Genomic DNA, 72089 nt, shown 5'->3' with positions numbered 1-72089 from the left:
AGAAATGGAGATGGGGCCCAGCTGCTCCCTCACTGTTTATGCATAAAAAATGAACTGCCGAAGCGTGTACTTATAATTTCCCTATTGATTTAGGTAGGAAACCTCCTCCTCATTTTCCCCATATTTTTCCATTCAAATTCCCGAACACAAAGATCGACAGCCAAGGTCTATCTGTCCAGCGATGTGTCAGTCGTGTGTCCAGTAAACAATTGTCGTCGCGTCCAAGAATAGCCTAGAATATTTGATAAATTATAAAAGTTTTAATAATGCCCCAGCACTTCCCATGGCGGGTCAAATGCGTAAAACTTTTTAATTTGTCTTCCACTGACCGATGGCAATGGAAAGAAAACTCATGACGCGCGAGGAGTGTCGCAAAGAGCCGGCGAAATGTTGCCAAGCATGAAATTACCAGGCCCGAGGGATGGTCGAGGAGGGGCTTGGGCCCAGAATGCAAACTGTCAGCGGATTCCCTTCTTTTTGCGACTTGATTGCTGACATGATATATTGGGGACAGGCGGCGGAAAAAGAAATTAAATCGCATTTAATGAGAGCCAGCGGCCAGGCTTGAACATATTTTTTAAATGCACTCAAATTTGGTTACAAAGTGGGTTTCTTGACCAACAAGTAACCTTCAAATGAAAATATGGTATACAAAATATAGGAACAATTTATAGTACAAGTTTTGTAAATTTAACTTTAATGAGTATATTCTTGGTAGAAGTATTTTATGTTTAAGTTATGTGAGTAAATGAGTTATTTGTGGTTTAATATTAATTTTATTACTTCTTCGATCCAAGGTATCCTAAGACTATGATCCAATACAAATATTTTTAAGTTGCAACTAGATTTTTTTCTCTTTTTACTTGTAATTTATGAAAAACTCAATCTTTGACCTACAAGTAATAATTTATTATGTGCATTAAAATCTAGTAAACATAAATTGCACAGAGTGAAATAAATCTTAGACCACTTTGACTCTATACTTTATATACACATATGTGGGGATCTGTGATAAGAAACTGATGTCGTTGCGAATGTCCTTTGCAGTGATTTCTCTCATTTTCCCGCCCCCACTTTTCGTCTTACCTTTTTGATCCAACGTTTTCCTTTTGCTTTCTCCATGCACAGGCTGCCATTGCAAAACTGTTATAAATTATTTCCAAGCTATTGCGCAAATTGAAGGTTCCTTTTAGCCTTGCTCTTTGTTTTAACATATAGATTGGATGCCTGCCAGCATGTCATTAAAATCGCTTGGCATCCTGCGGCCACGGCAGTTACCGCCTGCCTGCCATCGTCCTTGGTACCCACCTGCTGCCACTCCACCCACCCCCTCTTTTTTAGAGTGCATTTACTGGATAAATCAAAATGTTAAGTGCGTGTGCGATCATCAAAGCGGCAGAGAATTGCAGGGGGCTCAAAATTGTTGCAATTATGGTCTATAAATCGGGGGCACACACACGTATCCTGGCGACGCCTTTGACAACCGCAAGTGGTTTGCATCATTAACTCCGAGTCACAGTAGTTGCCGGCCTGGAACAAAGTAAACATTTCAACACCTTGGCAAACCGCACAACTAACCCCGGCAGTCGGCGAAGGTCCTGCACACCACCCGGATTCACCCCGTGAATACCACCACAACCACGTGTGCATTTGGTCAATTTGATGTGTGCTAAATAAATAATTATGATTGTCTATCAGCCACTTGACCGGAAATTAATGGCCGCCCATTTGCTTTTGGGGTCTCTGGAAACCGAAACTTTGTCGCCTCGACAATTAATATCAAAAATAGTTTTGCATTCTTAGCTCTCTGTCCCTCTCTCCTTGTGTGTGTCTGTTGTGCACACACTCGAGTGCCTTGTCTGCCAGTTATTTATGTGCCAAGTGGTTGGGGTTTCAGGGCCGTGGTCAAAGAAATGAATTGCCCAGCTTAATAAAGCGGAATATTCAAGGGAGCGAATTAATTTTGGGAATTAATCTCGGAAGTTATTTTGAATTCACTTAAGGTAAGGTGCGCCTGCCACCGCTCTCATTAATTTATAGGTAAGAAAAGTTTAGAAATACAGAATGTAAGGGAAATTAAATGTGAAATAGGAAGCGACTCTCTCTCAAGATTAGTTTCCTTTCTTGTTCTATATATATATTTTCTTATATTTTCCCTTCTCCCAAAAGTATCTCATATATTCACTAAGGAAAGTTAACCCCCACAAAGTACCGAATATGTCACAGCACTCATCATGCAATCAGCCGGGCTGCCAGAATCGTAAATAATAAAAGCAGGGCGAGAAAATCGAGTGCGGGTCGGAGACAAGGACCCAACCCTTGACACTCGGCCACATCAACTTCATCAATTCTAATCAAGCCAAAGGAGGGCCAAGAAAATCTCCGCTGAAAATTAACCACAGCAAACAGCCAGCCAGGGACTTGGGCCATGACCGGGGGCTAAAAAATTACCACAACGCCAGCGGGGACACGTTCGGCGAAAGCAAATTTATCCAGGACACGCATATGCCAACGCCTGGTCATGCTTATGGGATGGGCTTAGGACGCACACACACAGTGCGCATATGTATAATTCATAATGAATCCTTTCTATTAGTCAAACGTAAAATGAAATGGTTTTCTCCGTATTAGTGGGAATATTGGCTGCAAAGCCTAGAGCCTTGAGCCCCGGGCCTAGTGTCCTAAGCCCTGAGCGTGAGCCCGCAGAATCCGGAGAGCCCAAGGACCTCGAGGACCGAAAAGGAGCAAAAGGCGTGGCAGATTCTGTGGCATTGTGTTGGTTGTGTGTGTCCTTGGAGACTTGCGCTGACAGCAGAAACAACCAAACTGAGTAGACATAGAGGAGTAGCGTGGGCCTCGCAACAATAGCTGGCGAATCAAAGATATGCAAATTGAAACAGATACGAGTGGCCGGGCACTTTATGGATTTTCTATGGGAGCAGACGGCACGGCACTATTACGACATTTCCCAAGCGATTTTAGACCTCTAAAATGTTATAAGCAAAAATTGTATAAATAACATAAATGCTTTGGGGAAATGATTTATGTGCGACAAAACACTTGCCGCAACTGCGAATAGTTTAAAGTTTCTTTTGGCGCAAATTATATCTTAAGCCCAGATCCACAATAAATTGCCACGCACGAGGAATGTCATTGAGTTCGAGTCAGAATCCGAATCCGAATCCGATATCCTTTCATTCCCATACTATACGTATTGTTTGTGGGGGCAGCTGGAAATTGCCACGCATGACTTGGCTTAAATATATATATATATTTTTTGGCACTGCCTTTGGCATTTGCCGAAAACCATCAACACTTTTCCGACCCCTGTCTCCCAGCCCCACCATGCTGACCTTGTTGTAGTCCGTGGGATTGGGGGCAGCATGGGTTAATTATGCCAAGAAATCCATTAGGGTTGCCGCCGCCACAAAAGCCTGCCATTGACTTTGTTCAGCTCGACTTTCGGCGAGACCGAAAGGGTTCTTGAAAATTTCAAAACGGTTCGCCGGCAAATAGATTTCATTAGTCGTGGAAATCAGTTGGGCAAATGTGGCCTCAATTAGTGCAAAGCGGTTCCCGGGAAGGAAGTACTCTAAAATCCTTAAGACTTTCGATTAATCCACTATTTTATTGCTTCTGAGAAACTCTACTTTTTCTCCGTAAGTCCATTGTAGCCAGACTTGGTTTCACTTTCCCTTCGCTTAGGGTATTCAAAGTTCTTCACATTCCCCTGGAAAAAGTATTCGACTCAGCTTTCTTTTTATTGCTCTTCACGCTTGTGTGCATTTTGAGCTTTCAATTTCTTTTTCCTTTGCCTGCGTTTTTTGCTGTTTCGAATTTCTATAAATATTTTTGCGGCTGCTTTTTGCTCTTTACTCGCTGGAGTCACCTCTTTGTGTTGAGTTTTGCTTTCGCCAAGCATTTTTCCTGTTGTTATTTGAAGTTTGGATTGCATTCGCATTCGCATTCGCATTTCGTTTTTTTCCTGCCACTCCCACTGCCCCTGCCCCCTTTACCTGCGATGCAGTCGAGTTTTCTCAACTTTTTGCACATATTTTCAGCTTTCCCCCCCTCTGGATATACAAATTCTTGAACTTTTCTTTGTAGCCAGATAAAGTTGCTGCAGTATCAGGCCAAGAGCGAGCAGGAGCAGGAGCAGGAGCACCCTCAGAAGAAAGTCAATGACTTGAGGGAGGGGCGGTGTGGCCCCGCCTCGCATTAATAACCATAAATTAGAGTCCGTGAACGGAAAATTGGTAATTCAATTACGCTAAACAGCCACCGACTATGACTTTGGCAACAGAAGGCATTGCGTAGTCGACCGGTTGGCCAATCAGCCATGCCAATAACTGACTGACTTGGTATTACACTGGGGAAAATATGTACAAAGCTGTATAAAATTAAATACAAATTTTGGGAAGGAAAAGAATTAGTTCTAGATTGTTTTGCGTTTTCATATAGATTTAAATTTTAAGCTACAAACATTAAATATGCTTAACAAAATTCAAAGAGATAGATTTCTTAAGATTCTTACGAATTATTTGAATTTCTAGTAATTCTCCATATTTAAGCATAGTTTCAAGGCTCACTTTTTGTATCCTCCTCTTGTTGATTTCCTGTGTTCTTAGACCTCAACTATTTTCTGAGTGTATTCATGCTGGCGGACTGCTTGAGGCGCATGCATAATTCGCACCAGCAATGAACCCCAGATGCTTCCATAATGCTCCCCATCAAACAGCCCACACACACACGACTCCCCCAAAATCTGACCTCCATTGAGTACCGATACCCTCCATATCGGAGTCAGCTGCTTCAATTTGGGAAGTAGACGGGGAATGGGAGACGGTGGTGGGGCAATGCAAAAACTTGGCATTGCATATTCAGAGGCCGGCACATAATTAAGCCCGAGATCGTTCGAAATACGCAATTTCGATTGGCCACAGAGTGCAGCGAACCGTGCCGGCCCCTTTGGCGAGCCCCAAATATCGCAATCATCGCTCTCATCACCCCATCAGGCTCGTCAGCCGCATCTTCATTAACATTATGGATATCGACAGCCGCAGCGGCACAAGCGGCACAAGCGGCATAGCAACCAAAGCAGAAGCAAATCGAAAGGCAGCCACGGGCCATATATGGGCACGTGCTAAATAGCACGTAAACTCCGTTGATAATTTGCACTATAGCACAAAGTTTTAGAATCGAAGTTAATGTCACAATGAGCTTAAAAATGGAATGTCACAGGGGAGCCATTAGGGGATTATATATATGCAATTTATGCTACAACTCACATTTGATTTAGTTTTGAATATAAATATGAACATATATTAAGAAGGAGTCATATACAGGTGCCTTATTAAAAAGAAGTTGGGTAGGAGAAAGAGTCAAATACAGGTGCCCTATTAAAAAGAAGTTGGGATTCTAAAAGTAAATAAAAATATTTAATAGATGAAAGATAAGGATTTAAAATGGTAAATACTAATTTCCTTTTGATTGAGATGAGGGTCTTTATTACATATTACTTTAATATATCTTCAAATATTGCTTGTATTTGTTTTTGTTAGTTTTGTTATATATAAAAATATAGTACTAATATCTTAGAAATTCCCACACATAAAACCATTTTAGTTAAATTGTTAACAATCATTTAAATTACCTTTCAACATGTTTCTGTGCCATTTTTAATCAATACTTCTATAATGTTAATGAGCATGTCCTTAATACTCCCTGCTTTTGTCGACCAGTGTCCGTTGTCAATTGGCATTTAATGATGAGCTCTGCGTTAATGAAGCGCACAAAAACGCAGGACGACGCGAAGGACTCGCCTCGCAACGACCCAAAAAGCATATGCAATTAAAAAATCATCAGCAGTCGCTGCGGGTGGCAGTGGTGGAGTTTTGCAAAAGTTGCAAGGAGCCGGAGACCAAGTTGTCGCGCTGAATGGCAGACATCCGCATCCGGATCCGTTATGGAAAATGGAGATGGGCAAAAAGGCAAACGGAATTGCAAGTAACAAACGGAAACCGCAAAACGGACCGCAATTGACGCACTCTCGCCCCCCCTGGGAACCTCAGAACCCCCAAAAAACCCGTCGACCTCCAAGCAAAGTCATATGCACACATAGAAACAAAACACACACACACACACACACACACACACACACAGGGACACTGACAAGCGGCGGCAAAATCAAAAGCTAAACAAAACAAAAGCGAAAGACAATGACAACAATTTTGCATAGTTATGCGAATGCTTGTCCGCCGTTGGTTTTCGGTTCTGGATTCTGGTTTCTGGTCTCTGGTCTCTGGATTCTCGGGGTGCCAAAATGAGCGCCGGCAAAAGGATGTGCGGCCATTTAAATACACAGATACACATATATGCACCAGGAGAAATATAATAAAAACAAATGTATAATTTTCTCAAAGAAAACTAACTGTAACCATGCAGTTATTTGTATTAATCAGTTAACCTTCCTTCATATCAAGTTAAAATTGTAATTAAATATTATTTATTGTATAGAAAATCCTTACAATTAGTTTTCAGTGTATAAATTTATACCACAAAACCCCAAAAACCCTGGCCAACACCCACACAAAGTCAAAGCTTCTGCCGCTGCTGTTGTAGTTTTCATAATAACAATAAAAACTTTTCTTTTTTTTTGTGTACAATTTTGCAGGAAAACTTGAAATGATTGTTATGCAATTGTTGGTAACACAATTTTGTCGTTTTTGTCAACAGAGGCAAGGACTACTCGGGGACACTCTCGTCCCACCCCCCCGTCTATGTGTGTTTATGTTTACACTATAAATTCGCATTAAGTAGCGCCAAAAGTTTTATTGACTTCGTGTTCGTGGCGCTTGATTTTCATGCCAGTCGAAATAGATAAACAAACAGCAAACTTTAATTGCAAAAATTTGTGGCGAAAATTAATGAATGTGGCCGGTCCTCTGGTGTTCCACTCTCAGTATCAGTTCCTGTGTGCGATTTTCGGGGAGCGAGAGGAAGTGCCTTGCTGTTGACATTTGCTGACCGAAAGTCAAATTGCCAAAGTGTTTGCTAGCCAGCTTTGCCAGCTGCAGTCAAAAGCTGCAGCTGGAGTTTGGACATCTATGTGGGAATCCATCTGGGGACATTTCCGGAGAAGGAGTTCTTTGCCCCGGCGGTCTGGGATTGATAGCTGAAGAGGGCGGTCAGCCCGGTCTTAAATGACTTGTTAAATGTGTTTGATTTTGACCAAATGCCAAAGGGGACACAGTCTTGAGCGGAGCGGAGATTAGGGAGAAGATTTAAAGAAGGAATTAAAACTTTTCGTTTGCCTATTAGCAAGAGTAGCAAAGCGGCTAAAACAGTTAAAGAAAAGTTTCAAGATTTAGAATTATAAAAGCAGATGTCTTACTAACTAGTATTCAAAGTAATTAACATACAAAATGTGGCAGCAAATATAAATTTTCCTTTGCTTTTCGTTTTTTGTATTTAATTTCATTAAAGATATTTGTATTAATAGCAACTGTCACACCTCTGATAATATTATTATAAATATGTCAACAGTATACTCAATTTTCCGCATCCCCTTTGGCAAAATAAAAATGGTAATAATAAAAGCCTCTTATTAAATAAAACTCTCAATTTTAAATGCCATAACGAGCAGATGTGAAAAGAGTCAAAATATTGTGTACTCTGGTTGGCAATTACAACCGCAGCGTCAATCGCGAAATTCAGTAATGAAAACACATTTCATGCAATTACCGGGTCTCAATCAATTTGACTTATTTACCATTAAAACCCTCGCCTTCCCTTTACGGCTTTACACTTACCAAAAAGGTAAACAGCTGCGCAGATTTTAATTTATTTCCATGCACTTTCCAAGTAATCACGATCCATTTGTAAATAAGCTTAAAAGCATGTGTGTGTGTGCAAAGTGCGAAGGAACAAAAACTCTTTCACAAATTTATATATATGGATTTTGTTAATGAAAATTGCATTTGTATTGTGAAAATTTCCACAACAGTCGTGCTTTACAAATTCCCCCAACTAATTATGCACCCCCTGGAAAAGTTGAATGAAATTAATTTTCGTTGCCTCGCATTTCCGTGCCAACTTCTCTCGGGTATATGTCGAAAATTTGTAGTGATGTCAAGTTCACAAGCCTTCGCTGCGCTTCAATTAAACTTGCAAACAAGCCTGCCATGTGAGGCTCGAGCTCAGCCTGAGCCTCAATGTTAGATCCGTTTTTAATTAAACTCAACTGCAAACAAAGTCATTCCCCTAAACCCGGAACCCAGAATCCGGTAACCAGTAACCAGTAACCAGTACCCTGTACCCTGTACCCAGTATCCTGTACCCTGTTCCCTTTTTCCGAGATCCTAGAATCCCAGAACCTAGCAGCTTTTGACACGCAGCTGAGGTTTCGCACACTACATTGCACAGAGACACTGGGCAAACACACGCACAGAGTACACCTCCAAGGATCTGGCCCAAGACAGTTATCCCAGCTGAAAGTTGTTTGCACCTATGTGAGCCCCGACATCCCTGCCGTCAGCCTGCCACTCCGCCTGTTATCCTGCCAAAGCTTCTCGCCCAGAATCCAGTCCTTGCCGCAGTCCTCCTCCTCCTCCTCCTCCTCCTGTGCAGCTGCATTTGGGATTATGACAAAATGCAATTTGCATTTGCAAAGACGTTTGTCGGGTCTTACAAGGCGACAGGCGGCAGGCGGGATGATGGGCGCGTATTAATTTTAAATTGACTGTGAAATTACGATGAGCGTTTTATATATATATATATATACCATATATAACCAGCTGAATGACAGCAGCAGAAAAGCGGTATGCCAGCTGAGATTAATTATACTGTCTGCCAATCGTGTGTGCTGAAAGGTTTCAGGATATTAGAGAACAATGAGCACACAAAAGTGAGAAATTTATTACGTATCCTGCAAAAGACACTGAAGAAGTCTCATCTTTGCATTCGAAAGAGAAACCTATTCTTTCCTTTTAAAACTTATACATATTCTTTAATAATAATGGGTTGGTTACCTAGCAGGTCACCCGATTATACCTGTTCATTATTATATGAATTCAATATCTAGTATTTATGCCTGGCTTAATCTGCCTTTCAGACGAAATCCCTTTTACAGCACATTTGCCCATCATAAAATAATGATATTTATTATTTTATTTTGTAGCCACTATGTTTACTTTGAGCACACAAGGTAATGATAGCCATTGGTATTCGAATTTTTGTGGCACACACACATTTTTTCCAATGTCCCTCATAGATTCAGTTTGATTTCAACGGTCTGTTCCAGTTTGTGAAAAAACCCCATTTATTTGCGAAAAATATATTTTTATTTATTTAAATCAAACTCGCTGGATTGTCAATTGGGTACCAGCGTAAAAAAAACCTGAGCGGCTATAAGAACTGTTGGTTTTTAAACTGTGCTATGTGCTCACTGTACTCATAATTTAATCAATGTTTGTTTTTCGGAGCAATAAAAAGGGAACAGCAAATACTCTTTGACAGATGGAAATGTGTGTTTCTGGTCGGCGGAAATATGAAAATAAAATACAATGGCTTATAGTCCAGATTTAATATCACTCCGCCTCATCGCCCGCTCCTTTATATATCGATTATAAAAATAAAAAAACTGACGACTTTTGGCTGGCAAAGGCGGGACAAAATTGCCTTCCACAACGTCGCATGTTCGGGTAAATATTTGAGCTGGAAGGAAAATCAGTGGGGAAAAAAATATAGAAAAAAAAACGCAGAGACAACATTGTGCTGCAGCGAAATCTTGATTATCTTGGAGCGCCGCAAGCATTTCGCTTGACTCTCGGATATTTTCATTGCATTCTCACTCGAGCAACTTTCGCTTGGCTGCGCATTTCAACTGCCGCCGGCGGCCACTCGGATGAAGGAGCCCAGCAGTGACATAGATTTCGCCGCTAGTAACAATAATTTTTATGATTATGAGACCACCTCGAGCCCAGGCCACTGATTACTCTCGGTTAGCAAATAACATTCCAGTACAATGGGAGGGCCCCCAACAACAGAAGACGGAGTCCTCAAACGGGCGTAAGTCAATAAAATCGAACAGCTGCCATTAAAATCATTTAAATGTTATTGTCTCTGGGAGCACTCCTTCTTCTATCCCAACTGCTTCTGTGGGTTTGCTTCTGCTCTGGTGCCTCTGCGGCATGCCCGACTTTCGATCTGCTGACTCAGTCCCCAAGTCCACAAATGGAACTCGACTAAAACTGAAGCTGGAGCTGGAGCTCCTAGTCACTTTTGTTTTCTGCCACTGCCAGTGCCAGTGCCAGTGCCTTAGCCATCGTCAGCAAGTTGCAGTTGAATAATACTCGGGGGCGTAATTGCTTTAAATGTCCTTGTATGAATGCGCAATGAAGGGAGCGTGCTACCGAGTCGATTCCATTTAAAGGTAACCTGCCCCAGGCACGAACCCTCCTTCAGCACTGCCGCATTGTATTTATGAAATGTTGGCTTTAACTTATGTCGGGGATAAGGAATCAATGGAAATGATGGGAATAGAGTCATCTGTTTAGGGGGGAGAAAAAAGCTCAATTGCATGCTAGGAAAACATCAAGGCTGAACACGTAATGATGTTCTTAATTGCAGAACTAAATTAAATGAGTTGGGGTTGAGTATTAACTTAAAGTTCTTAAGGAGTATATGAGTATCATAACTTGATATTGAAATACAGATTAAGTAAGATTTTTAACTTAACCCTTAGTACAATTTATGTGTCCCATCCAACAATCGTTTTAAAAGTCAACCCAAAAGAAATCCAATTTGCAGGTGAAAAGCACCAAATAAAGAGTTCTGGGAAAATAGTATTCCAAAATAGAGAGAAGAAAGAGAATTGCATGGCAAAAAGTAATGTGAAAACATGAAATTTGTGGCAAATTTGTTTTTAATTTTCCGCTCTACTTAAAACCGAAAATTGCACCCGAACGAAACAGGCACTGCGAACGGGCTTAGATAAAGAAGCTGTTTACTGGCCAAGTCGGTGGAGAATACAGCCGGAATACCGCCAATGTCGGTCGGGTCGAGAGGTCTCATCTCCCCCTCCCCACCCCTCCCCGCCCACTCTGGCGAAGGCATGCAAATATGTGCGGCTTTTGCTAAAAAAAAAGAAAAAAAATAGAAATCGAATTTGCATATGCATTTGGCGCTGCCGTTGCTGCCGCTGATGCCTTCTTTTGTGGAAGATGTTTCTGCAGGAGCTGGGGATATTTTTGCGGATGTTGCACAGCGCTGAAAGTGGAAACTCTTTTTTTGCTCGATTCTTTGTCAGGCAGCATTTTGCCCTGCATATTGGTCGAAGTCTCTTATGAAATTGCTTCAAAATGAGATTAGCGCTCTGGGCTTTATAGAGTTTAGAGACCTAAGTGAGATTTTCAACTCAACTTTTATAGGTCAACATCATAAGCTATTTAGTATAACGATTTTGGAATTTAAAAGGGAATGCATCAATAGTCAAGACGATCTTGCCAAGTTCAATTTAAGATAAATTCATTTTGTATTATTTTTCCGTTTATTTATATTGTATTAATTAATAAGGAAAGAATTACAATTTGCAATGTTGAATAGCTCTCTCTCTCTCTAACTCCCAACCCCTCCCACGCTCTCACTCTCCCTCCCTCTGCGTATCTCTGGAGCTAGCTGTCTCCCTGTCGATCTGTAGAGGTGCCTCTTTCTCTAACCTCTTTTACTCTCGCGCTCTCGCTCCAATATTCTCTGCTCTTCTCTTTGCTCATTGACTATAAATAGAGGCACTGCAGCCGCACCGCCCTCAGTCTGTCCGCGGCGTTTGAAGTGTTAAGATCAGTAGTGATAGTGTTTGTGTGTGCGACCCCAAAATAATCATCTGGCCGATGCAATTCATCTGGAGATAAGCGATGACGTGTCTTTTCAACTGGGGTAAGTCTGAACCATGTCAATTATATCATATATATATATATCGAATATAGATGCTATTAGAGGAATTAGGAATTATGTATATCAGATGTGATAGCTTCGCATTTATTTTTCAATTAATTACTTTCGATTACCTTTTTTTTATTTTAAAGTGAAACAGCATATTGGACTAAGCATATCTTTAAACGTAAAGTTAAAGTTGATAGCCTAACTTAATAATAAATTATATAATATAATATAATTTCTTTCCCCTAACGATCCTGTTTTTGACGCCAACTTTTGCTAGATCATTATAACTTCAGTCAGTAGCTTAAAACGCAGTAAAATAGTCGTTTCCGACCCTATAAATCCTATATATTTTTGATCAGCATAAACAGCTGAATCGATCAAGCCATATCCGGGGAAAAATAAAATTTTCCACATTCTTGCAATTAAAAAAAAAAGTTAAGGGGTTACATTGTTAAAATTTTCAAAAATTGGTTTAAAAATTGTTATTTTTAAATTTAAAAACTTTGTATGTAGGTTTGTTGTCCCTATAAAAACTTCCGAAATAGAATTAATGAATTTTAAGCTTAGGTATGGTATTTAAAAAACGTTGATTTACCCAAAAAATTACCATTTAATATATCTAGAATACACATATTTTCTTGTTTTTAAAAAATGTACTCTATAACCAGTGTGTATCTGACACACAGTGCTTTCTACATATGAATTCCGCCTTTGACAACCGCAAATCCGTACACACGCACAACCATAATTATACACTCAGCTCGGGGATACGAGTCCATGTCCAGAAACCATCAGAGCTCTGCTCTGCGCTCGGCTGCCCACCGAAAACGCGCTCCGCATATATTAATAAATTCTGCCGTGTGCCGGCCCCCGGTCTTACTTTAAGTGATGTGCTCCAGAATGGATTCCCAGACACGTTTGCCGTACACGGGGCGTATGTGTAATTTTTTCAATTGCGACTGGGGGGGGGGGGGGAAGCGTTGCGTACGCAATGCAACTGGAAATGCGTGACAATGAAATCGAATTTCCTCATTATAACGTGACATTTCGATGGGAAAGCGAAGAGTTTGCTTTAAGCTCATATCACTGGGAACTTGAATATTTTTGCAGAAATTATGAATAAACAAGTAAAAGCAAGGTGAGCGTTTGACGAAGGTCTGGAGGGAAGGGAAGAAAGTTTTTTTTCTTCATCAGGTTTTTCCTTTCGTGTTTGCATATTTCAGAATATCAGACATTCTTGCATGCAGAATATACGACTTTGATTTCCATACCTTTACTGTAATACTCTTGCTAGGGGTAAGTTAAATTGTTGTTGTGGGATTAATTGTTAGTTTAATAACTCAATTATATAAAAGAACCTTCCTTTCTTTTATGGTAGAAATATTGTGATTGAAATTGATTACAGCCAGGCTTATGTTAGAAAAAACTAATCATATAATCTTCTAAAAGAGATTAATTACACACCAAAGTTTCTTTAGACTTTTATTATATTATTATTTTTATTGTATCCTTGGTGCATTTACAAGGGTGTGTAATCCTTCGGTTACTACATATGAAAAAAATAATCCTGCCTGGTCTTTTGTTTGTGCTCTGCTGTCGCTCCTCCACCTTGTGCCACTTGTGATGTTGCTTGCTGTCTTCTTTATGACTTTGTTTCTGGCTCTTAATTAACAAACAAAGTTCCTTTTTGCCTTATACGTATGTAGATACTTCTCTGTGTTTGTGTGTGTATGTTTGATTATCCTGCTCCTGTTTAGCCCCGGGACAGGCGTTTACATATGCACACGGCGCAGCTGTCTTGGCAAAATTGCCGCTTAAAAATTTAACCTGCAGCGAATGAATTTAAAATGTGCAGCTGAATTCCAGTGAATAAATGCCCGAGACGAATAATAAATTCAACTTTCCTTTGAGTATTAATCGTTGAATATTTAAGGTAGTTCTATAGGCCGAGGTAAATTGTGGGAAACTACGTGTGCCCTGGCAACATCCTTTTTGGACGTGAGCCAGGACTGCGCTGGAGCTCATTGCGGATAACTAGACTGTCAATTTGCAGATTGGCGTTTAATGACAGCTCAAAGACACTTGCCCCGAATTGGATGAAATTTTGCCGATGCAGCAGTAGAAGCAGTAGCAGTGGCAAGAGCAGCAGCAGTAGTTGGCAATTTGCAAACCCTGGTAACGCCCCTCTACCCTTCAGCCAGATATCGAATTTTTGTTTGGGCCCTCTCGGCCAGGAGTCGGCAATACACCTTAATTAAAGGCAATTATGCGCTCAAAGGCATAAATGATGGCTCGATCCAGCCCCAACTGTTATGAGCCTGACTAAATTGCTGCACACCGGCTACGGAGGAAAAAGTCCAATCGGTTTAGGCAATTTCACAGTGCCAAAAACCTTTACGAGCCTGACTTTGCAGTATCTTTATACCCAGTAACGATGGAGTGTACTTTGTTAGAAATTTGTAAAAAATAAAAAGCAAACAAGTTTAGATTTTACTATGCTTTTGAGCTTACATCAGTTAATTTACTATAATCTAATAATTATTATGTACTTCAACTGCCATTTGCTGTTTCTGCTATTGTCCCAAAAAAGTATGCTACACTTTTTACAAGACAAGTGAGGGATATACAACAGTCGACTTTAACAGTCTCTAGCTATTTTTTGCCAAGAGCGGTTGCTGCTGGGCCTGAAATTTTATTTTATTTGCGCAACGAGCGTAATGTAGTTAAGCAAGTGCTGATTTTGGGGGCTTGCAAATGCAGGAACCGGCCATAAAGGATAAAGGATACAGATACAAATGCAGAGATAGGGCGGAGAACTGGAGAGGCACATCAAGCATACGCCCGAGTGGCCTGTAATTTCGGTAAGCTGATTTACGCAGCATTGTAGGGCAAGAAGAGGATAAGTCGTCGTCATCGTCTGGCAAGCTAGAAAAGTTTCGTGTCGGGTACGAAAGCAATATGCAAATAGACCGATTTCAACGGGGCTAAGCTGCAATCAATATTCAAATCCCATTTGCCATTTCAATTCGTTGTAATAAAATTTGGCATTTTTGATCGTACTGCGACTCCGAACTTGACTCTCTGCTCTGCTCTGCTCTGTCTACTATTTATTCTAATCGCACAGTTTTAATTTGTAGCCCCAGCCGGGCGACAGGAGCAGCGACAATTCAGATTCATTCATCCACTTGAAATGAAATGCAAATCCTTTACAGAATCCGGCCGCACCTAAGGGTTTTGGGGACTTGTCCCTAGCCAGCTAGCTTCCCAGCTTCATTACTATGCCGGAGAAATAACCTTTGTCTCGAATTAATTAAAATGGATTTACATGAGCTCAGAGAGTGTCCAGGCCGTCGGTCACAAAGGCCAGCTTTTGCCCCGTCACTATTTTGCATGCCGATTCCTGCCTCCTGCCATGTCAAAGTCGACCCAGCACCGCAGATAAATATTTATATTTCGCTTTTTAATCTTTTGTAATTTCAAGTCGCGCTACACAGCCCCCTTTGTGTGCTCAACTTTAGCTATTTTGCAATGCTCTCTGTTGACTTTTCAATTTGAAAGTTGAAAGCACTTAGGGATATTAGAATGGGAATCCAGGAGTTAGCATCGAGTGGCTTTTTGAAGCGCAGGGATTTTTTGTCACAGCTTGTTCGTCTTCCGAAAATAAAGACTTCGCTTCTGGGGGTCGAGTGCATTAAATTTAAATTGAATTTGACGCCCATTGCCAATCTGGCTGTCAAGTGTCAAAAACGTCAATAGTTTCCCTCGGCTGGAGCTGAGGTAACCCGCATCAAGCTAACCAGGTCAACCTGGCCATTTGAAGTTCTCTCCCTGCTGCTGCTCCTTCTGCTGCGAGGAAATTAATTTCAATTTACATTTAAATGCAGTCCGTCGACTGGCGACAGGCGGCCGACTTGTGACCTGACCTTGCCTTTCCCTGGACGCGAGCTCATTTTTAATGCCTTCCATCCTTACGCTTTTTTAATACCATAATTGGCTTACTGACGAAGGTTAGCAAAGCAGCAGGAGCAGGAGGAATAAAATATATATATAAAAATAAAAAAAGAACTGCCACCGAATCGCACACAAATTATTCAAGAAATATTTTTGACAGCACTCGCGCTTTCCTTTTGCTGCTTCCTCCACCGTCTCCTGGCACTTGAAAGGACAACCTTGAAACGAATGCCCGCCATTGCAGAAAATGTTGGCAGCATTAAAGATTTATTAGCTAAGTGCACTTGCCGTTTTTCCCGTTTTCCCATCGCCCAATTGTGTAAGCCATGGTTGAGTTGGGTCACCGCGGCGCCTTCTGTTTGGCCATCCTTCAAATTACGAAAAATATATATAATATCTAGATATGAAAGGACGCAAAAATATTCGCAAAAAAAAAAATATATAGAAAATTGTATTGTGTGTGTCTTCAACTAAGCGAAAAGGCCTTAAATATTTCATGAAACACAGGCATTAATGTTAAAAGAGAACATTTCTATTGTTTTAGCGTATTGGAATTGCCAAAGAAACTTTAAAAATGTTCTAAGATTGTATAACCTATAATAACACATCTTTCGTTTATATAAGTTTTTCCAATAGACATACATTTATAGAAATATTTCAAGACATCGTTTAATATTCACTAAGTGATGCTTTAGTTCAGCTGAATTTCTCAAACTTAGCGGTTCCATTCTATCTCTTAGTATTCTGCGGCTATCCTTAAATGTCGCCATTGAGTGTGGCGCATACTTAATATTAGTTTAATTTTTCTCCACTTTTTGCTGATTGCAATCGCACAGTTGAACTGCTGAAATTCCGAAATAGTTCGGCTTTGTGCGCTTTTTGCATTTCGAATTCCCCCATCAACAATTTCCATTTTGTGCCATCGCAAGTTCATTTGCCAGTGGACGCCCGATGTATATACATATATACTATATACTATGTATAGGCAACCTCCTTTACCCCTGCCATGGAGTGCATTTCTGGCAACGCCTTGCTCTCTATGCTACATCAATTTTATTGACTTTTCCCATCGTTCCACTCGATTGAATGCACAATTTCATTAGCAGTCATGCCACAAGCAGCAGCAGCAGCAGCAGGAGCATCGGAAGAACTTCTCCCCAAAGGAGATTAAGGGACGAGCCGAGCTGTCCCCGCCTCCTTAACCATTGAACTGCAGTTCGCCCAATGTCAGCGGCAACAATGAGGAAATGCCTTCTGGTGGTTTCAGTGGCAATCAATACTCTTCCTGCCGCAAAATAGTGGCCATAAGTCAGGCGTCGCTCCGTGTCCTTGGCCTAATCGCGTTAACAGCCCAAAACAGGCCCGAAAACTTTTAATTTAATAAGCGCCAGTCATGCCATCTTAATAAACTTCAACTCTCAGAGCCATATTCCAGTTTCTAGTCCTGCTCCCTGCTGCTGGGTTCCTGTTCCTGATTATGACTCGGCCGAAAACTTTTATTTAGGCTGGCCGAAAGTTTTTCAATTATTGCCACCTGCACTTAAACCCTTTCCCCCTAATTACGATTAGGGCCAGCCATTTTGATTTTAAATCAACTACCAATACCCCCGAGGAGCCGTCGCTAATGAGCAGAGTCACTGCCTTCCACTGGTAATTAGCCCAGCAGCGTGTGCAAATAATGCTCAGGACGAAGGGTCAAAGGTGATCTGGATTATGAACTTTAAAGCAATCTGAAATTCAAGCCCGAATTGTCGCCCAGCCGCAGTCAAACAAATATATCTTTGGCTGCATGACAAATGCCGTCTAGACGCAAGAAGCCCGCGGAGAAAAGAGGAGAAAATGGCGAATCCAGCAGAGCTTAGCGCGGCTCAGTCCCTCCAATTTTTTTTCGCTGACATTTTTCGATTGGATGCAGAGTGCAGCTAAGCCTGGTCCTATGCTTCCAACCACATTTTTTTTACCGCCAGGTAAGCCTTTTTCGGGCCCACAAATCACTCTGTACCCGCTGTCTATAAATGCTTGATGATGTTGGTCAAAGTCGGGCGCAGTTGATGCCACTATCTTTGGTAGATATACGGGAAACGGAAATGCAAACGGAATAGCTCAATAACTTAGGGCTTAATGTACCTGCGAGACTCGATTTGGTATCTTGCTGGGAAGCTAAATCATTAAAAAAATGTTTTATAATCAAGCTCAGATTTCGCAAGTAAATATCTCTTCGAAGCATCGTTACTCTAGCAACGAATTCAACTGTCTTTCACCACGGTAACGGAACTACACCTTCTTTCATGTTTTTTTCCCCCAAGCCAGCGTGTCATAATCATATATCAAAGCCGCACAAAGGCCGCCACATAATGAGCTGCCAGCAAAAGGCAGCATCGTGCAGCAGGCTGCACCACCGAGCTGCATCTTGCAACTCGCATCTACAACTTCTACTTTGCAAATTACTTGCACGTTGTTGCCACCTCCCCAGCCCCATGGCAGAGCGGATAGGTTGAAGGTTTGAGAGGTTTGGGCCGTTGTTGTTGTTTATGCAAAAGAAACTGTCATGAGTCTACTAAGCACTTGTGACATAGCCCCATGCCACATGCATATGCAGTATGGAGCATGCAGCATGTAGCATGCAGCATTTGCTTTCGCTGCGCCGACATAATTTGCGACGAAGTGCTCTACAAAATATGCACATGCAGCGGGTAGCGGGGAAAACGGGGGCTGGCTTGCGGGGAAAAAGGCAAAATAATAACGGAATTCCTTTAATTTTCACACCACTACAAGGCGAGGTGGCAAGCCAACCAGCTAGAGGTATCTACACAGCGGAAAAACTCCTCCTAAACTCCTAAATTTCTCCTTGAAGTCTTTTCTACTCCCTTATGAAACTGAAATGATATCGTTACTTTAAACCTTTCTTGACCAAAGGGCACTTCTTAGTTGCTTTAATATTTTTTACTCTGTTTGCTTTTTATACATTTAATATATATTTTGTTTGCTGTGCAGAGATCGTAACAGCCGCAGACATTGACGACAGTGGCCCAGAGGCAAGTAAGCCGGAGACCGAGACGGTGTCGGAGTTGGAGCAACTTGAACGGTTAAGTACTCGGCACACACTCCCACGGCGTAGAGCAGTCAAGTCAACTGAAAACGTGACAGGATATCCTGCTCCAGCTCCTGCTCCAGCTACTGCTCCAGCTCCTGCTCCAGCTACTGCTCCATCTTCTTTTTCCCAGTGATTTTCCTATTTTCAATGGAGTGAGTGGTCTGGGGTCCTCCGCTTTCTCTGGTGATTACGCCAACGGCATGCAAATGATAAAGGGAACGTGTCGCTTAATGTGCGCCCATTATAATTTGGCATCCGAGCAGTTGGCTGTGGCTAGTGACTCTCCGTCTGGCCTCGATATTTCATTCCATATTGTGCACTCTGCAATGGAGGTCAAAATCAGTTTAAAGGCAGCATGGCTTCTAAGTTTTTTACTTACTCTTCACTGGTAAACAATCAATTTAAAACTCTTCCAAAAATATATCTGCAATTGAAGTTGTATACTTTCATTAAGCATTACATAGTTGTCGAGTGAATAAAGTTTCTTGATTTGGACGCGGTTAAGTTATGACATGCTCGTATTAAAAATAATTTGAAATAAAATGGCAATGGCAATGCCAAAATGTAAAGTTTTGTTAACTCTTGTGTTGCGGTTACTGCGTATTTTTCTAAATCATTTGCAAAACAGCCGTGATAAACGTTTGCTCCTGTCGTTTTTGTGGTTGGCTTCCCTGGCTGAGCTCACCTGTCACACAAATGGAATTTATGTCCACTGCGGTCGGCCACAGCGGCTGCATTGGGATATATATATATTCATTTATATCTGAAAGGATTGGGGTAAAAATTGCATTGATTAAAGTTTGTGTTATTTGAATATTCATTGGCAGTGGCGGTCTCATAAAAGACGACAGCTGTTAATGCCAACGTAGCATATGAAATATTTATTTATGTACAATATGTATTTATTATTTTTCGCAATTTATTTTCTTTGGATTTATTTGTCAAATTTACATTTCTAATAGTGCCTGACTGATATTGTTTGCGGTTGTAATTAGAAATGTAAATGTGCAATTTGTTCAGCTCCCATGTTCGGGTAATAAATAGTTCATGAAATCGATAGTCAATGGCGAATTAGGAATAAGTGTAGTTAAATTAATTGTACGTCAAGTGGGCCAATTGGGCCACTAGACTAGACTAGAAATGGTTAAGTGCAATAAAGACACATCGAGGCGTACTTCAATTTAATTAATTTCAATCAATTGTATTAAAATCCCTTTTCCGAATGCTTATGGAATTCATTAGCTCTCATTGAGGGAAATTTAAATTATGCAGCTTTTGTGCAACAATAGTGATAATGTTTTTTTCCCATTTGTGCAGCACTCAGCACTTCTCGTATTATTCTGTTTGCCCATGGGAATTGGATTTGGCCCAGCGGCAAACTTATAATAATATGAAATTAATTTGTGTTTATTTTAGCATAAATTATGGAAGCGCTAAATTTATGTTTGGCTTTGTCGAAGCGAGTGGGTCATTGCCGCATATCAATTAAAGGCATTTCCCTCTCAAATTTTTGGCCGCAATTGAATAAAGTATTGTTGGACAATTTTAGTTGATTTTCGATATTTATCGCTTTTGCTGGGCCTATGCCAGCGAACGAATTTATGGCGCGTTTTTCAGCCAAAGACAAACATTTTCAAATGTCCTTGGGGATCTAATTGTGTGTGTATCTGGGTGTCCTTGTGATATTTATTGCACACAGTTGTACACGAACATGGCGTATACGTAATATCGAATTTTGTGGCCCATAGCCATTGTCCTTCTCCTCCTCCTTTCCTTTGCCTTGTGTGTGTGTGTGTATCGTTGTGCTTTATGTGTGAGCTACATTTGTTTTCATTTACAAGTATTTCACTTAAAATTTATTTCCCATACACATTTTTATGGCTTAGCTTGGCTTTGTCCCTCGCCCCCCCCTTAGTCCGCCTGCGGGCAAGACTCTTAAATTATGTATTTGCGAGTAGTAAAATTAAAATTTATTTACCATTCTGTGTTTTATAGTAGACTCAATAAAAAGTGAAATATATTTATATAGAAGTAGATGCAGGCAAAAGGTCAGCCATATGCTTTGCATACAACAAAGTGTGCGAGTCCTGCGGAACCTTCTCAGGGGAAGGTCCCATTTTAATTGGCAACTGAAAGAGTTAATCAAATAAATGCTGCTTTCACTCAAAGGCTCTCCCCTTTTAATGGCCCAACTTGGAGCGTTTTACCTTTAATTTCGATGGACTCGTTTCGGCAACAGTTTGAAGCCTCATAAAAACATTAATGGAATGACAGCTGCTGCTGCAGTTGGAAAAGCGCGTGCTCCGGCAATTTTTAAACGCGGTCTAAAGATATTATGGCGAAGCGTCGCTGCATGAATTTTTACTGCTCCTTTTTTTGTTATTATACTTTCTTTTTTATTTTGTCGGCAAAACAGTTTTCTGCTCTTAGCTCTCGACAGTCAGGGCTGCTTTCAAGATCCTTTCGCTTAAGCCTTTTCCAAGGCGCTTGTCTGTCTCAGCCCCGATTCGGAGTCTTATTCCCGTCCCGGGGATCCGGGTCCCGGGTCCCGGGTCCGTGTCCTGTGCATTTTTATTGTGCAATTGTATTTGCTGCTCATGAGAAATTGTATGCGTGCAAAGACGCTTAAAACTTTCGCCTCGTCTTCCCCAAGCCATCTCTCCGGCCATCCGACTATCTCTCCCCCTGTTTTCCCGATAAGAGCTTTGCTGCACTTGAGCCTGAAGTTTCATTGTTTTCCTGCCAAATGCCGGGTCTTAAAACTTGCTAGCATTTAATTTTTCCTAATGTTTCCCACAGAGCTCTCAAGTGCCTCAATCTGCTTGAAATTGGCAATTTTCATGCTTTAGTTGTTAGAAACTTTGGCAAATATGATAGTCTTCGGCATATGCGATAATATACAGTGCTTTGAGCACTGATAACCATTTAGAGTTGATTGAAATTTCCTCAACCAAAACACTAAATTGAAATATGCCTGATATTTCCATTCGATTTGCGATTATTTTCATTTGGTATGTATTTTTTTTAACATTTTTCTGTATGCCGCTGTGCTGTGTTTGCCGCCTAATCCCATTATTGTCCATTTCAGAAGCAATTCACACAATTTTGCGGCATTTTGTTTGTCATCCCAGCGTACGTATGATGATAATAAAACCAGTGGAGGCATCAATTGCCGCTGGAATATTTTTCAAACTAAACCGAGCTCTGAAAATAACTGAAATATCATCCAACGAAATGAAATTGGTTGGCGAGTGCAGTGCGAGTTTCCGAATCCATTTAGATGTCCAACCTAATAAGGGGGGAACTCAATGCGACTGCACTTTCCGCTGCCATTCGAGAACGATACTAGTGATTATGTCTCTGCTGCTCAGTGAGTTAATTGCAGTTGCAATGGCTGAACCCTAAGGAGACTGACTCGTTGGGGGTTGTCTTGTAAAATATATTCGCAGCTGATAGTTTTCGCGCCTCGGTCTTCCCCTCGGGAAACGATAAATAAAATGTTTGTCTTAGAGCAAAGTGACAGCATTTCCTTTCTTCCTTTCTTTCCTCTTTTTACCAGCCACAACACTGCTGACACTTGCCAAACCGTAAAAATGTCCAGCATTTGCCTGCAAGTAGCGAGCGGCAGGAAAACAAAAGTGACGAGGGCTAAAAACGGCGAGTTATGTACAGCGATTGTTGCTGTTGTGGTCTAAATGTGCTCTAACTGGCAGGCAAAAGGGTATATTAGCTATGAGATTAAGTTCTAGCTTAAGGACTCTAACAAGAAGATTGCGTACATTAAAAAAGGTTTTAACTTGCTCAGAATTTAGTGGAATGTTTACTTGTACATTTACTTGTATTTTTAAATCCCTTGTTATGGGTTATACCAACAGATAGGGAATTAATGCATCGGCTTCCGAATGCCCTCGAAAAATCCGCTTCACTTGCTTGCCGGTTTCCGTTTCCGTCCTGCTGCCGGCAGCAGACATGGCGACGACCACGCCAAGCGACACTGGGACAGTGACGGGATGAACGGGATGGGGTTTTCCAGGGGGTTGGGGCTGAATAGGATACGGGGGGAGTGGATAGCGACATTGGCGCGACGTCTGCTGGAAGCGTTGTTAGTGTTCGTCAGCGTCAGCGGGTCTGGGCCGGGGACTTGGCTTTGTGCTACGGTAAATCAATACTCGCACTTCTTACCCATATCAGTGGCAGCCACTTGCTAGCGGCAGTCTCAAGCTCTTCGACTCAACCTCGAACTTTTCCACTTGCCATAAACTTGGCAAATATTAACTAAGCAAGAGTCAGCAGCGATTCAGTGGAAGTGGGATAAGGATGGCAGCTGCGTAAATTACGAGTATTTGCAGGACGAAGGATGCAGTTCAGGAGGAGCAAAATGCACGGAGAACAATGACTTCTTGAGTCTGCGGGGCTAGAAACTTCCCAGAAACTCCACTCATTAACAGCTGTTGTCTTTAGTTTTCAGTCAAGATTCTATTTACTTTCTAGAAAGTTAATTATATTCGTGAACGCGTTTGGCATTTACCATTTTTAGTATTTATCCAGCAATTAGTTTCTTTTCGCTAGCTGCCACGCCTGCAACTATCAAATTCGAATTTCAAATAGCCAGAAAGCGGTGGAGAGTTTGTTAGAAACTGCTAAACTTTTCCACAAAATTTTAATTACATTTATTCTGCAATAAATTCTAGAACAACTAAAGGTTTTAGTATATATTGTCTGTTACTCAGTTTCTCGAATCAAACCTCTTTAATAAGGTAGTAAATTGAGTTTACTTAAAGGAACTTTTCTTTGGAAAATGCGAAATTCAAGATTATCTTTCCATAGCAAATGGAAATATTTTTTGGGAAATATTAATTAAGTGGTGCTAAGGAATATTCATTCCCATTCAGCGATGCAGAAGACGGGACGGGAATAAATTAAAAATTACGCTAGAACGCATTTCCTGCGGAAAACGAGCGAGTCCGAAAACCGAAGCGCAGCCAAAATGAAACCGCCGAGCCGCAACCAATGCCACATATTTACTTTTATCTCAGCTGGAGCAGCCAGAGCCAGAGCCGAGGGCCAAAGCCAAAGCCAACGCCAAAGCCGAGGGTACGCACAAACAAATGGGACTGGGTCCGGGGGCGTATCCTTTGAACTGGATCCTTCGCGGCTCCTTGCTCGGACTGTAAATGAGGGGAGAGCAGTGTCCAGAGTCCGCTGCTCTGCCACTGACAACGGCGATGCTCTCAAATTGTCGGTCGTTTAAATACATTTAAATATAAATGCAGCCAGCGCGGAGCTGCGATAAGGAAGCTGCAGTCGTGTATGTGGATGCGGATGCGGGCAAGGACCCGGCTTGGCTTGGCTTGGCTGGGCAATGAGGATGCGAATGGGGGGGCAAGTGAAATTCTTCATTCATTCGTTTCCATTCATTCAGCGTTCTATCAGCGTGGAAAATCGTGTGTGCGTGCGAGCTGGGTGTGCGGTCAAAGTCTTGCCGCAGCCATTTTAAACGGGCTGCAAGTCGGGACGAGCGATAAACAAATATATATCCAACACTTGTGATGCGCATTTTAAAATAATGAACGAGAGGACGTGAGGAAAATATCTCAGGGAAACGATTAATTAATACCCATTAGCCGTAGCAGTTGGTCGGATTACGGAAAACCAAAAAAGAGCAATTTTGATATCATGATATCATTTATATGAAAAGGGTGCGATTCTTTTTTTTTCTTAGTTAATCAGTACACTAAATGATAGTTTAAGCATTGAAATGTTGTTAAGTTATTCTTAAAATAATATATTTAGGGGCTGCCCTTAGGTAAACTATATTTATACATACTCATTTTATCAACATATCATCATATGAAATATTTTGCTAACAAGTTAAAGTTCAGATATTTAAATTACTTCAGTTATGTCAGTGGGGGGAGCCTAGAATTTGCATTCCAGTAGTGTAATTTCTTGGCTACCCCTCGATTCCTTTATGAGAATCAGCATCATCGTGAACCGGTCAGGGCCATGACAAGCGAAGGAAAAATTTAATTACATATTTCCTCACAATACGTAATACGCATACGCCCCAGTGGCCGGAGCCTTACATCATTCCTTCGACTGCCTGTGTCGTGGGGTCAGCGGATGCGATTCATTTCGTAGCCGTTTGCCGTTGCCGTGATTAAATTTTCATTTCAATGCACGATTGAAGGAGCATTCGGTGAATTTAATTGAAAAACTGTGCAGCTGCAGAGCTAATATTTGGTTTGCCCCATTCTGGCATTCTGGTTCCTTGTCCAGTGTCCATGGTTGGCAGTCCGCACCAGCAGCTGGCATATCCTTTCACGTGGCTCCTGGATGCTGTCCTGTCTGCATGCATGTCGGCGCTTTAACGCTTACCCCACGAAATGAGTTTCAGACGTGCGTTTTATGCAACGCTGAATTAATTTCATATCTCTCATGCTTTTCCAATGGCATTTGCATGCATATGCAATCGGATTTTCTCGCGAGCGGGGAACAGAGTGCCCTAAATACTTAGCCATATCCATATTATTATCCCCTCCTGACCCAATGGAGCAGATTATGACAGTGGTTTCTCCACTTAATGGCAGTCGCCAGCAGAGTAACATTTGTCGGCTGTCTAGACTTTTGACTTTCACTGACCTCTGCTCTTCGAGTGCTCAGTGTTTTTCTTTTTTGGCAATTAGGAAAAGCCAGTGCGGAGGCGACTATTTGTCATGGCCCATCCACATGTCGATGACTTGGAAAACTTTCCGGTGGTCATGCATTCATTGTCTGGCCTTGATTTGATTTTACTTCCATCGTAGTTGTGACATCGAAACTTTCGATTCGATGCCATTACGGAGTCGTTTGCAGATGCTTACCTTTAAATTTCCATCTAGCCAACTGTCTGTTTCAATTCCTTTGTCACATCGCTGTCAATTATCGGGGCGACACAGCAGGACTTTATAAGCTGCCACTTCGGAGAGTTACCAGGTCCTGCTTGGGGAGACACCAGCCGATGGGCGACGGATGTATTCATGCAGCAGCCTGGCCAAAGTGACATTTATTGGCTGTCAGGAAGTCCCACAGTCCGTCACTCAGTCAGTCAGTCGGCAGTTGGTGGGGAAAGTCGAGAGCTGGAAAAGTGAAGCTGGAGTGGGTCACTGGGAAAACACTTTGTCAGCCGTCTGCTTTTCGGGCAATGAATTGATGTGTCCTGCATGCGAATTATGAAGCTCCCACAGGGGCTGTGAGTGTGTGTTGCATAGTTAAGGAGCGGCCTGTCTGCAGTTGAACTCGTTTCACATCGGAATCGATTTCATTGACTTGCCTCTTAAGAAAAGCAAACTGAACTATTTATCGGATAAGTAAACCCTTCTGCCCTTCGGGATCCAAGCGCACTCTCCATCTAAGCATCAGAGACAGCATCCGTTGACCGCGGTTAGGAGGAGCATAGCAGGATCAGGCTGGGAGGCAGGAACAATGGCAGCTAAGATGGAAACACCATGCGGCGGTCCGTCCGTCATTCTTATGCAAGCAAACCGAACTGACAGCCGACCAGTGAGTGAGTGAGGGAGCCTGCTGGCGCTGCGAATTCGGCGTGGCATTAGGCAATTTTACCCGCCAGCTGCCGACGACGATCCATCATGGCCGCCAGCAGACGGCAAACAATGTCATTAGCTGCACTTCACCCGAAGCACACGAAAATAGCGGCACACACGCACTCCGAACACGTGCCAGGACCTACACAGACCACAATTAAGATAATGCAAAGTCAACAAGGCAAGGCTCTTCAGAGTGATCGAGTGGCAAGGCCTTGCTTTGCAAGGCAGCGAAATCGAAGCACTGACAGAAAAATGCCAGCTAATATCTATAACTACACTTTAAAAATTCTTTATTTTTGGGATTTATATATGAAAGACAATTGGTCTGCATTTTATTTAATGAATGTAAGCCATTGCAAATTAATAAATTTCATTTAAATCTATTCTTATATTTAATACAATAAATTTGAAGTGTATTTCTTCGAGTGGTTAAGCTTAAATGCTAATGTCGTTGAACTGTCGCTGATTCATGTCTTCAACAAGTTTATTGGCAACGTGGCGTATGATTAATGTGCATCCAAATTGCCGAGTAAGACAAAGTGAAGTATGTTTACCACTCAGACGGCAGCTAACCTTTAAGTAAAGGCAAGGCTTCAGTAAAGCTAATTGACCTTTTTTTAATTTCGCTTTGCGAGTTTTCAGACAAAACTTGGTTTTTATTGGCTTTCTTAAGCATTGAACATGTAAGAAAGCAGCTTTAAATAAACTTAACCTAAGTTGGTAACGTAAAAGGATTTCTTGTACCGCCTTCAACGATTGATTTGAATTCGCAAACGGAGGCTGGTTCAGGACAGACCCATTCAGGTAACACAGAACCGTCTGGAAGGCGTTGGGTGTGGCTTGAAGTAGTGCACTGTATGCACATGGCAATGGCAGAACTTCGATTTGCTGCGACAAGTGAATGCAAACAAACAAGCAATAAGGCACGGTGAAATTGTCGCCTTAACTTAGTTTATAATGCCACTTGGATGAGTTTGCTTGGCGCAAATGCTGAAATGGAAACGAATGTGTTGCAGAAAGAAGAGAGGGTTGCCATGAAGGTTCCTCTGAATGGAAATGAGCTGAGAGCCTTAGTGGCTTAAATGGTAAAATGATACCAAACAGTAATGATTAGGTTGAATATTAAGGATCTTTCTAAAACAAATTTCGTTTTAATACTTTACTTTTCAAGATATGACACCTTTCTTTTCCTATATAATACGTAATGAGATCTTAAACATCTTACAGATTAACAACCACTTTCTTTGAATACAGAAAGATACTTAAATAATCACCGATTACTTACAAATATTTCAAATGTTACTTAAGGTCACTTAAGTAAACCTATAATACAAGTTTCTGTAACTTCCCCTTGGAGCTCCTGGAATATCCTTTCATTTATGCCCTCACACGTATGGTTCTTTCAGTGAGTGCAACGAAATAATACGCCATTCTGAGTAGCAAACCAGACAGACGTATGTGCCGGAGCAGGGATTTGCAAATCGCTCGGTGGGAAAAAGGAAAAGAATTCTGCCAGCTGGCGGTGAAAGGACTATGGGAACGGGGCGAAGGAAAATACCAGGTGACACGTGAGACAACCCCCAGTTCCATGCCCCCTTTTGGCGTGCAATTTGCCATTTATTCAATTTATATATTCACACCATTGTGTAATGCGAGAATCGCGACAATGCGATGGCGAAATACACACACAATCGCATAGAAATATCCGAGGAAGGAATATCCGAGCCGTTGTCCTCTGATGGCATAATAAGCCAAGGCTGAGGACACAGGCAGGCGATATAATAAAATAAAGTGTATTCAAATAAAATTGAACAAAAATCAACATATCGGCAAATGAAATAAATATTTTTATTATTATGTAAATATAGCACAATGGCATGAAATACAATTATATTTAATTTGTATGCAACAATCGAAGGGAATAGGAAAAAGGTATTTTACCAAGCGGCATGCAATTATGGTATTGTTTTTGAAATAAGTTACGGAAATGAAATGTCAAGGGGCTTACCATGAAAATAAATATTTGTGATTCTTGGTAAATACACTGGCTTTACATAAAACTCAAACTGTATGAAACAGTATTGCTATAAACCGATAACTAAGGCATGTGGGCTTCAGTATATTGAAGGTTATGCTGCACAAAAATGCACAGGTCACACGGCAATTATTTAGCCTGTCAGTGGACATTTATGCATTTTGGCATGTATTTACATTATGCATTCCGTATTTATTTATGATATTTATTGAACACTGAGCACAATGTTTTAATCCACCAAAGCGTTGGAGCACAAAGTCCTGATGGAATTAATCATTTCTGTTCTCGCCGCTGTTTGACTTTGGCACGCACATGATAATGCCAACTAAATTTAATATTAATTCAATATAAATTCATTATATGATTAATTTTTATTATTGCCATTGTTAATCGAACCACAGCAGCGTGCAAATGCGCTTAATGAGCTTTAAGCGGAAAAAATAAATTAATATGAAATGGAATGTGAACTGCAAGCAAACTCTCGCTCCGCCGGACGCAGAATGCATAAAGTTTGTGAAAACCAACAAATGGCACGAAACTCACTGCTCGAGCGGGGATTGCCCAAGTTTTTCGGCGCTCATAAAATATGTACACTCGCCGCTCGACCACTCATCGAAGTCGAAGACTGCAACCCACTCTGCCAGCGCGCTTGCTTTCTTAATTAAAAATTTCATTTAAGCAGCAAACAATGAAAAACGGGTGCGGGCAAGCTAATGAAATGGAAAATGCAAGGACGAAAAATAATTACTCATGCGTATAAGCCAAAAGCAAATTGCCAACTTTATTTGGAAAAGAATGAAAGGAGTTTGAAGATGCCACAGGAATAAATCTGGCTTGAGTTTATAAGAAGTTTCTAAAGATTTCTTAAAGCTGACTTCTTTAGTTTCCCTTTAAAATCAGTAATGGCTTTTCTACTCGCCTCTCAGCTTAATATTTAATTATTTAATGCTTTTGATTGTTGCCCCTTAATGGGGATTAAGACATTAGGCTCTACCTTTAATTAAAATGGATTGAAATGAAGGAGGTAAAATAAGTATAGTTACAATTTGTAGGTGAAGTTTTACAAAGTTAACTCCTTAGTTGAAAGTCTGCATGTTTTTCAATGCAATTTCCAGTTTGTATGCTCCGAGGACTTTCATTAAAACTCCTTTTGTGGCCACAGCTCGTCGGGATATATTTTAATGTATTTCCTCCATTTTTTTTGGTTGCACATTAGTGTGCATTAATATTATTAAAATAAAACTAAGCGACAATGGGAGGGCGCTGGCCTGGAGCACTGACCCCATTTGTCTGGCCGGGGGAGTTGGTGAAACAGAGAGTCCTCCTCGCATCCTGTCGCCTCACTTGATGGAAGCCCTCTGTTGATTTGCGACGCCTTTTGCCTCCTGCCTTTCGCTTTATGCGTTCCTCCCATTTGTTTGCATTTGCGTTGACACTCACTTCATTTAGCAGCCCACAGCGGCTGCAGTTGCAACTGCAACACAAAGCCAACAACAGCAGCAACTCCTGCAACACCAGCAGCAGCAGCAACATCAACTGCAGCGAGTGATGAACGTGAGTGCAAGTGCAATCCGCCGGCGGCAGCAGGTTAAGGACCTTCTTTTGAACCTTAAAATGTTTTCTGTCGGACATGTGGGTGACAGTCTCAAGGTTTGAGTCGACCATTTGATACTCAGCACTTACCAGGGTGAGTAATTTATTATAGAAATTAATAGAGGGAGTTTTCATAAAAGGTTTCAAAGTCTTAAATATTTTTCTATATTTATTTTGTAATATGAAACCATTAAATATAGTAAATCAAAACAAAGGCTATTTCATACAAAGTTATAAAATAAACCATTGTTTTTATATTATATTTCTGATTCTATAATTGTTATGATATTACCTATAGCATTTGTGGCTTTACCTCTAAATACTCACCCATTTTTTGGTTTGTATAAAATCTTAATTGAAGTACCCCTAGTTATATCGATATACCCCTCAAGTGCAGCATACTTACACCCTCGACAATCCTCCTATTTATGACTTACATACATATTTGTTTTTGCCTTCCCCAGCCCGGGAGCCCCTAGAAGGCCTCTTCCCTTAAAGACCCTCTGGTACCCTCTCATCGCTATTTGTGTTTGTGTTTGCTTTGTGGTTTTGCCATCGCATCCAGACCATGGGAAGCTTTTTAATCTTAAGCGCCTTCCATTTGCCACAATTGTCCAGCAGGTCATGGGGCAGCTGCCCTCGCCTGCATCTTGGCTCGAGTCGGCTGTACAAATATGTATATATATATATATATATGTATATATAGCCGCTTTACCCTTTTGCCGCAGTCCACCTGGCGACTTATAGCCGGCTTATGTGCTCGCAAACCAATTAAAATGGCCAACGGAATTGTAAGTCCCGAGACACGAAGGCAATGCCAGCAAATTAATTTCAAAGGATTACGATACGGCCTGGAATTTTATTTAGTTGACTTCGCTGGGATATTCGGTTGTGGCTGGGTTATCAAGGCCTCCAAAATTACATTTATTAATATATTTGAAGTTTAGGTTGGTTCGGTGTGTGCCCAGGGATGTTCTGTCTGTTATTTGATCCATTTCTTAGTTGTAATTTGAGCCGCCTGCTTTATTTTGTAAAGCGGCAGCCGCTGCATCCAAACGCATTCGGCGATATTTTTCAACACTCTGCTCCGGGTTCATATCAGAAAAAAGAAGTTCATCATCGACGATGCCCTCATCCTCATCAGAGTCCTGAACTTCCTCGAAAACGTCTAGCTGTCTTCCGATTAGGTTTTGCACACGTCGCACAAAAGGCAGTCTATCAATGAAGGGCTTAAACAAATAAAGTATAAATAAAGTACAAAAACCAAACAGAAAACCTTGCGATAGACTTAGCATTGTGATACGATTTTTCAACAACTTTTTTCGGAGTAATATTATAAAAAAACTGAATTTTAAGCAGTTGCGAACAGCTTCGATTGTGGCTTTTTCGAAACTAAAACTTTGAGTTGTTAGATCGTTAAAAGAAAAGTCTAAGCCTGCTGTTTTTGAACTTTCTAGCAAATACTAGGAAACATAATGAATAATTTATGATTTAGTATATTTTTTAGCAAAAAAAGATGAAAGTGAATAATTTATTAAAGTGTATTTTTTAAATTGAAATCGTTGCAACAAAGTCAAAGGATACCGAAGCGTGCATTGTTCACTTGGGGAAAGGACAGGGACTTTGAGGGACTTGAGGGTTCATGAAGGCTCTTAACCCGCTGCTTGAGGCTGTGGCCAAATCTACACTCGGGGTGTGTGTGTGGGTGTGTGTGAAAAAGTGGCATGAAAATAAATTAAAAATGCGTTATACTCGCACCCACACACAGACAGCCGCACATAAAGCAACTTGGACACTTATCCTGGTGGCCGCATACACAGACATATTAAGAAACGTGACTTGCCTGTCCCGAGACAGCCGCACACACACACTTTCCCGAACATATAAATTTAGCATGTTATGAAAAATGTATGCGCTCAGACGGGAGACGGGAGACAGGAGACGGGAGGCGGAGATGGAGACGAGCAAGGAGTCAAGTCGGAGGACTCGTCGTCCTGGCTTTGTCCGACCGGCACGTAGCCGGCCACGCCCAGTCCTCCTCCTCCTCCCTGCTTTTAATGACAAAAGTTATGACGACAAATGACTCGGTTGACTTTCACTACGAAATCAGAGCCGGAGCTGAGACTCGGGTCCACAATGGGACCATGAATCACTTCCCGCTGAGTTGACGCGCTCCCAGAATTCACTTTTGCCATTTGGCCGCCTTGATTTGTAGTCGCTTTTAAGCGCTCTCTTCATTTATCATTATGCAAATTATAAATTAATTTTTAACGAATCGCGGATGGGCCACAATGCTGCAGATAATAATGTAAATGCTTTAATGCCTCGCTGATAATTATGCAAGTCTTGCTGCATCGGCGGAAAATTCACGCTCGACCGCAGCCACTGACGCGGCGTGCAAATTGAATTTGTTAATCAACTGCATTTAGACTTAATTGAAACAGCGGATAGAAACGCAAAAAAAAAGAAACAGTATACACAAATGAGGCAATTTAATATTAAATTTAATGGATTAATGTTAATGGAACAGCATATTAAAAGTTGTCAAAATATAGCATTTTAAGGCTTTGTTTCAATTTAAAATAAATATATATATATATATATAAATATAGAAATAAATATAGAAATTATGAATAGTGCCTTATTAAATTACAACTTAAATTTAAATTGTCTTAATTGGCTATGTGGGCTTTTATCAAATGAGAATTACATCAATGATTGCCTTTTAGCTCTCAATAATTGTAAGTTCTTGATTAGTGGTCGCCTTCGGCTGATCTCTATGAAAATGAATTACATTTTCGACCAGAGATTTTGGGAAAATTAAATTTACATCCAATGGATTTCACACAGGTAATTAAATGTAGCCATCTAATATTGAGCTGCAGGCGCAGAAGTCACTTTGCTTTGAAGCTGTCAAGCAAACATAAAACGTACAATTGCATTATAGATGGTCTGGCTGTATAATATTACGCCTTTTGCTGTCCAAATATCAGTCCAAGTCAATCGGAGTCTTGTAACACATCAAATTTGAGCTAATAATTATTATACAAGTGAAATCTGAGACATACACAAACACACACATACAGAGGGGGAAAATGACTTGGGGCAGCCGTTAGTGTCACAAGCTTGTCTCGAATTTATGTTTTCATTTATAGGCAATAACGAACATACATACACCCGCACTAATGCACATACACATTATTTACTGTGCCGTACCGGTGCCTTGGGCGACCATGTGCCACAAAATGCGTTAATTCAATTTTATTACGCATACGCAGTGTGTGTCGGGCACAAAAAGGCATGTGCACTAAGGCTGCTTTTGGAGTGTGCTTTTGAAGTCCAACTGAGTGAGTGTGTGTGTGCTGGCTAATATCTGCATTGCGACAGATTGAAGTGTGTGTTTTGCACGGGTGTGTGTTGTGTGTTGATTTACTTCTTGCCTCACTTTCCAGAGCAGCAATTAATTAGTATGTCCTTGTTTACCTATCTAAGCGAAGCTATTGCTTTAACACATTCAGTAGTTATATAAGGGAGCATATTATCTGAATTAATTATGGGAAAGGGGGTATTAATAAATATATTTAATCGTTTTTACAGCATTATGTTATAGGAAAGGCATTATTTTATTGCTCAGTAGTCATGGTTTTTACTTATCAAAGGTTGCTTTGATTAAGTTGAAACTTCAATTGGCATGTCAGCAATATTAGAATTTATACTTTATCAATTTTATACCTCTATCTAACTTTATTTTAACTTGGAAAGGATAGAACTTTTACAGAACTAATTTATCATTTCCCTGGCTATCTGTGCGCACCTAGGAATATTTGTAAAGAAACCACCACCGCCTACGTTTTTCCACCTCTTCGTTTTTTTTTTAATATTTTATGCTCTTTATAGGCGCAATGTGGGTTGCATCTGATGGCGTTGCCACTTTTGCCTTTGTGCAATTGCTTTTTGCGGATATTGTTGTTAGTTTTACTTTTGAGATCCGTGTTGGTTGCGCTCGCTGTTTGTTTGTGCATTGTGCGATGGCGCTTTTGTTTTACACGGCCGGCATTGAGATCCGGGTTTTTGCTGGCTCCTCCGGCTTGCCGTGTCCTATTTGTATCCCGATGGCGGCCACACTCATAGATACACACACACTAACATCAAGCTACACTCAGTCGCATTTATGTCTATTGGCGCGCGTCCATTTCCATTTCATTTCCGTTATTGCAAAACTTTTCGTATTAAATATATTTTTCTCTCAACATTTGTTTCATTTCGAAGCCCTTTGCCATTGTTGCTTGTTGTTGCTGCTGCTGCTGCTGGTTTTTGCACTTTGGCAAAGTTGTTTGTTGCTGTTATTTCTGGTACTTTATGCGCCGTGGCCATTATTGCAGTTGTTTCCTTTTATTGTACAAGTACAAGCATAAAAATCGCCGCATTTCCATATAAATATTTTGCGCACTCGACTCGCCTTCGCCTCATTTATTGTGGCCTACTTACGGACGAGTGTGCTTGGGCCAGCGGCGAACAAATTGACATGCAATTAAATGTAAGCCACAAGCATTTATTATAATTGTTTCGGCCTCCCCCCTCTCAGCGTCTCCGCTCCTTCCCAGCTTTCCTGGGGTCCCCTCTGGCCAAATGTTGATGCTGATTAGGCAGCAACAAACTAACATTGTTGCCGTCCTCTGGCAGTTGCAATTAGCATTCTGCGCTGTAATAAATAAAGTAAAATTAACCACAATACACCAAACAAAACGCCCGACCGCATTGTCCCCAATAATTAAATTTGCAAAAAGTCAGCCGGAATGTTTGTGATTGACTTTGGATTTTCTAAATATTATTAAAGCAAGGTTTTAGCTCATTTACCATTTATCTATGGGATTAAAATTTAGAACCATGTTTTAAAATATATTAATATGTTATTCTTTTACTTTAAGAGCAATATAGTTTCATTTAGTTTTATATTGCTTTATATCCATTAAGCGCAGCTCTGATTTTAAAGATATGTTTTACACAACACTTTCGTTGTATTTTTAATGAATGCAAATATTTTTCCGTTTCCCAGTATGTATGGTTGACCCTTTTTTCAATAGCTAGCTTCGGTTTGTGTTTATTTTACAAAATTAAGCGCATCGTTTTCATTTTTTTCTGCATATTTTATAGGTCATAGCATTCTCAACGCACCAGTGACCGCAAATTTTTAGCGCTTTTGAATTAATGACACCGAATGTCAGCAAAAAAAATGTTATAACCGCAAATCAGGTTAGTTTTCTCCTTCCTGCAAAAATGCTTTTCATTACAAACAAAATAATGAATGTTTAAACTGCTAATTTCCGTTTTTATTTTTTCGGTTTAACTCAACAGCAAGCAATTGTCATTAAATACTGGCATATATTAATGCCGACCTTTTTGGTGAATCCCTAAGAGAGCACTGCGTCGCTGAACCAGAATGACATTCGGTCGCCTTCAGACTGTTTCTGTGGAACGGTGGTTGAGTGGTTGCGAGCCACCGAATTGTAGCGCCGATAGTTTTCATTACCAGAGTTCAAGCGATATGCCAGATCTGCAGCCTGCTCGGTCAAGGGTTTTCCATAGGACAAGGACGTCTCGGACAGCAGAGTGTTGCGTTCCTCCTTCACAGGTTTCTGCGACTTCACTGACACTTTGGAGGTGGCTTCCTTGGTGTCCTTCTCAGCTGGTTTACTCGATTTTACGGTAGTCTGAGACGACTCCGACTCGGATTTATCTGATGTTAAGGATTGCTTAGAGGTAGAGCTCTCCTGAGTGGATGTTTCTGATACATTTGATTTCACAGAGGTGAAGGACATTTTTGCAGGCTCAAAGGGCTTGAGTGACTTTGTGTCAAGTTTGCTTGATATTTTGGAGGCCTTGGCCGCAATTTCCACTTTTGATGATTTGCGCTGCTTGGCAGCCACACTCGAAACCGAGGTGCCTTTTTTGGTTTGGTCAGTTTTCGCTCCGCTTACCAGGCGATTAGCTCTCACCGGCAGCAAAGTTCGAATTGAGGTCTTCGATTCCATCTTCTTAGACTTGGCGGGTTGCTTAATCTTGACCTTTACGTCTGCGTCGATGCGATCTGTTTCATGAATTGCCGCCGCCTGCTTCTTGGCCACGGTCATCTCATCCTTGATGGCCTTCGAAATGGCCACCTCGCCGTGCGTGGACTTTGTCGCCTTGATGGTGCCTTTTGATCCTGACATCAGGTCAGCCTGTTCGTTGGCCGCCTTCACATATTCCGGCTTGGCTAGGAAAACCGGTGGCGGATATGTAACACTGGTGGGAATTTGGAACTCGGGTGGGGCTCCGCTGTTGGCAGGACCCACATTAAAAGGATTAAAAGGCGTTGCGTCGTACTGATCCGGAAACATGTTGTCCTTTTCAAATGTCAATTGCCTGGGGGTCAGCATTTTATGATCTAGTGTAGATCTGTGACTTGTTTATGGTTACTTACTTGGTTGGGTTATTTTTTAAAATATTTTTTTTGGGCCGGAAATAAATATCGTTTAGCCAAAAGGGATTTTCTTAGTTTTTTGTCAGACTTTCACTTTTACAAATTCAAAGGCCAAGTGACATAAGCGTCTAGATGTACTAGGAACTCTATTTATTTCAATTTAACAAAGAGTTTAAGAGAATTAAGTTTAATAAAAATAGGTTTCCTTAATAAAGTCAACTTGAGTTTCGTTGTAAGTTATTATCGCACATCTGGTTCTCAATACTTTTTGCACATGCTTTTGTACCTGTGATGCCTGTCTGAAGACTGGCTACTTCTATTTCTGCACTTGCTATTAATTATAAAAATAAATGTAGCTAATTTCGGGAAACTGAAATATGAATACTCTTTCAATTAGACATAGGATTATGGAATAGAATGTGCAATCGATCATAACTACGCCAAAAATCTCAATAATCTCAATTTAGCTTTTTCGTGTTGGCTTGTATTAGGGTACCAGCTCATTGGGTTTTATTATTTACAATGTTATAAATTGTATGTATTTGTTACCACTTTTATTCAGTCTATGAATATTATTATTATTAAAAGATTTACAGTTGCGTCATACTCTTTTTTAGTACTTTTTCCTGAAATTATATTTAAACTGCAGTGGCCGCCGGGGCGTATACTTAATCTCTGAAATTACGTATACGCCGCGTGGTATTATATTTCTTTTACCTTTTAAAATAAAATAATAATATGTAAATATATTGAAAGCTTTTCTGAACTAGTTTTTATAGGGCTAACAAATCTACATACTATTTTTTTTTAATTTAACGACGTTACCCATTATAATTTTTTTGGAAAATTGAAAATGTTTATTTTCGACGGGACATAGCTAGATCGACTTATCTGTTGATTCTGATCAAGAATGTATATGACTTATAGGGTTGGAAAATACTTCTTCACTTCGTTTCAACCTTCTGGCTGAAATTGTAATACCCTGAAAGGGTATAAAAAGCCCTTACTTTTCCGTTGCATCTTCATGTTTCTCTCTCCACGAAAAGGGTACGTGCTGATAAGCCGGAATATCCTTTGACAGTCTCATCCGCAAAACAAAAGCCTTATCTGCCTGCTCTTCAGACCTAGCATGCCATAATTAAATGAGCTCTCAAGGGGTTCCTCTCAAAGGGGCAGAGCATTTGCTGTCAGTGTTATGTTTTAGACTGCAGTTTACTTTTTGGGCTAGAGTTTCGATTAACCTTTCGGAATCTGACTGGAAAATTTTAATACAAAATTCAAACAAAGAAAAAAGTGCAGGATGAATAGACCAGGAGACAATCAGCAGCAATTGCAAGGTCAGCAATCGCTTCCAGTGCCGCAGAATGGTCCGGTTATGTATGGCAGTGGGATCGTCTTCGGTGGCAATGTGTATCCCGTATTGATCGATGGCGTTCCCATCCAGCCTCCAGCGGGAGCTCATCAGGCGGCGGTCCAGCAACGCATGCATATGCAGCCCATGCAGCAGCCTTCGGGCGATCATCAGATGGTGGCGCAACAACGCATCCCGATGCCGCAGGGGCTCCAGGGTCCCCATCCTCACCAGAATATTCCTAAGCCGCTGCCACACCGTCGGGCCTATCAGCAAATTGATGCCCCAACAGGGAGTAGAGGTCCTTCAATGAGCCAGCAGGTGCGACCGTTTAACAACCAACAAATGCAACTGCAACTGCAACAGCCACTGCGACCGCAGCAACAGCTGGCGGGAATGGGCAATGGTTCCTTCAACTTCAACCATCAACCGAGTGCTGGCGGCGACTTTTCCGGAGGATGGGACGGTTATGCCATGTGGCAGCCCATAGACGTTAACAAATCCTACGCGATCGGCTGGAATCCATTCTAAACGCTGTCCGTCTCGAAGTAGCTTCAAGCATTAAAGTGTGGGGTCTAGTAAAACAAATCAAGTGAAAAAAGAGCTCCGTTGCTTGGGGATGAAACCCTTTGGGGGGCCGGAAAATGCAGCTTGTTCCTTCTGCTTGCCGTAATTTGCTCCCACCCATCTGCCCTCCGTTTTCGCACTTCATCGAGCTCTGAGGCTGCTGCCCTCCAGTGGGTGGAGCTGTCGCCATTCTGGAGGGTTGGTCTCGTCATTTAGTGGTGAATTTCCGTCTTAGTTGGCAACGAACGTCAGACGTGACATTTTGCAAATTTCGTTTTCAGCATTTTGTAATCGTTCTCGCATACGTGGCCCCACCAAAAGGAGAGGTAGGGGATTCCCCGTGTCGCCACCGAAGCTCCTGATGCGGTCCTGTTGGTGACACTTGCTCAGGTTGAACGAATTGCAGGAGATGCATGTGTGCAAAGTGGGTTTTAAGTGGTTTGGTAGTGGTTTCCGATTTTTCACTGGCTCTGCCACAGCTGATGATGATACCCTTAAGAGTCACAGATGACTTATGCAGATGAATTAAATACCAACTAGCGTTTTTCCGTTTTAAAGAATGTTTAATCAATTAATTCCATATAACAATACATACTTGGCTTCCCTTTAAACTAATATCTGTAAAGAAAACATAAAGGTTTGTTAAAATGGCTTTACATTTAATTAAAGTTTCCGAAAGCCATGTAACTTCTATTAAAATCAGCCTCGAATCTCTGCAAATTGTGTTAATTAAACCCCTTGAAGTGTTCAGAATGTTCGCCTTGTCCGGGGATCAGGTTCCCATCTTTTTCTGTGATTATTAACATAATTTCTATAAATAACTTTCTTTGCGGCGTACCACCAGAGCTAAGCTCTTGACGTCATCGGACTTCTCTTGGAGAAATTGTAAGCCGCCGGTTGCATGTTGGCAAAACACATATATGCTCACATACGTTGCACACAGTATGCTCTCCTCTCCCTCCCCCTCTCTAATGATGATCCCTAAAGTCAACTTGCTAAAGTAACAAGAGCCCCAGCATCCGCACACATTTGCACCCTGAGACAGCGGAGCCATAAGCACACAGTGGTATTAACGCCATAATTCGTAAGTTACACACACACACACTTACACAGAGGCGCCGCAAAAAGGATTAAGCTATATTAAAGTTGTGAGCGCTGCACATAGAGTTCGCCTCCTTGCGGCCTGGCCAAAGGAATCCGCACAGGATCTTCGCCGGCATAAAGAACCCAACCAACCGACCGCCCAACCCGGCCCAAAAAGTCCGAAAAGTGCAATATGCAAATTTCATCTGACCCACATTTATATAATAATAATATTCGGAACGCTGGGCACGCTTTAAATGCAATATATGGCATAAGTTTACGCATTGCTATAAACTCTGGCAGAAAAAAAGGACCCCTTGTCCGGTATAAATTTGCCATATTTATACTCTTACTACTTGAAACCATGTCCAAGAACAATTGTCAAAATAAATATTGATAAATATCGATTCAAAGAATGCTAATATATTAAGCTTAATTATGATAGTTAATCATTTCGATCTAATTATGCAATTAATAACTGCAAGGGTATATAAACCTCAGCTATACAAAGTTAGTTTCCTTTTTTGTTTTTATTTATTTGTTCTCAGTTACTGGTATTTTTTTGCAGCAACTTACAGGTCAAGTGTTAATTTTATTCTCAGTTTTCTTTTTCTTCGACATTTTTTATTTCTCTCTTTGCTGTGTAAGTCAACTTTTAAAAGAAGTTTAATTTAAAAATGCATTCATAGTGACTGGGGATGTCTTTTTTTTTAATCAAAAGCAAAAGTAACAAACTGAGAACTACTTAATAAAAAGCAATAGAATCAGAGGAAATGGGATTCAAATGCATTGACTAGTCTTTCTTTTGCCTTTTAGCTTCACTTCATTTATTTAATTGCAGGACAACAGCCCAAAATGTAATGGAATCAGTACAGTTTATAGGTGCATTGCTCCCTTATTGTTCCAAGGTCCTGCACTTTCTGTCTGGAATCAATGGTGATTGTCCGTACTTATCGAGTCTGATTAGATTGGATGTTTCGATGCAGAGCTACGAAGACGCATTCCAGCAAATTTAATCCGAAACCTGTCATATAAAATTCACGTTGCCGATGCTTTTTAACACTTTGCCAAAATATGCTTTACGACCCCAGCGTGTCTAATAAAACTTATATGTCTGGGAGCCATAAAAAACCCACGTAGCAGTAGAATTCCGTACCAAATGGCATACGAATCTTAGGCCAGACCATTCAAGGAGCCAACTTGTTGAAGTGTTTATTGTTTAGAATCCCGCGGCGTCGGCAACGAAATACATAAAACATTTTTGTTGTAAATAAAAGATACGCAGTTACGCAGACTTTCAGAGTGCGAAATATAACCTTTTCAGAGCAAATAAGATTGCGGAGATTGCTTGGAAATTGTATACTTGTTTTGAGTAGCAAAGGGTTTCTGGGAAAAAGGCAGCTCCAAAATATTTCAATTAAGCTAGGAACACCTAGGCAATGATTGTTCTAAAATAAATAAATTTAAATATTGCTTCCAGAGTTTATTATATTAAGATCACATGAGTAATCCAAGCAGCAGGTGTCAAAAGTTGCCAAGTATTACCCATTCACACTTATATTTTGAACCCAAGAATGGAGAAAAATGCTAACCGAGTCCGACAGACAGCTCGCACATCACGGACGTCCCGGCGGATGCGGCAATCCTTGACGAATGAGAAGAACAAGGACACCATCGAGGAGGAATCGGTGGAACAATGGCCAGAAAACAGAGCCATTCAGCAGCGCGTGTTCCTCTATATCCAGCTGAACGAGGTGATTAACCTACCAGACAACGGCTACCCGCTGGAACTGCACCTGTACCATGCTAAGAGTTCGCTGCTGAAGATGCAGGAGCGGTATACCACCAAGACGATTATCTATCAGAAAGAGTTCAATCTTAAGAAGCCCGTCTTCACTTTGGGGGTGATGCAGGATGACATTGAGGAGATGAACACGTTCAGTGATAATCCGTTGCTGATTTCGCTCTACCAGCGTATTCCCAAGCATCGCAAAGGTGACTCGGACAGGACCAAGTTGAGCCAACTGGATATATCGCCCTCGGCTACAGATGCGTCGCAAAGCAGTGGTTCGAAAAAGTCAAAGAGATCTCGCAAGTCAATTACAAAGAGTACCGATAACTCCATATCACTGGAGGAAGAGGGCGAGGAAGGTGAATATGTGGAGGAGCGTCTGGAACTGTTGTCCAGGGGCAACTGCGATTTGCTGCAACTCTTCCAGCGTCGTCGCTTCATCAGTGACATCAACATTCTCCTATATCCAATGTACCAGGGACCCGGGCGACAGAGTTCCAAAGAGAGAATCACCTCGACCACCGTTTGGCACATGTACTCCATCTTGCCCATCCTCAAGAATTTTGATTTCACCAACCTAGCCTTCGTGTCCCTGGAGTCGATCTACAATGTGCCCAATGAGCTACACGAACAATCTACTGACCTGGTCATGAGCGTGTCCTTCCGATCGACGCAGCCGAAGTGTGAGAATGGTGACTTCCAGACCATCCCTTTATGCACCTTTACGGGCTTTGGATCACAGGTCATCAGCGACCAGAACACAAGTATCGTTTGGGAGAGCCTCAAGCGTGATTTGAACCCCCACGTGAACTTTGGTTTCAACCAAATGGAGACCAGTTCGCGGATCAAGCTGCCTCGCCTGTTCCGGATGCTGCTGTGGGATCAGGATGTCAACTTCTTTATCGACGATATCGATCCTTTGACAGATATGGCGCTCATTAACAACTCCCTGCACCGCTTCGTCATCAACGAGGATATGCGAAAGATCCTTGAGGATTCTGTGGTGAATAACTACTATGAGCTGGTGCTGCAATTGTACAAGGACACACCCGATAATGTCCTGTACGAGGGAGTGATCAATCCAAGTATCTTTGGTTATCCAGGCGGTGAGTGATTGCAGTAGAGAAATATAAATAAATATCAGTAAAGTTTGAAATAATTCAACTAAACTGACTTATCTCTCCCTAGTCAATCATTGTCGATTTGGAACCCGTTTAATACAAGTTAATGTCGATTCTCCTCCGCCATCCGAAGGCTATCGAATGGGTCCAATGTTCTGCACCTTCAAAATCTGTTTCTTTCAGCCGATTTGCGAACGCAACGAACCCCTTGATAAGTTCAACGAGAGTCTACTGAAAAGGAGCAAGCTGCGACGCTGCTTTGACATTCAGCTCCTGAACGATGACGAGTACGGCAGGGATTTGCTCTCGGAGCTATACCGAGAATTCGACAAGCTCATCTCCGACACGATTCAGGTCATCGTGAAGAAGAATGTGCACAGCATCGAGGAGAAGAGTGATTTCTTCTGCTGTCTGCTGAGTAACCTGACCAACCTGCTGATGAAAATATGTGGCTGTGATTTCAACATTCGAATGCCAACGAAAACGAACATTGAGTTTAGGGTGAGTTTAGAATTTATTGTAATTATATATTAATATATATTTTAATACTTTTATTAAGGAAATGCTGACACACATGTACAAGGAGTTAATAGATCGTGTTCGAGAAATCCTCAATACTGCCCGCTTTGAAGGTTTTCCCAGCTCTCAAACAAGCAAGGATCAGAATATGATTCGTTTAATGGACGAAATGCGTCTGTTAGGCAACAGTGGCCAGCGGGATCTGGCCATAAATATGTACGATGAGATCGACAGAAACACCACCAGCAGAGTAAACTTTGACTTTTTAACTCTGCTGAATAGTGTGGAAAACCTGCAGTTCGAGCAGGCGGCGAAGTTTTTCACAAAGCCAAGGAGCACCGATTGGAGAGGGGAATACTTTATGTGAGTGTGATTTAAGAGAGAGAAATAATTTTAAAATATTTCCCTGTACCATTACAGCTTGCTTTTAGAGCTCTATGTGAACTACATGTTAGATTTAAGATCTGAAGACGAGGAAGTTTCGACCACGGCGTATTCAAAAATGCTCGAGAACTTGCGGCAGCTCGCCTCGACGGGAAATCTGGAAGTGGATCCGTGGATTCTGCTCTACTGCTATTACAATGAGGTGAATTACCGGCCAGGAATGGAGTTCACTCGGTGGAAATTCGAGAATCTCTATGAGATTCCCGGACAGAAGCTAGACTTTGTAACCCTCTCTTTCTACAAACTGTACCTGCCGGTGGACTTTGAAATGAAGCTCGGCAGCACCGTGATGAATACCAAGTTTTATCCCGTTTTCCATCTATTTGCACGCCTGGGAGCATACGTCTTCGCTGAGGTTGTGTTTGCTAACATCGAACACTGCTTCACGCCATCCGAGGTGTATCTCATCAGGACCACTTTAAAGATACTTCAGCGACAGATCGATGATGATTTCAATATACAAACATTGCCCACGGATAAAAGCGAGTATGGAAATATGATGGTGGGTTTACTGTGATTTTATCAAATTAGTATTGATTATATATTCATTATTTTTAAGTGGAGGTATCAACTGCACATCAATGGCAATGCGGAATACTCCCGTGGACGCTGCGACGAAGCCCTGAAATACTATGAGGAACTGCTGAACATGACTGATCCAGAGGACAGACCTTATTTCACGCTAAGCTTCCTGCGCCTCGGCCATTTGGCATTCGATAGAGGACTCCACGAGTTGGCTATTAGTGCCTTCGAATCTTGTGTTCCAACGGCTAAGAAACAAAAAACTTTTCTGCCAAATTATTGCATGGGAATGGCTCTATATCATGTAAGCATTTTTAAATCAATTGTATATACAATTTTGGTAATGTATGATATTTAAAGTTGAATCGTCTGGAAGAAGCCATTCCCTACTTGTCCCGCTGCACTGAGGTTAATATCTTCATACCGGATGTCTGGGGATATTTGGCCACAATAAACCTGCGATTAAATCGAAATAAGACGGCCTTGGAGTGCTGGAAGATGGCAAAAATGGTAAGTACTATTAGACACTCAGAATACCATTTTCATATTTTTTTACTTTGATTGTAGTACCCCGAATTAAGCCTCAGCAACAGAGTCTATGCTGAGCTGGATAAGATCAAGTTCTCGGATGTTCATCTGCTGGTCGATGACGATGGAAATCCCGCTGAAAAGATGGATAAATCCAACATCTTAACTTTGTAAGGAGGCCACACACTAAAGCCTTTCGAATATCTTTATGGGGAAAATGTAATTTGTGCACCGAAAGGTGCAGAGTGTCCTAAGTAAACACATCTGGAGTCACGCGTTTCATCAAGTTTTAGCCGCATTTATAACTAAAAATGTAAAGCCCGTATTTAGTTCCGAATTAAGTGTCCGCATACGCACAGCCTTGTGCGATATGTTAACAAGGCATTTTGGTCCTCAATGTCCTTCGCCTGCTCTGGCGCTTGTCAGAATTTTAGCCGCAGAGCGTCGGAAGCGGCGGCGGCGGTGGCGTCACAAACGTGAATATGCCAACACAATGCATTTTTGGCCAAGGGCAAACCGCCACACCAAATGCAAAAACAAAACCGACAGCAGCAACAGCAACACCAACACCAAAAGCAACAACGACAAAACAGAAACAAGTGAGATACGTAGTTAAACCCTTTTGGCCAACACTCAACCCATGACAGGTGTTTGCTCTGCAGACCATTTCGGGGGCATATCGGAATATCGGGAATGGTTTGTGAATGCTTTTGCCATTTTAAGCCTTAATATTATAGAGCTTCTTGAGATTCTGAAAATGTTGCTTGTTTATTTTTCTAATTTTAAATTTCGAACCGAGAACTTGAACTTAACTTAGTTATTTCTGACCCTTAAAGCTTAAAGATATTATTAGGCCATTCTCTCGCCAAACTTAACTCTGATTAAATATTAAAGAATTTAACCAACTTAATATCACAAATATTTAAAAATTTCAAACATTTAAACTATTGCGAACTATCTGACTTTAACTCTAGTATCTCTGAAATCGATATTGGCGTGTAATAGTATTTCAATCCGATTCTTTAAAGAGCATTTATTATTCGTTATCCTGGCCCAGAAGGCTGTGTTCTGCTTGTTTTTGTTTACCTGGCAGCGAGTGCTCTAAAATCCGCTTTGACAGCTCGCCTGTCAGCTCAACTCAAACCGAGCCGAGAGGGCGTTGGTTGGGTCTGCCATCGGGATGCCTGCTCTGGGAGTACGGCCAAGGATGTGGGGCAAAGGGGATGCTGTACACTTTTTTTTTTTGCTTGTCTTGTTCGGGGCAAACCCTCAACTACATATGCTAATGACGAGGCAGCCGGGTGGGGATCGGAGGCGGTGGAGCAGCCACTCAACTGGGGCTTTTGAGCTAGTTTAAGGCCAACAACTCTCGGCTACTGGGCACACACCAAAACACACAAACTCACTGGAAGACACACACACATTGGCTTCATCAAAATGAAATTTGTGAGCAAACACATAAAGTGAGTCAAGTAAGCAAGCCAGGTAGCTGTGGGACACATGCTGCTAATGTTTTAAGACGGCTTTAAAATGCGTTTTAGTCGATGCCACACAGTGCTTCAACCATATAACGCATACGCCGTGTGGGTCCCGTGTCCCGGCGAAAGGAAGCTCTTGGCGTCCCGGCGCAACAATATCAATTAGACAAATGCATTTACATACTCCGATTGCAGATGGCATTCGCAATACCTCCACTCCCCGCCGAAACAACAATTGCAATTTAATTTGCTGCCTGCGCTCGGTAATGATAATGTTGTTATGTGCCTATTATGGCTGTTGTTTGTGGGCTCTGCGGCGTCTGCTTCTGGGGTCTACGAGGTCTGAGAGGGCCTGATTTGCGCCCGGCTGCGAACACATGTCATTAGCATTTGCATTATGCGAATTTTGCTGTCTGACAGCACTCAAAGTGATGCAGTTAGGCGGCTGAACCCAGGGGAGGAGAACATCCGCCCGAAAATGAAACCAAATGAAATTAAAGCTGGACGCCAATTCCAAATAGAAATGATAGCAATACTTCTGGCTCTGTGACTCTGAATAATTACTTATTGTAACGTGAAATGTTTTAAATGATAGAAAGAGAATACACTTTTTTTCTGCTTTACAAGAACCAATCCTATTAACAGTTTAAAGGGCAGCCCACCTTGTTTCCATATACCCTTTACTCGCTCCAAATATTAATCCATATGAATTTCATATGCCCAAATTCCGAAACAAGGCCGAATGCCAAACTTGGCCCAACCTTGGCCAAACGAAAGGATCCACAGAGTGGCTCGGCAACCTTAAGCAATTTCTGATCAAAATATGCGATGGACAGGCTAATATGCAAATACCACCTAAGCAGCTCAGACGCAAAGCAGCTCAAGTTAATACCGAAATAGCTCAGCCACCGCACATATCTCCAGCTCCGGCTAATAACACAGCCACTGCGAAAAAGTACAACAATAAAAATGTAGATGGGATAGTATGGGGATGGGGATGGGGATGGGGATGTGGATTGGGAGTGTAGTACTCGGCGCCAAACTACAACAGCTGCCTATGCCGCGGGAAAGTATGCAAAAGATTTCGCCTGGAATTAAGTTGGCAAAGAGCTAACGTGAAATTTACACCAGAATGGCCATGGATTTCCAGGGACGAGTGCTGTGAGGTGGAGGAAATGTTTGCTCGGGTGTGACATGAAAATTTCATTTGAAATTGAATATGAAAAAAGCGACGCTCGTGTGCGCCGCCTGTGCGACAGCTGCTGCAATTGACAATTATTATTATTGTCAGTGCGAATGAAAGGCAGTCGCCGTACCATGGTCGGGGGGTTCTTTTTTTTTTGGGGATTGGTTGGTATTCATACTCGCATGACACCCGTGTAGCTCATAACCAAGCCCCGAAAATGCCTCGACATCCGTTGGCTTCAATAAAATTCAATGGTCGCATTAAAATCATTTAAATTCTATTGTTTTGTTTGCTTTTTTCTTGGTTTTTTTTTTCGGATTGTCATGTATTTTCTTCACGACACACACCCACGAAAGGAGTGGAGTGGCACACACACACGACCGACGCCGCATAAGCTGTTTTCGCTGCGGATTTAGGCGATATCAGCAAATGCATATTTAATGGCCCTGCGATCAATACGATATGCGTGCCATACACCTCGCGATTCACGCTTCCGATTAATGCAATTTAAGTGCTAAAACGGGCTTTTATTCAAGGCTTTAAGGGGGCTTAAAGCATAGAACAGATATAGAATATTTGGGTGTCTTTTTAGCTCAGTAAAATCAATTACTTTAAATTCAATAGACATGGAATTTAAATAACGTATCACTTTTTGTTCTTCGCAGAAGCTTAAAGTTGCTTTGGTTCTTGCTGTTTTTTACCTTCAAATATACACTTTTTGTATGACATATATCACAAGTTTCACCTCCTTTCCCCAACAACTCTTAATCGAATTCAAAAACCCAAAATGAAATCGTTGGCGTCACTTTAAAATCATAACAGCCACAACGGAGTGGCACCTTCTGCCAGCTGTCCTTTTCTCTTCTCCTGTATCCTGGCTCCCCTTTCGCTGTGTGATGTTTGCAAATTCTCAACTTGCAAAAAAATCGCGCGAATGAAACGCGTTGAATGTACACAGCACGCATTTGAGAAGCTGAGAAGGGGGTAAAGGACTTTTGGCTTTGGCAAGGATCTGTCTTGTTTGCATAATGCCAGGCAGACGACTCCCCGCATCCACAACTCACACACAAGAACGCACTTACTTGCCATATTGTTGAAGCGAAGAATAAGTCAGCGGTTTTCATTTTACAATTTGATAGCCGAACAGGAATTTTCTGCTGACAGCAGACGGAGCTGGCGAATCGCTTGCGAAAGCTATGGCAAAAGGATTTCCACTCTTTTCCCGTTGATTTGTTTGTTGATTTGCGTAAGTAGCGTTTTGGGAGGGCGTGGCCTGGTCCTAAATCCCTTTTGTAAGGGCTTTATGGGTAAGTTGTTTTTCACATTTGTCGCATTTATAAATTATTTAAAGTGGCAAAGCGCCAGCTAGCTCAGCTTGGCTTGATGAATGTGTGCGCTGACCATCATTGACCCCGTGACCCCAAAAGCAGTGGCATATATGTATGCAAACACTGGCCACTCGAGCACAAACTACTTTTGAAAAATACCCTTACACTGCAGAAAAAATGTCGCTGATTATATTTTAATATATAATAAAGATTGTAGTATTAGTACTAAAGGTTGGAAAATTTCGCATACGCCATGTAAGCCATCTTGAAATTCCATTTTTCTTATTTATTTACAGTAATCTAATTCTGAAAAATACTTTATTCTTGAGGATAAATGTCATTTTAAAGTTAAATAAAAAAGTACGATTGAAGGTAATAGAAGTTAAGGTTTGAATATTGCTCATACGCCATGTAAGCCATCTTGAAATTCCACTATTCTTATTTCGATTAAGTTATCCAATTCTAGGAAAGACCCTATATCTGAGCATTAATCTCACTTTAAAGTTAAATAAGAAATTACGATTAGCGGTAAAAGTATTAAAGGTTTTAATATTACGCATACGCCATATGGGCCATATTAAATTTTCTTTATGTTAACTTTGACTTGTTAATCCAATTCCTGCCTCTGTCTATATGATTTTAATAACTTACAACTATAACTTATATATTTTTTTAAACTCTAAGTGGTGCTTTTTCCTAGTGTACACACACGCAGATGGACCAGTGACATGAGCGACCATAAACAGTGGCTAAACAAGGTGCTTAAATTATGCCACAAGATCTGAAAAGCGACTGTAAATAACAAGCCGGACCAGGCTTCTCCGCTCGTCCACATCCTGCCGCCCTCTGCCCCCTCCCCTTCCAGAGGCATGCATTCATATTTATGGTTGTCTATCTGAGGGACCTGCTCCCCCCTCTCGCTCCCTTGGCCACCCAGCTGACAAGGCCACAGGCTGTAGTGTGCGCCCTTGCCGCACTCGAAGCTGATCCTGCATCTGCTGGCCTGCTGCTAGCAGTTGTTGTTGGCCTCATGGCTGGATGACTTTGGTTTTGAGAAATCAACGCGTACATATGTGCAATGTATGTAGGTGCCTGTGTGCCAAGTGTGTGTGGTATTGTGGGTGTGTGCGCTATTTGCGTGAGTGTTTGTGTTTGCTCAGCGCTACTCAGCTGCTTGCTGTTTGCACGCACGTATATGAATATCAGCGGCCAGCGTTTAACTTCTGATGCCAACCCAGAGTTGCGACTTTGGCGGTTTTTCGGCCAGGCTAAGGACACTAAGGACTGCGGCCAAAAGTTTCCGTCTTAGATGCCTCTCAAAAGTTGTTAGCGGTTGCGGCTTCTCAAGTCTATTTCTGTCTCATAACTATTTCGGTATCTGCACTTGTATAAAATAATTGAGCATAAAGCAACTGGTAACCCATGTCATAAATTTAACAATTTAAATCGTTTTTTTAAGAATAATAATAATAATAGCAGTGGTTTATTTAGCTAATTCATCAAGTAAATAGAGCTTAAATAGCCAGCAAGCAAACGAAACAATATAATTATTTTATTAAAACGATTTCCGATAATCTAATTCATACAAAATTAATCACCAGGCCATGCTATTGTTCACATGTTTAAATAAAGTACTGATGTTTTTATTATTTCATTGTGGAATTATGCATTTTCCAGTGTAATTGTAGGATTTATTTATGAGAGAAAATTATGAAGCTTCCAATTCAGAATCTCAAGTTTTCACGTAGTCTCTACATTTAAAAATATGGTTCTCTGTCTAAATCAAATATTTTCTCCTTTTAAACAAAATGTGGTTTAATATATTAAAGATATACTTAAACCTTAACAGCTTTCATTACTACTCTAGAAATGTTTTAATTTTTTTCCATGTAAATCTTAAGGCAACTATTGGGTGTGGGTGCGGTTACCTGCCAATCCGAAAATGGAACTTCCTTCCGTCCTGCTCGAAACGATTTTAATTAAAATCGGATTCAGCATAGACGATTTCCGGAAACTTAATTGTGTGTGGCTGCAAAACTTTGTTTACATTTCCAGCAAGCCGTTCAACCTGTGTCTTTGATCCCGAATCATCCCAGCACCTCCACCCCGGGAGATGATGACGACGCCCTCTAAGCAATAGCTGTCAGTTGCCACTAAAAACAATATAAACTGGAGGATGCAAAGGAAGGGAAATGTGTGTACATGGCTTGGTCGAGAGCGAATGGTGGCAAAGATAAAAAATAATAAAAATTCATAAATGAACGCTTGAGCGCTTCTTGACACACGGAAGTTGGCCACCGGATGTGGATATATGTTGTATGTATGCATGTATATGTGCGGCACTTGAGCACAATGATGGCTGTTCTCTGCGGCTGTGTGGCTATGGGTCCATGTGCTAGTGGAGGCAATCACAATCCGAAAGACAAACGTCCTGCTGACTTGAATTTTGGTGTTGTTAGTAGTTCCGGCTTTAAAGGGCAACAACAAAAAAAAAATAATAAATAAAAATGGAGAAAAACCATTTATGGTATTTATTTTATGTCGAGTGATGTCCAGTCCGACCAGAGGGAGCCAGAGGGAGAGCCTGAAAATTGTTGACAATTTTCTATTTTAATTCTACGAATCGGAAGTCAAGTCCCTTTGGTTGCTCTGCCATGGAATTCGAGTTCATCTGCCCCGAGGTATGCGGCAGAGTGCAGGACTTAAATTTATTGGGCGGACACGCCCCCCCGCATTTCATAGCGCCCGCCTGACGGACTGACACATCCTTTATCCTTTTCCGTTTGCGGCCCGCAATGGGGCAATAATAAACAGTTTCCGTCACTTGTTTGACATATCTACAAGGCGCAATCTGATTGTCCTGTGTGCCCCAGTATTTGTGTATTCGTATTCGTAATCGTAATCGTATTTGTGTGCTTAATGATATGTACAAAGGCTGGACAAACATGAACCCTTTTCGTTGCGCGGAAGTGTGGAATGGAAGTGTGTGGAAAACAACAGCCAGCCGAGTGGTCAAATATAAAGCGATTGTGCCGGGGCAATGCGGTTATTGCTTGATTAATTTCCGGTCAAATGGCTCTAGACACTAATGACTATTTAATGTTACAATTTACACTTTATTGATTCGCCCGTATCCGATTGTGTTTGTGTCAGCATAATCGAGGCATTATGTCAAGCTGTCACGGCCAGGCATTAAATTAGCACTTAAAGGCAACTTTTGTTCACTCGTTATTGCAACTTATGAGGCGGATGCCGCACAAACAAAACAAATTAGCCAAGTTGACAGTGCTCGCATTTAACTTGAAGGCCCTGCAACGAATTTATGCAGCATTTTCCATCGTTCTCTCTCCCCGATGGTTATTTTCCTTTGCACTCTTTATTTTCCTGTATTTTTTCTTTCTCTGGAAAAGTGGTTTGCATTTTGCCTAATGCGACGTTGCATGAAAACGAAAACAGCAACGTAAACAGAAAACAATGTAAGAATTACGACAACGACTGGACAACCGACAATTTAATGCTCTTAATTAAAGTCTACTACTATTGTAATCATAAAATTGTACTTTATTTTTTTTAATTGGAAAATGTTTTGCTTTTCCTTTTAGATATAGATGACTCTCTCTTTTAAATGGTAATACTAAAATATACATATTTTCCATTGGGAAGTCATAAAGAGTCCAACAAATAGAAAGTTAATTTATGTTTCCTCTACATCTTGCCAGATAGACTTGTGGCAAGTACAGAGCTCGGGCTAAGACCACAGCAAAAAAAAAAAGGAATACACAAGCATAGCGAATATTTTGCATTTTGCATATGCAGAAACACAGACGCTTTGGACTTGAGTGACCCCCGGGGAATGGGGATTCGGATCTGGATACCAGGACCAAGTCCGTTCCCAACTGCTGCCTGTCACAAAATTTGCAGCCAAAGTCGGACTTTTCAGTGGTATCTGCGGGGGTACATGGGCCTTGCTACACTGCAACAAGTTCACAAAAAGGATTTGAATGTTTTTTGATTGAGAACTCTTCATGATAGAACAATAACATGGCTTGGCGGAGTTGGTAAATAGTATGGTATATATTTTGACTACTTTTTTTGATGTAGACATTTTCTTTCAGTGACTCCAGGAATGCCTTTCGAAGCTCGGTCTGTAGCGTTTTTCAGCAGAAACTGGTTGAGGCTGGGCCTATGGGGATAGCACTCTCTGCGGCTGGTGCTGCTGCTGGTCGTTGGAGTAGTCACAGCTATTATTTTCTAGCATTATCTCATCATATTTCTGCCACTGCGTTTGTGCTTGCAAAATTGCAAGAATTTCCTGCTGCCAGCCGCTCTGGGGGACCCCGAAACGAGGGGCAACGTTAGCTGGCAAATAAGCGATGCGCAGGATGGTGCCTGTTTATGGCCCAGAGAGAAGCCAGCTAATTCACAGAAAATACTCAAGAATTATGTGCTGGCTCGGGCTTATCCCCCAGCCAGAAACAGAGTGCAACAGCCCTCGTAGTTCATCATGTGTGGCTGCCGAATTTGGAATTCATATCACGTATTTTATTACATCGTTATTCATGATATTGACTCTTGGCGGATCCGGAAAGGAAAGTTTTGCCCACCGCTCGTGATATTCAAAGTGCAGTTCAATAGATTTGCCTGCCATAAAGAATACATTAAGTTTAAGGCCCATCCGCAGCAGGCAGCACATAATTAAATTGATTTCTACGTTCGTCTCTCGGTCCTCCGGATCGATTTCCCTGCGATTTATGGCCATGTGCGATAGAGTCAATTTGAGCAAATTGAAAAGCGAGCAACGCGTTTGAAATGTTGCTAAAAATGGCAGCATAAATTGTGTATGCATAAATTATACAAGCCAAATTGATACGAGAGCATCCGTTTTTTTGGGCATCCGGCAAGAGTTGAAGCATTTCAGGCATTTTCCCCGGCAGAGTGAAAAATAAGGAAAAAAAAAGAGAGACTGTTTTCCTGGCATAACTGAGCATCAACTTATAAACTATGCGCTTTGTTCAGAAATCTCGCCCCCCCAACCAAGCCCCTGCGATGTTTGTGCTGCTGACTTCGCAAAACCCTCAAATCCCCGACTGCATAAAACTTCCTATCAAAATACCAAAGCAAATATTTATTATCCATGTGTGCGGAGCAAAACTCTCAACTAACCTCGGATCAGCAGCAGCACACACCTCAGCAGAAAACAGAAACGTCAACTACTACCTCCGAAAGACTAAGGAAATTTTCGAATAGAAATTATTTCTGGCATTTTAATAAACAACTAGAGGCGAAGGTGACTAAGGAGGTGGTGCCACCAGCAAGAGCTATGTGCTGCCAACTATTTTAATAGGTTTTGTAGTAAGCATTTTCGAGTCTTTTAAATATTCCTTTATAAGTTTTGCGTACCATGCGGCGTATGCGTAATGGAATCAAAGCCTACGTTAACTGAAATAAAAATTGTTTTAGAGACATTCAAGTGGAAAAGTTCTGGCAGGTCCTGTGAGTAAATAAAATACAGTTTTAGCCTTCAATACAAATGGGAAATATTATTCACTGAAGCGTTTCCAGCAGACTAAGTAAAAGGTCATCTTTGTGGCTCCCCTTTAAGCATTTTAATTTAATTTATTTTTAAAGTTTATATTCAGAATGTGTTATGTTCTTTATAAGTATTATTTTATTTTAGTCAGAAGCTTGGAATGTAGTGAAGAAGTCTTTTCCGACCGTATGAAGGGGAAAAATATCTTCCCCCGGGGCGTATGAGTAATTTTAAAAATCAAGTATACGACATGGTGGACTCTGTTGATTAAACTAACATAGGAAAGCTTTCCGAATTTTTGACTTAGTTATCATCGATCTCAGTTTGATTAGTTGATACCATTGCAAACTGCAAGGGTATACACACGTCGAAATGTCTTAATTCTGAAAATATTTTTTATATTTTCCACTAATTAAGAGATTTACATTTGAACGTTCTTTTGGCGTAAGTAACTATTTTTTGTAGGCCTAATTTTGAATTTTATAGCAGCCTCACTTGAAGCCTTCCCTGCAATTGCAGTGCTTTTCGCGACGTCACTTAAAACAAATATACAGAAAATAGGAAAACAAAAAGTGAAGTGCTAAAATTAAAGCAGCAGCAGCTAATTACAAGGCGACCTAATTCTCTGCGAGAGTGCGAAAAAAAAGGAAGCCCATGGTAAGGGTCTAGGGACTGGGCCTGGATGCCACCGGGTTCGGGGTTCGGGGCTTGGGGCTTTTGGGGAGGCGCCAATAAATGGCAACGAGGCCAAGCACCTCCGAAAACAAACAGAGAACCACAGGGAAATTGTAGCTTTCTCGCTTACTCCATCGGCCCCCCCTGCTCCGTCGCCAGAATCGTATCTGTGTGCTTGTTTTTTGCTAATTAGCGAATAACCGTGTTTAGATTGCAAACACTCATGCCGGGGAAAAGAAATAACAGACGCCGGCAAATTAATTGCCAAACAAGTGAGTGCAGAGTTGGCAACTGGAAATTGCCGTCGCCCCAAACCAACGGCCACAACAAGCCCGAGCCTAATGTCCGCCTCACAAAAACACTAACTAAAGTTAGCAGCGAGGGATGTTACATGAGTTGATCGAAGGGAATGCTATTGGAGGTAGTATTTATTGAATTTTTTACCAAAACTATACCTTAAATTCTAAGTTTTTATTATTTAAAAGTGCATAAATATGGCTTGTTTCAGTAAGTATTCTTTATAGGTTTCATCTCATGAAATAATAAGATAACTATTGCATTTCCATACCTAAAATCAATGTAAAAATCAATATGCCAGGTAATAAGCATGCCATAAAGCTTCGATCTATTTCGTAACCTCTTCAATTAACCCTCGTAGGGTTGCAGCACGCACTTGTGCATCAGTGAGGCGAAAAAAAAAAAAACCGTGACCCCCGGCAACAGACGCGAATGCGGTCGACGACAGTGGGCTCTGAAGGTGACGTCGCCACAGCTGCGCTTAGTTAATTAGTTTAGTAGTATGTTGGCCCTTGCCTCCTGTATCTCTGGCTCCTGTATCTGTGCCTGTGCATCTGTAGTATCTGCCTCCCTGTGCATCTGTATCTGTAGCTGTAACTGAATCCGCATCCGCTGGGTGGAGCATCTGCGTCTGTCATTTCAGGCCACTGGGATTGGAGCTGTTACTGCTTTGGCAATGCGTGTGTTTGCTGTTGGCGGTTGATCAGCAGCTCGCCTGAATTTTGGACCACGCTCTGGCTCTTGGTCCCATTCCGTGATGTGATGCCCCATGTCCATGGTCTTCAATTACAGCCCGGGAAAACTGCGACGACAACGGGCAACTGTTTACAGTTCGCGACTTTAAAATCGCTTAGCCGGCAGGAATGGGGCTCCGGATGCGATTTGTTTGAAGTGCTAAATGGACAAATGCTAATTAGAGTTGCCTAGCAGGAAATGAAAGAGAGTACAGTTTCCTGCTAGAGAAGGGTCACCAGTGTGTACGTGAGTCCTGGTTTCTGTGATCAATAGAGGAATGCAATCCATTCCTGTATCAAAGGTTTCACAGAAATCTCTGTAGAAATGAAATTCTTAAAGTACTTAATACTCAAGTTTAATTGAAAGAAATATACAGTAATTTGTTTAAATTAAAATCATAAATTCAAGTTTGAATTCCTTACTGGCTAACAATAATCTCGGCAGATTTTATTCCTGTCTTTAAAGTCCAACGTTGGCTGTATCAACACCCGCAAGGGCAACGGAAGCAAAGAAGGGAAAGTGTGAAACTTTTATGTTGTTTGTTAAAATATAACCTTAAGCCCTCTTGTTGGTCAAGACAGGCTGGCATGGCACTCCTCCTCGAAGAGGAGGCAGCAAAGTTGCCAGAGACTTCCGAGCTATTCCCCGGGGTGTATTTTTCAAGTGGAGCCCGGCGAGGGCGAAAGTTTTGCCCATCTCCCACGGAGCGGCATTAAAAATTGATGAGTTCTTAATTTGTGTTGCGCTGCCGCTGCCATATTGAAAATAGATTAAGTTCTATTATTTGCAGTCATGATGTGGATTAGCACGGACACTTTGCAAGCGCCTCGAGCCCGGAAAAGGAGCGAACGAGTCCCTCCTGATCCTGATGGTCCGAGCTGGCCAGCTAGGATGCCTTTGTAAACGTCATCATTAATCATGCTGACAAGGGCCGCCCGGATTTTCATTTTACGCCGCTGATGGTGCCGCTCTCAAACCCATTTCCATGGAGCTTTTCCCACGCCCCACGCCCCAGCCAATAACCCAATATATCCCGGGAAAAACCCTGTTTCGATTCCTACGACGTTGCCATGGCCCGTAACAATTTTGTTTGCCTTTTGCGTTCAGTTTGTTTGTATAATTTATGTGCCTAACTGATGCGCAGGCCAACTGTCCATGGCCATACTCTCTCCATAGGCCAGGATGGATGGTCACTGGCCAATGTGAGGGCCAAAAATAGACTAAAAGCTGAAAGTTAATGAAGAAAAACATCATAAAAAGGAGACAGAAGTTTGGATGATCAATGGCATTGATGGTTATTTAGTTATAAGCTACTTTTAATTAGTGTATCAATAAAAAGTGTTCTTTGTATGCATTTAAAATCATGTTTTTGCATAAGGTAATAGTACGAGCTCATAACTCTTTGAAAAATAAGACTAGCTCTTACAATATAAATAAACTCTGACGTTTCTTTTTATTTTATTTGGTATTCTGTTAATATTTATTGCCTTCCAATTGGTATCCGCCATTCGAGATGTTCTACCATAAATATCTGAGCGCTGGAACCGCCACACACAACAATTTGCGAGTTATTTATGCGCAGCCCGGACTCTAATTGCAATTTCCGCGCAGTCGCGAAATGTTGCAAAATGTATGGGACGACTTTTGTGCGACTTTGGCAAAAACTCAATAATTTTTACCACACACATATACACACGCATTTTTGACAAATTTGCCAATGACGGGAAAACATCAGAAATGCTCCTGTCCGCACTCTATGAGCATGGCGATTGGCGGTTGAGGGGCATATATCTAAAATTTATTTATGGTAATTTCGTCAAACTGAACAGTGTTGGATGGGGCATTTGTCGCTGGCATTTTATCGAAGGTAAATTTAACCGATTGGCCTCTGCGGCCTGGCCAGATTTGGCAAAAAGCGTATATGGATTTGGAATTCGGTATTCTATTTAATATGGTCCAGCAGCGGTTGATTCGATTTGGCGCTCGACTGGCGGGCGCAGTTCATTTTGGGGGAATTTAATTAACAATTTTGCATCGCTTTTATTGACTGCTGCTCGCTCAGCCACGTCCAGGTAATTGTAATAGCCAGAAGAGCGATTTTTCCAGCTCCTGCCAGACGGACTCCCAGCCCCCAGCACACTCTGTTTTTGTTTGCGTTCAATAGAGTTTGTGTAATTAGCTCGGCGCACATTTAAATTTTCAAAATTAATTAGTTCAAACAACAGTGCGGTTTTTATTGTGTTTTCATAATGCTTCTGTTCAAAAGATTTTGTCTCTGCTGTGTGTTTGTTTTTTCTTTCGCTTATAAAAAATTCACAGCCAGACGATGGCAATTTGTGAACAACTTAATTCTGCTCGTCCTATTATTAATTTTATTTACATTTCTCTTGTCTTGTCAATAATGATACGAAATTTATCTGACAAAGGGGAAAAAGTGCTGCTCTTGAAGGGATAATTAATTAAGCATGCAAATAGTTCTAGATTAAAGTGGGAGTTAATAATAACTAGAAAGGAATGTAAGTTTTCAAAGCCGATGTTGGTATGGCCTTGCAGCTTGCAATTGTTTCAATTTTATTTTTAAATAGTAATTTTTCTGAGGCTATAGCTTGATTTGCTTAAAATAAATTTAATTGGCAAATGTATTTACTTATCCTTGTGTCCATTTGAATGCGGACTTATTATTCCGGCTGCGATTTGGCACGCTACCATTTCCTAATTAGACAGAGGTCCTGCGGCCCTGCGGCATATCCTTTCGCACATATTCACAGGCAATGGCACACCAGCAAGGGAGACACCCACTCACACACCCAAATTGGAATGAACGTCGAAAACTTTCAACGCCACAATGAGGCATTGCGTATGGTTTAAGCTTTATTTATTTGCGGCCATAAATAACGCTTAACGCATCTAAATCTTGAACTTTGTGCGAATGCGTTGGGGTTAGCTGGCAGGACGGGTGGCTGGTGGCTTGGTCGGGGGCGTGGCAGATGAGAGCCGCCCGAGTTGTTTACCCGGTTCTAAGGATAACTCGACATGGCTTAAACGCTTGCCGTCCGATTCAAAAGCCAAAAGTTAGAAGACAATACAAAAATTGTAGGTATTTCCCCGTCCGAGATTTATGAGCGACCTTTTTGCGCTCCCCTGAAGGGTAACGCCTTATAAAATGCTTTAAAGCTAACCATATTTTGGCTGCTTTGTGTGTGTTTTTTTTTTTTATTTTGCTGTCGTCCTTTTAACTTGTCCGAGGTTTTTCTGTTGATCTTGCGCCATATTTTATAGTTGTTGCAATCGTTGTGGCAAGGAGGGGGGGCCAAGCAAACACAATAAAGAGGAAAGGGAAAGTTAGTTTTATGATGTTTCAAAGTTTGAGATACACTTTTATTATCAAGTAAATTTTATGAGCTCTTAAAGTTATATTTTATTTAAGCTGGGAAGAAGGCTAAGACGCTGTGCAAATGTTTTTTTTTAATTTTTTAATTTTAACTACAATATTATAATAGTAATTATATAACGATTTTATTATTGTTTGAACAAACCTTAGTAAGCTAGAGGCACACATATTTATCATCCTTTTTTCGACCTATATTTAAGTTCATGCCCCACTGCAGGACAACAAAGGATGCGTGCATCCTGGCTCAAAGTGACGCCTCTCTGGGCTGTCATGTTGCTCTGCCAACTGATGGCTTACAGCTGCCTGCTAAAAACTGGTATCCTGGGAGTCCTCCAACGCACCAATACCCATACAGACACAGGCACAAACGCAACCACAACGGCACACTTACACACACACACTCACACTGATATTGGCTCGGCAAATGTCAGTTTTGGCACCTACAACACTTTGTTGAACTTTTCCGTTTTTTGTTTGTTTTCTTCAGTTTCATAATGCTCTTTGCAGGGTATTATAATTTCAGTTAGAAGCTTGTAACACAGTGAAGGAGTCATCTCCGACCCTATACATCATATATATTCTTGATCAGAATCAACAGCTGAATCGATCTAGATATGTTTGGACAAAATATGAAATTTCAAAATTTTTTTTTATTTTTTCAAAAAACGATAAGGGGTTACATCATTAAAATTTGCAAAAATTGGCAAAAAATTGATTTTCTTAAATTAAAAAACTTGGTAAGCAGATTTGTTAGCCCTATAAAAACTAGCATAGAAAAGCCTTCCGAGTTGAAATTAATGCATTTTTGGCTTAGTTAAGATATTTTAAAAACTTTGATATACCCCAAAAAAATAGCATATAAAAATACCGATTTAATAAGCCTAAATTACCGAAATGTATAGCTATTTGGAAGAGTAAACAAACTTCGGCTTCTCGAACTTAACTATATATCTTGTTTTCTTTTTCATTTTTTCGTTTTTTTTTTTTTGTATTTACTGCGTGAGTGAATATTTTTTGGGCAACGCAAAAGGGAGCAGTGGAGTCCTGGCAAAGCTTTCACACACTTTCCCTCTACGTTGTGGATTTTGCTTACGAATTAACATATAAATTGATTTTTCGCAGCAGCAAAGTGTTGAGCTTTTGTGAATTGTCAATGTGGGCCAAAGGTGGCCGACTTGTAAATTCATTACAAGTGTCATTTAAGAACCATGTTCTCCGCTTAAAGCGAAAATGCATTGCTTTTGCCTACCTCCTAAAGGGCGATTAAGATTCAATTGCAAACAGCAAATAATTGTTATATCATGGCCGCAACTAAACTCCTTGTCTGGCCCGTAAATCGTTTTAGCGCTTTTCCCTCGAAACTGGGTCATCCGGAACTAGTATAAATTACAAAAAGAGCCTGGCCCGGACCCGAAAATAAGAAGCAAAGGAAGGACGGCATGGAACCACAGGCCCAGCTTAGACTTATTATGGAGCAGATACTCGGAGCACTGCAACTGTTATCTTTAAAATAACCACAAAATCCATTTAAATTATACAACAAAGGCTAGAAATAAACAAACAAAGGCTTAGGCCAGGCCCTATTGCCATCTTGGAGCTCAGTCGGAGTTGTTGGCCAAGTTAATTACACTTAATACGCATGGAGAAGTTGTGTGTGTGTGTGCGTGTGTGTGGCCAAAGGATGGCTTTGACCAGAAACCTGTTTGGTTATTTGGTGATTTGTGTTTAGAGAGTGTTTCGGAATATCCTTGGAAAAGGGTTCGAGCTTGTGTGTGTGTCTGTGTTAAGACAAAATATTGGGCTGACATTTGGCCAAAGATAAACGGATACTGCCGAGACTAAAGCTAGGTGAAAAATCATTATTTAATCTGTCAAAATGTTATTCCAATACGATTTAAGCAACAATAAAAATATATACTTACTTGTACTCCTGATTAGTTGTGAAAATATTTATAAAACACCATTGATAATCTTTGAATCAAATGAAATTGAGCATCAAATAGTCGTAGTTACTGAGCAAAGTAAGTGACAAGTGTGACTATTAAATATTTTAGCAAATATTCGAGGGTAATCACCGGCAGAATGTCCAAGTCAAAGTCCACTTTGAGGAGCAGGACTGTGGCAACAGCTGGCCAAATTATTCTAATTGCCAGTCAATGGACGTTGCCTGGCAAAACAAATTTAAAATTCCATCAATTTGACAAAATAGTAAGAAAGACCTGTGCGATTTCAAGGAAAGAGGGAGGGACCAGAGGCAAGATCCGAATCAAATTATCCTAAAGACGTTGACATTGCTCTTTGTGTGCCGTATCTGGCAAATAGAAAGTTTTCGAAGAAGTCCTTTGTTCGGCGTTGTTCGTTTCATTTGTCGCAGTCTCGCAAAATTGATTTGTCAAGCAGCCACATTAAAAATTGACAACTAGACAAATACCAAAACGAGAGCCGGGCCCAAAATACGTGTAGGTTTTTCCAAAAGATAGATGGCCATCCCACGGCATCCCGCATCATCTTTCGGCCATCTGGCAGGCCAGGTCTGTTTATAGTCAATATTTTATGAGTTTGAATTAATTTGAGGACATCTCCGCAGCTGCTCTATTCGTGGCCAGGCACGTTTCGGTCCCCGTCCATTGTTTGTCATCCGAGTTTTGCAGTTTGACATATTTCCACAATCCACAGTCCAGAGTCCAGAGTCCACTTTGCTTGGGACACCCAAAGTTTTGTACATTTTTCGTTGGAAGGACATTATTAGTTATGCAAATTAATGTGCATGCATGCGTAAATGTGAATATTTAATTCCAACTCCAGAAGGAACATGTGACAAAAGATCCCCGGGATCCGTTCTTTTTATGGCTCAGCCCGAAACGAGGCATACAAATGGTCCAAGTTGGCAACGACAGTCGTGATGTCAGGGATTTGAAATTGGCCAAGTTTTCCAGTTGCAGGAAACGTGCTCTCAAATATGGCGTATCTTATGCGTAAAGTTTTAGGTAGTGATAGTTTTAAATTAAAATATTAAGCCTGTATGTATAATGCACTCGTCAATATTTAATTGGCAAGCTAAGCCACCTCAATGCCTAATATCTGAAAGCCTTAATGACCAACAAAGCTTGCCATGAATCACCTGGCAGGTTGAGATAGTTTACTTATGCATGACTCTGATTGCCTTTCTTGAGGTTGAAAACCACAAAAACCGGAGCGAGAAACAGGCGCGGTCAAATAAATATGGCTTGAAATTATAAATGTGCTAAAACTTAGCTTAAATTTTAAGTTTTTAATTATTATTCAATACAAAGAGTACACAAATCCTTTTAAAGATATTCTTTAACCTTCTAAATCTTAGGGATATTTACATTTATAGTACTATAATTTTGACAGCATCTGTACGCTTATGTACTGCCTTGAATCGTTTATTTTATGCACAAGCACTTCCGAACCACAGAGCAAATTTTATAACAAACATTAATTTTGGTTAATAACTTTATAAGACAAACTAGCCAACTTATGTAGATATCAAACGACTGGGCCACACATCCGCCGGCATACATACAGCATACAGCTCCTAGCGGATGTTCCGCATTAATGCCACAAACTTTGACTCAACATTTTTCACACAATGTTTCGGGGCCAAGGCAGATGGCCGTGGTCGTGGTCGTGGAGAGTTTGGGGCATAAAATAGAATCGGAATAACCATACGATAAGCCCAATTTGTGCGCAGCTTTAGTGGCGCATTAGCCGTACATAAAGCAGAGATAGACGCCTCCATATTTGTGCGTTGATGTGCGTCACTTCCGCTTGTAATTGTAGCTACAATGTCACAATCGCCAGACCGTATAAACGCCGGAGCGCAAGGCACGGTCCTGGCAGGACGAAGAGGGACGCTCCAAGTACACACACATACATAAACAACAAGGACGCCCACACACGCATGACTTTGTGTGAGTGTGTGTGTATGCTCGCTTTTAAGTGGCTCTGCGTCTTGCCCACTAGGGCGCCATGCCACCGAAGTGAAACTTAGATCCAGAACAGTGGTTCTCATATGTCCTTTCTCCAGTTGTGATTACAAGAAATGAAAATTCTAATAATTTTGCACATAAGCTGTAGACATTTTAATCAGACAATGCAATTTGAAATGGATTTAAGCAGTTCTTACTTACTTATTTACTGACTTGGAGCCACTGTGCTCTGCCACGTCAACCTCAGACTCGCAGTCCTTGCTTGTACTTGCCACTTTGTAAGTGGCCACACCAAACGCAACCCCAGACATATTCGCACACCCAAAAGATACTCGGCATTTGGGAGATGTGCCTTTGCCTGTATGTGTGTGTGTGTTGCTTATTGTGTGCGTTTGCGTTTGCGGCTCCTCATCCGCAACTTGTGCATTGCCTTGGCAATATTTACAAGTCACTTGTTTTTATGCCTACATTAATTATGCGCGCCTCTGACTTTGGTTTCTGGTCGGAGCCGGGTGCCCGTCTTTGATTTTGATGCCGCCACCGCAATTCCTTCCTGGCTTTGCTTTCTCTCCGGCGCTGTCAACGATGTGGCTGTAGAAGTCGAGGGCGCCCATATTTCTGGCGGCTTTAGATGACTTTCGGGTGTGTGTGTGTGTGTATGTGTGTGCGGGCTTAAGGCATTTCCAATAAATTTTGACACTCGACTCGTGTGGTGCTGCCGTAGCGGAGCTGTTTTAAACCCAGCTCTTAATTGCTCCAGCGCCGGCAAGGGGTCCTGGGCTCCAGGCTCCAGGGCCAGCTATCTACTACGACTGCTCATAAATGTCAGGTCGAGGTAACAACTGGCTGCATTAACTGACCCAGTTGTGCTTTCCTTTCGGCGCTGGCAGCCGTGCTCCTTTTGCGCCTTTTAATGACATTATTGCGCACTGAAACGTATAATGCGTCAGTGCCGGGTCCGGGATTTTCAGTGCGCGCCTTCGCCTCCGGCTATGTCTCCTTGTACGGTCCGGGTGTGGGCCGGGGTCCGGGATCCTGGGTCTTGTGTGGGCTTTGCCGTGCTCATATCTGCTTGGCTTTGAGTTAAAGCAGGCCTGCGACCTTGCCGCGCTGTGTTGTGCTCATTTCGGGCACACACTGCGTATGCGTGATGTGCGCATCTTGAGGCAAGCAAACGACCTTGGTGATGCAATGCAACTAGTGCTGCAATAACATAGAGACGCTATCCATATTTTCGGTGGCTTAGGGAATAGCCCAATACAATTTTTTCGAAGATTTGTGCGATTTTTACAAAAATGGATAGGGGGTTACATTATTAAAATTGTTAAAAATTGAAAAAAAAATTTCATTTCTTAACATTTTAAATTGAATTGTATGCAGTTTTATTGCCCCAATAAAAACCTTTCCGACTTAAAATTAACGCATTTTTAACTTAGTTATGAGATTTTTAAAATTTGACTTATTTACAAAATTGTCATAAAAAATATTGCTTCAAAGAATGGTTTTATAGTTTTAATCAGAAGCTTGGAGAACTTCAAAGGACTAGTTTATAAGTGAATTGAGTATGCAGTTTTATTGCACAAATAGAAACCGTCATAGGAAAGGTTTCCGACATGAAATTTATTAATTTCTGGCTTAGTTATGGCATTTTTAAAATTAGATTTATTGTAAAATTTGTCATATAAAATATAAATATCGACTCAAAGAATGGGAATATAAGATTAGTCAGAAGCTTGTAAAACTGTGAAGAATTCATTTCCGACCCTATAAATCATATATATTCCTGATCAGCACAAAAAGCTGAATCGATTAAGCTATGTCCGGTTGAAAAATTTTTTTTCAAGATTTGTTCGATTTTTGCAAAAAATGATAAGGGGTTACATCATTAAAATTGTCAAAAATCGACAAAAATTTTCATTCTTTTACATTTTAAATTGAGTATGCAGTTTTATTGCCCCAATAATAACTAGCATAGGGAAGCTTTCCGACTTAAAATTAATGCATTTTTGGCTTAGTTATGAGATTTTTAAAATTTGATTTATTGACAAAATTGTCATAAAAAATATTGCTTCAAAGAATGGTTTTATAGTTTTAATCAGAAGCTTGGAGAACTTCAAAGGACTAGTTTTCGAGTAAATTGAGTATGCAGTTTTATTGCCCGAATAAAAACCGACATCGGAAAGGTTTCCGACTTAAAATTAATGCATTTTTGGCTTAGTTATGAAATTTTAAAAATTTGATTTATTGACAAAATTGTCATAAAAAATATTGCTTCAAAGAATGGTTTTATAGTTTTAATCAGAAGCTTGGAGAACTTCAAAGGACTAGTTTTCGAGTAAATTGAGTATGCAGTTTTATTGCCCGACATCGGAAAGGTTTCCGACTTAAAATTAATGCATTTTTGGCTTAGTTATGAAATTTTAAAAATTTGATTTATTGACAAAATTGTCATAAAAAATATTGCTTCAAAGAATGGTTTTATAGTTTTAATCAGAAGCTTGTAGAACTTCAAAGGAATAGTTTATGAGTGAATTGAGTATGCAGTTTTATTGCCCAAATAGAAACCGTCATAGGAAAGGTTTCCGACATGAAATTTATTAATTTCTGGTTTAGTTATGGCATTTTTAAAATTAGATTTATTGTAAAATTTGTCATATAAAATATAAATATCGACTCAAAGAATGGGAATATAAGATTAGTCAGAAGCTTGTAAAACTGTGAAGAATTCATTTCCGACCCTATAAATCATATATATTCCTGATCAGCACAAAAAGCTGAATCGATTAAGCTATGTCCGGTTGAAAAAATTTTTTTCAAGATTTGTTCGATTTTTGCAAAAAATGACAAGGGGTTACATCATTAAAATTGTCAAAAATCGACAAAAATTTTCATTCTTTTACATTTTAAATTGAGTATGCAGTTTTATTGCCCCATTAATAACTAGCATAGGAAAGCTTTCCGACTTAAAATTAATGCATTTTTGGCTTAGTTATGAGATTTTTAAAATTTGATTTATTGACAAAATTGTCATAAAAAATATTGCTTCAAAGAATGGTTTTATAGTTTTAATCAGAAGCTTGGAGAACTTCAAAGGACTAGTTTATGAGTGAATTGAGTATGCAGTTTTATTGCCCAAATAGAAACCGTCATAGGAAAGGTTTCCGACATGAAATTTATTAATTTCTGGCTTAGTTATGAAATTTTAAAATTTGATTTATTGTAAAATTTGTCATATAAAATATAAATATCGACTCAAAGAATGGGAATATAAGATTAGTCAGAAGCTTGTAAAACTGTGAAGAATTCATTTCCGACCCTATAAATCATATATATTCCTGATCAGCACAAAAAGCTGAATCGAAAAAGCTATGTCCGGTTGAAAAAATTTTTTTCAAGATTTGTTAGATTTTTGCAAAAAATGATAAGGGGTTACATCATTAAAATTGTCAAAAATCGACAAAAATTTTCATTCTTTTACATTTTAAATTGAGTATGCAGTTTCATTGCCCCAATAATAACTAGCATAGGGAAGCTTTCCGACTTAAAATTAATGCATTTTTGGCTTAGTTATGAGATTTTAAAAATTTGATTTATTGACAAAATTGTCATAAAAAATATTGCTTCAAAGAATGGTTTTATAGTTTTAATCAGAAGCTTGTAGAACTTCAAAGGAATAGTTTATGAGTGAATTGAGTATGCAGTTTTATTGCCCAAATAGAAACCGTCATAGGAAAGGTTTCCGACATGAAATTTATTAATTTCTGGCTTAGTTATGAAATTTTAAAATTAGATTTATTGTAAAATTTGTCATATAAAATATAAATATCGACTCAAAGAATGGGAATATAAGATTAGTCAGAAGCTTGTAAAACTGTGAAGAATTCATTTCCGACCCTATAAATCATATATATTCCTGATCAGCACAAAAAGCTGAATCGATTAAGCTATGTCCGGTTGAAAAATTTTTTTTCAAGATGTGTTCGATTTTTGCAAAAAATGATAAGGGGTTACATCATTAAAATTGTCAAAAATCGACAAAAATTTTCATTCTTTTACATTTTAAATTGAGTATGCAGTTTTATTGCCCCATTAATAACTAGCATAGGAAAGCTTTCCGACTTAAAATTAATGCATTTTTGGCTTAGTTATGAGATTTTTAAAATTTGATTTATTGACAAAATTGTCATAAAAAATATTGCTTCAAAGAATGGTTTTATAGTTTTAATCAGAAGCTTGGAGAACTTCAAAGGACTAGTTTTCGAGTTAATTGAGTATGCAGTTTTATTGCCCGAATAAAAACCGACATCGGAAAGGTTTCCGACTTAAAATTAATGCATTTTTGGCTTAGTTATGAAATTTTAAAAATTTGATTTATTGACAAAATTGTCATAAAAAATATTGCTTTAAAGAATGGTTTTATAGTTTTAATCAGAAGCTTGTAGAACTTCAAAGGAATAGTTTATGAGTGAATTGAGTATGCAGTTTTATTGCCCAAATAGAAACCGTCATAGGAAAGGTTTCCGACATGAAATTTATTAATTTCTGGCTTAGTTATGAAATTTTAAAATTAGATTTATTGTAAAATTTGTCATATAAAATATAAATATCGACTCAAAGAATGGGAATATAAGATTAGTCAGAAGCTTGTAAAACTGTGAAGAATTCATTTCCGACCCTATAAATCATATATATTCCTGATCAGCACAAAAAGCTGAATCGATTAAGCTATGTCCGGTTGAAAAATTTTTTTTCAAGATGTGTTCGATTTTTGCAAAAAATGATAAGGGGTTACATCATTAAAATTGTCAAAAATCGACAAAAATTTTCATTCTTTTACATTTTAAATTGAGTATGCAGTTTTATTGCCCCATTAATAACTAGCATAGGAAAGCTTTCCGACTTAAAATTAATGCATTTTTGGCTTAGTTATGAGATTTTTAAAATTTGATTTATTGACAAAATTGTCATAAAAAATATTGCTTCAAAGAATGGTTTTATAGTTTTAATCAGAAGCTTGGAGAACTTCAAAGGACTAGTTTTCGAGTTAATTGAGTATGCAGTTTTATTGCCCGAATAAAAACCGACATCGGAAAGGTTTCCGACTTAAAATTAATGCATTTTTGGCTTAGTTATGAAATTTTAAAAATTTGATTTATTGACAAAATTGTCATAAAAAATATTGCTTTAAAGAATGGTTTTATAGTTTTAATCAGAAGCTTGTAGAACTTCAAAGGAATAGTTTATGAGTGAATTGAGTATGCAGTTTTATTGCCCAAATAGAAACCGTCATAGGAAAGGTTTCCGACATGAAATTTATTAATTTCTGGCTTAGTTATGAAATTTTAAAATTTGATTTATTGTAAAATTTGTCATATAAAATATAAATATCGACTCAAAGAATGGGAATATAAGATTAGTCAGAAGCTTGTAAAACTGTGAAGAATTCATTTCCGACCCTATAAATCATATATATTCCTGATCAGCACAAAAAGCTGAATCGATTAAGCTATGTCCGGTTGAAAATTTTTTTTTCAAGATTTGTTCGATTTTTGCAAAAAATGATAAGGGGTTACATCATTAAAATTGTCAAAAATCGATAAAAATTTTCATTCTTTTACATTTTAAATTGAGTATGTAGTTTTATTGCCCCAAAATTAACGAGCATAGGGAAGCTTTCCGACTTAAAATTAATGCATTTTTGGCTTAGTTATGAGATTTTTAAAATTTGATTTATTGACAAAATTGTCATAAAAAATATTGCTTCAAAGAATGGTTTTATAGTTTTAATCAGAAGCTTGTAGAACTTCAAAGGAATAGTTTATGAGTGAATTGAGTATGCAGTTTTATTGCCCAAATAGAAACCGTCATAGGAAAGGTTTCCGACATGAAATTTATTAATTTCTGGCTTAGTTATGGCATTTTTAAAATTAGATTTATTGTAAAATTTGTCATATAAAATATAAATAGCGACTCAAAGAATGGGAATATAAGATTAGTCAGAAGCTTGTAAAACTGTGAAGAATTCATTTCCGACCCTATAAATCATATATATTCCTGATCAGCACAAAAAGCTGAATCGATTAAGCTATGTCCGGTTGAAAAATTTTTTTTCAAGATTTGTTCGATTTTTGCAAAAAATGATAAGGGGTTACATCATTAAAATTGTCAAAAATCGACAAAAATTTTCATTCTTTTACATTTTAAATTGAGTATGCAGTTTTATTGCCCCAATAATAACTAGCATAGGAAAGCTTTCCGACTTAAAATTAATGCATTTTTGGCTTAGTTATGAGATTTTTAAAATTTGATTTATTGACAAAATTGTCATAAAAAATATTGCTTCAAAGAATGGTTTTATAGTTTTAATCAGAAGCTTGTAGAACTTCAAAGGAATAGTTTATGAGTGAATTGAGTATGCAGTTTTATTGCCCAAATAGAAACCGTCATAGGAAAGGTTTCCGACATGAAATTTATTAATTTCTGGCTTAGTTATGAAATTTTAAAATTTGATTTATTGTAAAATTTGTCATATAAAATATAAATATCGACTCAAAGAATGGGAATATAAGATTAGTCAGAAACTTGTAAAACTGTGAAGAATTCATTTCCGACCCTATAAATCATATATATTCCTGATCAGCACAAAAAGCTGAATCGATTAAGCTATGTCCGGTTGAAAAATTTTTTTTCAAGATTTGTTCGATTTTTGCATAAAATGATAAGGGGTTACATCATTAAAATTGTCAAAAATCGACAAAAATTTTCATTCTTTTACATTTTAAATTGAGTATGCAGTTTTATTGCCCCAATAATAACTAGCATAGGGAAGCTTTCCGACTTAAAATTAATGCATTTTTGGCTTAGTTATGAGATTTTTAAAATTTGATTTATTGACAAAATTGTCATAAAAAATATTGCTTCAAAGAATGGTTTTATAGTTTTAATCAGAAGCTTGGAGAACTTCAAAGGACTAGTTTTCGAGTTAATTGAGTATGCAGTTTTATTGCCCGAATAAAAACCGACATCGGAAAGGTTTCCGACTTAAAATTAATGCATTTTTGGCTTAGTTATGAAATTTTAAAAATTTGATTTATTGACAAAATTGTCATAAAAAATATTGCTTTAAAGAATGGTTTTATAGTTTTAATCAGAAGCTTGTAGAACTTCAAAGGAATAGTTTATGAGTGAATTGAGTATGCAGTTTTATTGCCCAAATAGAAACCGTCATAGGAAAGGTTTCTGACATGAAATTTATTAATTTCTGGCTTAGTTATGGCATTTTTAAAATTAGATTTATTGTAAAAATTGTCATATAAAATATAAATATCGACTCAAAGAATGGGAATATAAGATTAGTCAGAAGCTTGTAAAACTGTGAAGAATTCATTTCCGACCCTATAAATCATATATATTCCTGATCAGCACAAAAAGCTGAATCGATTAAGCTATGTCCGGTTGAAAAATTTTTTTTCAAGATTTGTTCGATTTTTGCAAAAAATGATAAGGGTTACATCATTAAAATTGTCAAAAATCGACAAAAATTTTCATTCTTTTACATTTTAAATTGAGTATGCAGTTTTATTGCCCCAAAATTAACGAGCATAGGGAAGCTTTCCGACTTAAAATTAATGCATTTTTGGCTTAGTTATGAGATTTTTAAAATTTGATTTATTGACAAAATTGTCATAAAAAATATTGCTTCAAAGAATGGTTTTATAGTTTTAATCAGAAGCTTGTAGAACTTCAAAGGAATAGTTTATGAGTGAATTGAGTATGCAGTTTTATTGCCCAAATAGAAACCGTCATAGGAAAGGTTTCCGACATGAAATTTATTAATTTCTGGCTTAGTTATGAAATTTTAAAATTTGATTTATTGTAAAATTTGTCATATAAAATATAAATATCGACTCAAAGAATGGGAATATAAGATTAGTCAGAAGCTTGTAAAACTGTGAAGAATTCATTTCCGACCCTATAAATCATATATATTCCTGATCAGCACAAAAAGCTGAATCGATTAAGCTATGTCCGGTTGAAAAATTTTTTTTCAAGATTTGTTCGATTTTTGCATAAAATGATAAGGGGTTACATCATTAAAATTGTCAAAAATCGAAAAAAATTTTCATTCTTTTACATTTTAAATTGAGTATGCAGTTTTATTGCCCCAATAATAACTAGCATAGGGAAGCTTTCCGACTTAAAATTAATGCATTTTTGGCTTAGTTATGAGATTTTTAAAATTTGATTTATTGACAAAATTGTCATAAAAAATATTGCTTCAAAGAATGGTTTTATAGTTTTAATCAGAAGCTTGGAGAACTTCAGAGGAATAGTTTATGAGTGAATTGAGTATGCAGTTTTATTGCCCAAATAGAAACCGTCATAGGAAAGGTTTCCGACATGAAATTTATTAATTTCTGGCTTAGTTATGGCATTTTTAAAATTAGATTTATTGTAAAATTTGTCATATAAAATATAAATATCGACTCAAAGAATGGGAATATAAGATTAGTCAGAAGCTTGTAAAACTGTGAAGAATTCATTTCCGACCCTATAAATCATATATATTCCTGATCAGCACAAAAAGCTGAATCGATTAAGCTATGTCCGGTTGAAAAATTTTTTTTCAAGATTTGTTCGATTTTTGCAAAAAATGATAAGGGGTTACATCATTAAAATTGTCAAAAATCGACAAAAATTTTCATTCTTTTACATTTTAAATTGAGTATGCAGTTTTATTGCCCCAATAATAACTAGCATAGGGAAGCTTTCCGACTTAAAATTAATGCATTTTTGGCTTAGTTATGAGATTTTTAAAATTTGATTTATTGACAAAATTGTCATAAAAAATATTGCTTCAAAGAATGGTTTTATAGTTTTAATCAGAAGCTTGGAGAACTTCAAAGGACTAGTTTTCGAGTAAATTG

At 39.9% G+C, this 72089-nt stretch overlaps 3 protein-coding genes and 1 long non-coding RNA gene across 4 annotated transcripts; 2 read left to right on the top strand and 2 right to left on the bottom strand.

Moving 5' to 3' along the window:
- Positions 1-35501: 35501 nt before the first annotated feature.
- Positions 35502-36844, bottom strand: LOC110183992 (uncharacterized). Its single transcript, XM_020952348.2, has 2 exons — positions 36663-36844; positions 35502-36604 (listed from the first exon to the last, which is right to left on the bottom strand). Exon 2 carries the CDS (start codon positions 36577-36579, stop codon positions 35611-35613), a length of 969 nt encoding a protein of 322 aa, XP_020808007.2. The 5' UTR covers positions 36580-36604; positions 36663-36844; the 3' UTR covers positions 35502-35610.
- A 984-nt stretch (positions 36845-37828) lies between these two features.
- LOC110183996 (uncharacterized) lies at positions 37829-38614 on the top strand. Its single transcript, XM_020952353.2, has one exon. It carries the CDS (start codon positions 37963-37965, stop codon positions 38542-38544), a length of 582 nt encoding a protein of 193 aa, XP_020808012.1. The 5' UTR covers positions 37829-37962; the 3' UTR covers positions 38545-38614.
- A 2510-nt stretch (positions 38615-41124) lies between these two features.
- On the top strand, positions 41125-44875 carry LOC110183981 (uncharacterized). The gene is made up of 7 exons (XM_020952337.2): positions 41125-42561; positions 42644-43077; positions 43136-43458; positions 43516-44041; positions 44099-44365; positions 44422-44571; positions 44629-44875. Exons 1-7 carry the CDS (start codon positions 41238-41240, stop codon positions 44761-44763), a joined length of 3159 nt encoding a protein of 1052 aa, XP_020807996.2. The 5' UTR covers positions 41125-41237; the 3' UTR covers positions 44764-44875.
- A 17691-nt stretch (positions 44876-62566) lies between these two features.
- On the bottom strand, positions 62567-63869 carry LOC147644041 (uncharacterized). The gene is made up of 2 exons (XR_015271333.1): positions 63364-63869; positions 62567-63304 (listed from the first exon to the last, which is right to left on the bottom strand). It is a non-coding gene; the product is annotated as an uncharacterized LOC147644041 (long non-coding RNA).
- Positions 63870-72089: the final 8220 nt, after the last annotated feature.

This window comes from Drosophila serrata, unplaced genomic scaffold (genome assembly GCF_035046125.1).
Source record: "Drosophila serrata isolate PLE 108 unplaced genomic scaffold, ASM3504612v1 contig_240, whole genome shotgun sequence".
Lineage (NCBI taxonomy): Eukaryota > Metazoa > Arthropoda > Insecta > Diptera > Drosophilidae > Drosophila > Drosophila serrata.
This window is presented reverse-complemented; position numbering and strand designations above follow the sequence as displayed.

Coding starts and splice junctions, on each gene's coding strand:
- LOC110183981 (XM_020952337.2), top strand. CDS start 41,238: ATGGAGAAAAATGCTAACCGAGTCCGACAGACAGCTCGCACATCACGG. Junction 42,562..42,643: donor TATCTTTGGTTATCCAGGCG/GTGAGTGATTGC, acceptor ATCTCTCCCTAG/TCAATCATTGTCGATTTGGA. Junction 44,042..44,098: donor GCGAGTATGGAAATATGATG/GTGGGTTTACTG, acceptor ATTATTTTTAAG/TGGAGGTATCAACTGCACAT.
- LOC110183992 (XM_020952348.2), bottom strand. CDS start 36,579: ATGTTTCCGGATCAGTACGACGCAACGCCTTTTAATCCTTTTAATGTG.
- LOC110183996 (XM_020952353.2), top strand. CDS start 37,963: ATGAATAGACCAGGAGACAATCAGCAGCAATTGCAAGGTCAGCAATCG.